This window comes from Cupressus sempervirens, chromosome 1, assembly GCF_028749045.1.
Source record: "Cupressus sempervirens isolate cs-2001-9-10 chromosome 1, ASM2874904v1, whole genome shotgun sequence".
Classification (NCBI taxonomy): Eukaryota; Viridiplantae; Streptophyta; class Pinopsida; order Cupressales; family Cupressaceae; genus Cupressus; species Cupressus sempervirens.
Genome location: NC_143118.1, coordinates 798,784,090 through 798,856,178, shown reverse-complemented (window position 1 = coordinate 798,856,178; position 72,089 = coordinate 798,784,090). Strand labels below are relative to the sequence as shown.

At 34.5% G+C, this 72,089-nt stretch overlaps 1 protein-coding gene across 1 annotated transcript; it reads left to right on the top strand.

Annotated features, from left to right (window-relative positions):
* The first annotated feature begins 30,049 nt into the window (after window positions 1-30,049).
* On the top strand, window positions 30,050-52,137 carry LOC149580291 (uncharacterized). Its single transcript, XM_089790226.1, has 4 exons — window positions 30,050-30,410; window positions 31,478-31,604; window positions 50,410-50,577; window positions 50,751-52,137. The coding sequence occupies exons 1-4, from the start codon at window positions 30,223-30,225 to the stop codon at window positions 51,951-51,953; spliced, it is 1,686 nt and encodes a 561-aa protein (XP_089646352.1). The 5' UTR covers window positions 30,050-30,222; the 3' UTR covers window positions 51,954-52,137.
* The last annotated feature ends 19,952 nt before the right edge of the window (window positions 52,138-72,089 follow it).

Below are 72,089 nucleotides of genomic sequence, written 5' to 3'. Positions count from 1 at the left end.
TTTGCATTACTCTAGGAGCCTCACCTTAAAGCCTCTATATAAAGACTCTCATTTAAATCTATCTACAACTATAATCAAAAGAGATAACAAGGGAGAATAAGATGACACTATGAAGATGCAAGATTGCAAGAGAATGATATAGAAGATCAATCTATTTTCGATATTGAGCATTTTTATGACTACACCATTGTGAACATCTATTTGGAGCAAGAGAGATTCTATCTTCCTTGATCTACCATTATCAATGTTCAAGCATTCAAAGATACAATCATGGTGTAGTAATTATGGATTATGATTTTGGTAAGAGTACTTTAGCCTTTGGGGCTTGGTATTCTTTTCTTTTCTTATTTAAATCTATGTATTGCTTTCTCATATATATTTATGCTAGGGTTTCAATATAGTGGATTAAATCTTGGCATTGCACATTCATTACACACACACATTCTATTATATCTGGCTATTCGTGGAAGTGGAAATCACCAAAATGGAGGTTTGACTAAGGAAAAACCCTATATAGCCACCACCAAACCCTATTTTTAGATATATGTAGCTATTGTTTCGAAGATCAGAGTACAGATTTGGATACCCTTTTCGAAAAAATTTCAAGATCTGCAAACAAAATTTTCATCAGAGCAGTGCAAATTAAAGTCAACTTTTTTGGGCACAATTATGGCCAAGGGTAAAGATTGTGCCCCAGGGTAAGATTGTTCCCCACCATCTAGGTCAAAGTCAACCTACCTTTAGAAGGATACAAGATTTTTGGGTTTTCTCCATCTTGACATTTCCAGTTCAGAATAGGTTGTAGATTTTCCAAAAAATGTGCACGGGCATCAGAAAACATATATTTCCAGATTAATGCTATTTCAAGGTATGTATCTTATCTTGTTTAATTTCAATAATTTCTATTACTTATTCCATATCAACTCAAAAATAATAAATGAATAGTGGTGAATGTTATAAGCATTGCTAGAGATCCATTTTTACCTATTCATTTTGGTGAACCCGTGATAGACGAATCTTTCTTTTTGGTGTTAGATTTAAATCTTGCATTAGATTTATTTCATATATATATTTCAAAAATACAAAAACATTTACATTTTCATGCTTATAGTATTTCTATATGTATGATTCTTGTTTGGAATACTTTGATGAGGCTTTTATTGCAAAAGAGGATAGTTTCCCTAATGAGGTACATGGTAGCGAGGATGAAAATGGTTTGCATAAGATCTCCATTGATCCTATTCCTATTTCACTCTCCTCCATAACTTCTCCAATGGACCTTTACCATAGGGTGTGTGCATGGTTACCTTCATGTTCCACTATATGCAACATTGATAAACCTAAGATGATATATCCTACACCTTTGATGATGGTAAAAGGATGTCCTCAAATAACAATTAAGGGTAAACCTAGAGATCCTTTATATTTCTTTGATAATATTGATTCCATTTCATATGCTTATCACACACAAAATAATCCTTAGCCTATTGTTCCAATTTATTTACAACGTTCTCAACCTATTCTTCCTCAAGCTCCTAAGTTTTCTTCTACCTTTAAGGAGTATAACTTTCTTGATCAATTATGTGCTACTCCTACTAAGATATCTTTATGGGAGTTACTTCAGACTTCTCTGACATATTATGAGGCATTTCAAAAAGCTTTATCTACTCTTCCTACTTCACCTCCTAATCAAGAGAACATTCATTCTATTTTAGATTGCATGCATGTTATGCATTTTGTACCTCCTATTGTGTTTTCTGATAACGATTTACCTTCTATTGAGGTGCATAATCAATATGATGTTTTTATGGTTGTTATTTCTATTAATTAGAGTATCATTCAAAGAACATTAATTGATAATGAATATGGACTTAATGTTTGTACCATGGAGATGCTTAAAGTGATTAAGGCTGATCTTACTACCATTCAACTTGATAATGTTCATATACACAGATTTAATAATATTGAAAAACAAAATTTATTATTACCTTACCTATTAAAGTTTATCCAGTTATTTTAAATACACCTATTCATGTTATGCCTGGACCTCTCAATTATAACCTTCTTTTAGGAAGACCTTGGTTGCATATTATGAATGTAGTTCCTTCTACTCTTCATCGCAAGGTTGAGTTTATTTATAACAACTTAATGTATACATTACATGTGGATTATGCGTTGAATCCTTTCTTAAATGAAAGATATATTAAGATCTTTGAGTCTCTTCAACCAAATAAAGAAATTGAAAAACAACCTGAGATTCAACAGTCAAAAGCTTCATCTTCTTCTTTGACTGAGGATGATTGAGGGATGTTGGATTTTAGTCCTACTTTTACTGGAGAATATAAGGTATTTGATTTGAAATTGATGAAGCAACAATGTGAATTTGAGAAATAATTTTGTATTCCTTCACCACTTTCTAAGGAATTAAAAAGTAATTTTGTTGCTACTTTGATTAACGAAATGATAAAACCTAATTGTTCTAACATTGTGGCATATGTCGCTCCTTGGAATCCATCTGAAATGGCTGGTTGGTATGGGTCTAGTTATCTTTTGGTTAATAAATCAGGATTTAATGGGAAAGGATGTGGTAAATATGAGCAAGGTATACAAGTACCTTTAGATAATGAAAATTATGATCAGACATATGGTTTAGTATTTAATATGCATAAAAAACCACCGACTTTTCCTGTTAACGTTAATCATATATGTAGTGGTCACTTGAAATTGGTTAACCCACTTCTCATTTACACGACTCAAGTGCCTACTTGGGATTTTTTCCTAAGGATGAAACTTTAATGGAATTTTTAGGGGTTTATGAAGATTTACCTAAGTTCCATCACAAACAAAGGAAGCCTTATTGTTTAAATATATATGCTTATATTGTAGAACATTATAACCAGGATATTGTTTCTTTACTGATGGATTCTCCGATACGAAGGGATTTGTTAATAACTAAGACTATTGATATTAAAATGGATGAGAATAATCCTAAGAAGATAATAAAGATTGGAAAATGTTTGAATTAGTATGAACATGATCAATTGAGTTCCTTTTACTTGAATTCAAGGATATTTTTGCTTGGACATATTCGGATATGCCAGGTATAAACTCTAAGATTGTTACTCATAATATTGTTTTAAAACCAAATATGAAACCTCTGAAGTAGAAAATTCGAAAGATGAATCCATAAATTACTTTATTAGTCAAAAGCAAAATTGAAAATTTATTGGATTCTAGATTTATCCATTCTATTGATTACTCAGATTGGATTTCAAACATTGTGTATGTTTCAAAAGGAGAAAATAAGATAAGGATATGTACTAATTTTAGAGATTTAAACTAGGCATCCTTAAAAGATGATTTCCTATTACCCAATACTGATATGATTGTGGATTCAATGAAGTGTCATGCTTTTTTATCTTTTATGGATGATTTTCTGGATATAATCAAATATTTATTCCTCCTGAAGATCAATATAAAACTACATTCATAACACCTTGGGGAACATTTTGTTGGGTCATGATGCCTTTTAGATTAAAGAATGCAAGAGCAACTTATCAATGTGCCATGACTTTGATTTTTCATGATTAGATCTATAAGATCCTCGAAGATTATGTGGGCGATATCTTAGCAAAGTCTATACAAAGAGAATACCATATTACTATTTTATGACAAATATTTGAAAGGATTAGAAGTTGCAACATGAGATTGAATCCTAAGAAGTGTGCTTTTGGAGTAGACTCTAGTAAATTATTAGGATTTATAATCTCTAAGTGAGGCATAGAAGTTGATATTGAAAATATTGATACTAATATTAATATGCCTCCTCCTAAGAATATTTCTCAGCTACGTAGTTTACAAGGAAAGATACAAGCTATTTGTCACTTTGTTTCTAAGTTAGCTCTGATTGAACAACTACTTTTACTTCCTTGCTTAGAAAGGATACCACTTTCTCTTAGAATGATGAATGTAAACAATCTTTTAAGAAATTTGAGTATCTTGCAAATCCTCCTATCTTACAACCAACTAAATTTGATAAGCATTTCATTTGTATACGTCAATGACTTCGAAGGCCATGAGTGCCTTGTTAGCTCAAAATGATGATACTAGTAAGTAAAGACCTGTGTATTACATTAGTCAGGCTTTATTTGATTATGAAACGAGATACACAGATTTGGAAAGACAATGTCTAGTTGTAGTTTATGCATGTCAAAAACTCAGGCATTATCTTATAAATGTTAAAGTCAATGCGATTATCAAGTTTGATCCTTTCAAACATCTTTTCTCACAAACTTATCTTTCTGGCCATTTGGCAAAGTGGGCGATGTTACTTACAAAATTTGATCTTAATTTCACTTCTCAAAAGTCTATTAAAGGACAAGATTTAACATATTATTTAGTTGAAGCTCCTTGTCCTAATTCAGATACATGTTCTATTTTTATTGAATTTCCTGATGATAATATTCTAGCTATTTAACAAGATGATATTTGGGAATTGTATTTTGATGGATCTAAATGCATGATAGGTTCTAGTGTTGGTATTATTTTAATTCCTCCTATGAAAAAGCCAATTCCTTTATCGTACAAATTAAATTTTCCTTGTATTAATAACATTGTAGAGTATGAAGCTCTTATAGCTGGTTTACGAGGAATTTCATCCGTTAGCATGAAACACTTGCAAATATGTGGAGATTCACAATTGATTGTTGAACAAGTTAAAGGGGGGTTATCAAACTAAGAATGATAAAATGACACAATATAGAGATTTGGCTCTTGATGTGCTTTCACAATTCTCTTCTTATATGATTCAAATATTACCTAGACAAGATAATCGACATGCCAATGTCGTGGCAAGTGCAACTACTTTGGTGTGTCTTGAAAATAATGTTGAAAACTTTCAATTTACTATACAAACTCTTAAAAACCCTGTAATTTCTAAAAATATTATCTGTGATTGTTTCAATTTACATTTGGATGAATGGTATTCCCATATTTTTCATTTTTTGAAAGATGGTACTTTTCCTGAATCAACAACATGAAACACACATAATAATATTAGGAATCTTATACCACTTTACATCATTTTAGGAGATACACTTTACAAACGTTCTTATGAAGAATTTTTATTAAGATGTCTCAATAGAACTAAAATTTCTGTAACATTGGGAGAAGCTCATTCTAGTTCTTGTGGAGGGCATTTTGGTGGAAAATATTTGGTTAATAAGTAACTTAGAATGAGATATTATTAGCAACTGATAGAGCAAGATTCTTTTATGTTTGTTAAGAAATGTCCTCAATGTCAACAACATAGTAATTTCATTCATGCTCCTACTCCTAAGCTTTGTAATCAAGTTTCTCCATGGCCTTTTAGTATTTGGGGTTTTGACCTTATTGGACAAATCTCACTAGCTTCTTCTTAAGGGCATGCTTACATTATAACTACTATAGATTATTTCACGAAGTGGGTTGAAGTTGTTCCTCTTTGTTCAAAAAACTATGGATGTTATTTGTGATTTCATCCTTGATAATATCATAACATGATTTGGTATACCTTCAGCGATAGTTTCAGATAATGGTACTTCTTTTAAAAATAAAGAAGTCACAAAATTCTTGGAGAAATATCAAATTTAGCATAAATTTTCAACTCGTTATTACCCTCAATCTAATGGTCAAGTTGAAGCATCAAATAAAATCATTGAACAAGTTCTAAGAAAAATAGTTAACAAGCATGCAAAAGATTGGCATACTCAATTGACATATGCTTTATGGGCTTATAGGATGAGTGTTTGTACTGTCACTAGTACTTCTCCTTACAATCTTGTTTATGATACTGGCACTATTATGCCTTTGGAATTAGAAATACCTTCTTTGCGTGTTTCATTTCATGAGATAATTGACAAAGATACTTTTTGGGAACAATGCTTACAAGAGTTAGAAATGTTGGATGAACAATGAATACATGCATTAAAACATATAAAAGCTTAGTTTTATATGAGAATCAATGAAATGTGAATGCTTTACCTAGTGAAAATGGAAAATTTAGCCCTAATTGGCTTGGACCTTTTGTTTTTATTGAAGACTTTAGTTTAGGTGCTTATAAACTTACTGATATGGATGGTGTTTCTTTTAAGGAACCTATTAATATTATGCATCTTAAATGTTATTATCCTTAATTTTATTCTCTCTTTTCTTTATATATTTATATATTCCTTATAGCTTTGTTTTATGGGTTAAGTAGTTTTAGCAAAACTACATATTGAATATATTTATGCACCATCTTTCTTTCTATTAAGTTTTATATAAAACATAGAACTAATTGGTAAAGAAAATTTTTCATTCATCAAAAAGGTGATTTGAGTTCTGATACATATGTGGCCAATGGCCCTATCTATCACTATGCCTATCACTGTGGTTTGATGGTCGATGGCTTCTGGATCTCTTTGGCCTATAATAGGAAGAGGTAGATCCATGTGTTCATGTATGGCTCTTGGATATGCTCATACCATGTGAGCACTCTCGAGCACTCTATAGCTCAACTATCAGTTTCTCCTCCCTTTCTTTCCACATCCTTAACTATCATTGGACAACTAAAAAGATATTGACATGCCTACCAGGATCTCTATAGCCAAAAAAGGACTCTCACTTGCTCGTTGGTAGTCTGTAGGGTATGCATGTATCCTTCTAAATCTCAAATACAAAATTCCTTCACTCCACTATGCTAGTTGTAGAATAAAAAATTACATTTATCAGTTTCATACTTTTTCAAATCAAGATGTCACTAAAAGGTCTGGATGGTGGGGGCATGGAGTGACTACTCTCTCCATGCTTGTTGTGTCTAGGCCTCACCGGTGGTGTCTCTATATGGGCACATGGGGGTCATCGAGATCTTAGTGGTGATATGTGATAGATGTGTACATCTACATCAATATCAATAGTTGGGGGCATCTCCTCTGCTCTCTCCTCCTAAATGGGATCTCCCTCAAAGATGTGCTCCTCCTTGTCTCTAATATCCTTATCGTCCTCAATTGTACCAACATCCCAATGTGTCCTCTTTGGAACATCTTGATCAACTATAGGATAATCCTTAGGGAAGATGGGGCTAGACCCCTGTAGACTCTAATACCTGATGTAATCTTGACTCATGCCTAAATAGGTCACATCTGATGGTACCTCTATATCCTATGTATCATCAACGTCACTTTCCTCTATATCTAATGTCAATGGTCAGTGTATGGCACTAGGTCTTTGATAATACCTCATTGGGTGCACATAGAAAGGTACTGGTCTAGGGACTCCCTGTACTAGCCTGAACTATCTCATCACCCACTCATAGTAGTATGACATCACTATATGATTCTGATGACCTTCTAGAAGCTTTCACCATTGTGAGTATCTCATCTAGAATCGTGTATCAAGCTACTCTGTCATTTGGCAGTAGGGTCTCCATGTCACATCTACACTTGGAAGGCAGTCTGGAGATACTCTCCAATATAAGATGTCTCCAAACTGCTAGGCATTCTTCAGTGGATAAGAAAAGACCCTCGATGTGCTTGCATCTACCATCATTGGGATACCCTATAGACATGTAAATATAAAATGCTCAAACAACCAAATCTTTAAGGGTGTGCATATTGATGGGCTCTCCCTTTGATATCTCACTAACTAACATAGCTCATGGTATAGCTGAGTTAACATGTTGCGAACCCATGAGAATACAATCCTCTTGCTCTCCATCCTCTGTATAGCATGGGTAAGAGCTGCCAAAAATATGGTACCCTTCAAGTTGGGTAAAACAACCAAGGATACTGTACCAAGCATCACTCTTTGTACCAAAGGTATAGGGCCTGATAGTATAGATAATAGAAGGACATGATCTGATCGGGTCTGCATCTATGGAACCTATTCCAAGAAATACTCCTTATCTACAAGGATCTCCTAACAAACTCACTGTGCTCTAGGTTTGATGGTCTCACCTCGGACTGGAAGCCGTAGGATCCTATAGACATCCTCTAATGTCACTATGATCTCTCTTGAGGGAAGATGAAAGGAGCATGTATCCTCATTCCACATCTCTATCACAACTGATAACATGGCTCGATGTAGCCTAATTTGTGGTAGGACTGCTACTTATTATAGTCCTACATGTCTTAGTAGTTGTATCTCATCCTCATTAATCTTAGACAGTCTCTCTTTGATGGTAACAAGAAACTCTCCACAGGGATGCTCTTAGAGATGAACCATGTCTTGCAAGCACAAATAAATAGCATATCAGTATTCTATATCATCAAATCTACAAATTGAACTTGACTAGGTCAAGGTCAACCTCACTTAAGTTAGGACTGACCTTCTTAGGTCAAGGTCAACCTTTCTGGGTCAAGGTCAACCTTCTTGGGTCAAGGATGACCTCATCCCAGAATTAGTGAAAACTTGTCAGTCTATGTTGACCTTCTTGGGTCAAGGTTGGCCTTTAAGGGTTAGGGTCAACCTTGCCTACAAAAATTAAAAAATTATGAAGTAAATAAACAAACAACATCAAATTCACCTCAAGAAGTGATTGTCTAGTAGCTAGGCACTATCTCAGTAGCTCCATGTGTGTCGCTCAAAGTTCTTCTCACCTTGACATCTTGCTTTCTCGTTTCAAACCTAAAAAAGGTAGGAATGAGTAAGTATGACTTCCTTTTCATTATTTATATTTAAATTTAGGATTTTATTTAGGGTTTAACCATGGTAAGCTTGGGTTCTCCTTTTTATGCATTTAGATAGAGATCCACTCTTTTCATCATAACTTGAGTTTGGTAACTCCATTTTTAGTGCCATGAATAGTGTTGGAATCATGATTTAGATGCGTAAATCCTTGAATCAATTTAGGAACGTTATGAATACTTCTAATTAATTTAAGAAAGATCTTTTCAACAAACTGCATATCCAGTGTCTAGAGTTCACCTTGTCACCCTGTTTCACCCTTTGTAAATAGAGTCGAAATAGGGAGCATAAGAGGCTTTATGCACTTCTCAAGTATCATTTATTAGATTTAGGTGATTTAAAAAATTTATTTAACCTTGTGTGTTGTAGGTTTTAACCATTTTTTGCAAAATCTCTACATTGAGGACTTGGCCATAGCTTTTTTATTTACTATGATGTTTTCTTACTTTAGCTTGCATATTCACGTAGTTTCATATCTGAGCTAAAGTGGGGGATAAATGTATCATATTAAAATGGAAGTACTTCCATCTTGGTAGGTTTAGCACCCTCTTTTAGTACAATTATCATGATATATTTACATTTAGGATGTATTCTACACTTGATTCCTTTGTTCTAGGTAAAATTAGGGTTAGGATCTTGAAGATTCTCCTTAATTTCCCTTATCCATGGCTTTATTTTCTAGGTGGAATCTAGGAATAGGTCCTCCTAGCCTTCATTATATTCATTATAGAATTTTGTGCCTATTACTAACATTTAGTCCTATTCTGATATCATTTCTAGGTTTTTGAACATCCTCGGGACCTTTTGTTTTCTGCTCTAGTTGGGTTTTGACCCCTAGGTTGACCATGTTGACCTAGGGCAAGGTCGACCTTGACTTGGAATAGGGTCAAGGTCATCCTTGACCTTCTTTTGGATTCGATCCCCCTTTTCCAATTTTGGTCCTAGAGGGCCCCGAAATCAATGTTGGGCTTTCAGATTCAAATACAGAAGGGTTTTAATTCAAGATTCATTTATTTATTTTCCCTTCTTAGTTGGTTATGTTGGTCTTAGAATGGTTTTGACATTTGAGTGTCAAAACACTTAATCACTTTCTACATTGAAGTCGAGTACACTATTTATGTCGAGCCACAGTAGGTGCTGAGTCAGAATTCCAATAGGTGTCGAGTGACTTTAGGTGCCAAGCATTATACAGGTGTCGAGTGATATATAGGTGTTGAGTCATAGTTGATGTCGAGCAAGTCAGAATGCTTCATATGCTGAGTGAGCCTGAGTCATACATGTGCCGAGCAAGACATAATGCAATAGATGCCGAGCATAGCAGGATAAGTATATGTGTCGAGCATTAGTAGTCCAGTATGTGCCGAGCAATATAGAATCAACATATGAGTTTGTGCCCTCACAAACTCAGATGTAAACCAATTTTTGGAGCCGACATAAAAGGATTTCTAAGGATGATAAGGGTAAGGATGAATCTTTTACATTTCTTATGCAATCAACATGCGACCAATCAAAAAAATGGAGAAGGCATGCAACCAATGAGAAAAATGCAAGGAATGAGCAAGAATTCAAGATTCAATATAGATCGTAGATCCATACCTAACCCTAAGTCTTCACAATTTTCAAAAGGAGGAAAAAAATCCCATTGTGTATGTGGATGAGAACAATATATGGGAAAACTATAGTGAAATTCAGTGTGAAGTGTGGAAGACTTAGAGGAACAGAGCAACAATTAGATAACCAATTGATCAAAACAAAGCAAGGGATACGAACATATATCAGATCAAACAAGGATCACATCAAAGTGAGCAGATCAAGTGCCTGAAATCAAAAATTGAAGATTGTGAACAATCAGGTCAAAGGTTTCTAATACTCTCTAACCATTGTATTAGATAGTGAAAATCCTATGTTGATAGGTTAGCTTAACAACTACTTTGTAGATCCTTTGAAGAGGTGACTAAATCCTTTAACTGAGTGATACTTCATGTAAAGTGTTTGTAAATCCTTTAAACAGGTCACTAGTGACATAGTGTAAAGCCTTTAACAGGGTAGGCCTTTCATAGGGCAGACCATTAGAAGTGGTCAAACAATTATTGCTGCAATGATTTTGTGGGTATCATCCCCACCCTAGTTTTACCTTCTTATTCTTGGAGGGTTTCTGGGTTACCAAATTTGGTGTTATGTGTGTTATTGCATGTGTTTGCTTTATGTTCACTTAATATGTTTACATGCATGCATCTTATTTTCAGTTATTTGATTTAAAGGAGTAGAAAAGGTTAAAAGTGTGATACTTCTTATTCACCCCCCCTCTCAGAAGTACTCTTCCCATTTTGAATATTTCAACAATTGGTATCAAAGAACTAGGTTCTCAGAAGGAGAAGCCTAACAACTTAGAGAAAATATTTGAAGATGGAAGTCTTCAAACTTGGGAAGATCATATACAATCAGGTGATCGATGTGCACCTTGCCCTACACAAATTTGAAGAAGTCAGAGAGGAATTGAGAAAGTCCTTAAAAAGAAGGGGATATAGCCATAGCTGAAAATGACATAAACTACAAGGAGATTGATACCACACAAGTGTTTTCCAATGGAGATTCCAAGGAATTTGATGTAGAAATAGCAGAGTTGATGGAGAAAAATAGAGCAGAAGCTGAAGAAATCATATTACTCAAGCTTGAACAAGAATCACAAGCCATAATGCTTTGTGAAGTGACTGAAAAAAAGAAGAAAGCCATTGAAGACAAGGCCATGATAGACGATACAAGATAAATCTTACCAATAGACTGGAGGAGAAAATAATTGAGTTTGAAAGAATTTCAAACATGCAGCTTGACACCTTAAGCAATGCTCATGATGAACTAAACATGAAGGACATTGAGATTTCCACCTTAAGAATGCAAAATGAGCAATTGCAGAATGAACTAAAAAGAGAAAAGGAGATAACAAAAAGCTTAAATAAACCCAATGAGACCATCAAGTACTTTGAGCAATTACTAAAATCACCAAGGGCTACTAATGATACTTCAAGACTTGGTTACATCAGCACTGAGAAAGGAGAATCATCCAAGACTACGGAAGAAAGAAGTAACAAAGGTAAAAACACTAAACCTACTTGTCATTTTTGTGGTAGAAAGGGACATACCTCTAATTTATGTAGGAGCAAGAATAGTCATCAGCATGATAAGCCTAAAAATGCAAGCTTTTGTCACAAGTGCAAAAACCAAGGACATAAGCATATGAATGTAGAACCAAGACCATGAGGACACCAAGATTTGAAGGACACTACTACAATTGCAAAAAGTATGGACATAGAGCATTTGAATGTAGATCAAAGCCTATGTGGACACCTAATCAACTTGCAAGGAAAAACAACCATGGTCATCACTACAATTGGGATTACAACACCAGGTATAACTATCACTATTGCTAGGAGTATGGACACATTCTTGAAAATTGCATAAGGACACATTTTAGAGGGAATCATGGTAGATGGATAAGTCAAACTACATGATTCAGTTGCTTGAAAACTGGTCATATCAGCAGGAATTGCCCAACAAAGTCAAAAGCACCCAAGACAGAAGTCAACAAAGGAAAATAGAAGATTGATGTTGAACAAATAAGAGGAAAAATGAATGAGACTTGGAAAAAGAAAGATGAGTGCAGCACATCAAATGGAGGGATCACTTCACCCAAGAGGTCAAGTGATCACACCTCATCCAACTAAGCATGAATAGGTGTATGGGACTGATATACAAAGTTATATCATACATTAGTTCCAAGACAAAGAAGTACTACAAGGAAGAAATCTACATGAGTAAAGATGCCAAGACAAAATTTGAAGTTTTTGCAAATATTGCCAAACTATCCTCAGATGCCGAGTAAAGCTCCAATGGATGTCGAGTTGCTAATGGTGACATAGTTGATAGTTGAAGCCGAGTGAGGTAGAAAACTAGTGGAAGCCAAGTAAACAAAATACAATGGGAGCCGAGTCATGGTGAAACCTTCAAGTGTAGAGTTTACAACTGTATGCACTAAGCATTTAATGCTAGGTTTTGATAGGTGTAAGGTCAAATTTTGATCATTTTCATGCCATTCAAACATAGAGAAAATATGAGAAAAGAGCAGAAGAGATCACACAACAACTTTGAAGCCATTTGCATCGATCTCAATAGTGATTCAACATACATTTCAATGATCTAAGGTATTTATCAAGTGCCAAGCTATGCAGAGTTAAAGTTTTTAATACATTTAAACCCTAGTTCAATATAATGGCTTCTAGTTCAAGAAACCCCAAAGGAAAGGAAGGTCATGAGGTCCAGTTAGTTAGCAACGAGGTAAAACAACATGAGTTTATGTCAATCCTTGAAGTTGCCTATAGAAACGACCCAGCCGACGCATTATCCATCATTCCACCTAAAGTTGTCATGGTGCAAGATGTGAGAAAGTGTTATAACTGCAAGATAGGTGTAGTAGGTGATCTAGAGATATTCCAAGCCTATGAGAAACTATGTGAAAACAACATTATGAAGTATGAATTCCAAATAGTCGAGAAAAAGGGTTTGACCAATGCCCTAGTTTACCCTACAGGTTTCAAAACTGAATGGATGCGAATTGTCCTTAGTAGAATTCACAATGGATGTTTGTGGTTGGAAACAAGACTAGTAAAGATCACAAAAAGGATAGTGCATAAGGTTACAGGTTTCCCAACCCTAGATTGAACTAAGACCTTGGGCAGTGAGTCCAAAGAGATCATTGAAAGAAATATTGGAGCCAAATGGAATAAGAGGGGTATGACTGTTGACACTGTAACTGATCCTCTTCTAGATTTTGCTGTGAGAGTGATTTCTCATAAATTTTACCAATCCAGTAGATTGAACAGTGTGCCATGTATAGTTGTTGATGTAGCCTACAAATTGGTAAAGAAAGATCACACATATGATCTGTCACAACTAATGTTGCAACAAATAAATAAAAACCTAGGAGCAATAAGAATATCAAAAGGTGCTCAATGCAAATTTGGTTAAGTTCTTATGTGTATATTCTTTTATGTTATGGAAGAATTTCCTTCTATTGGAAAGGTGAATTGGAACCCTAACAGAACTACAATTACACAAATCAATGAGTTCATTGATCAGATGGGTGACAATTTTGAGGCCCAAATGATAAGCTATTTTGAGGATTTTAAGAAATCCATGAAGCAAAGGGTGAAAATATCAGTTTCCCTAGTGGAAAAATACATCAATGACATATGCTTTTTGGTTAACATTGATTATACCTACATCCAGGCATCAATACCAAGAGTAAGATGGCTAAGGCCATTGGGATATGAGCTTGATATAGATGAAGCCTCAGCAACAATCACAACATTGCTAGCAAAAGAAATAGATAAGGAAACTCTTCATTTTGGCACATATGATGTTGTCAAATCAAAGGTTGAAATAGAATTAAAGACAACCTCAGTTATTAAGAGAAAAGATAAATTAGTAAAGAAGATAAAGAAGAAATTTGGGGCAAATATTGAAGGAGGAGCAGGTGGTGAAGAAGAAGAAGTAGTAGTAGAAGGAGAAAGTGAAGAAGAAGCAAAGCAAGGGAAAGGCCCAGTGGAGTTGACATAGGGCTTAGGAGAAGATAAGAAGGAAGGTGCCAAGGAAGCACTTACACCAGCCAAGCAAAAGAAAAGAAAGGCTAAAACTCAACCTCCAGCTCAACCCAAACCCAAGAAGGTTACTAAGCCTGCACAAGCCAAGCCAACACTAGCAACAAGGGCTACTACAAGGGAATCCACACAAAAGGCCAAGGAATAATCAAAAGAGAAGAAGAAGGCCAGTGAAAAAATTGATGAAGTACTGTGGCACAACTTGACACAGCTGATGAGGAAAGAATAGAATTAGAGAATATCAACCAATTCAGAGTGGTAAGTCATCCTCCTAAATTTTCCTTAGATAAAATTTGTCAAAATGTTAGGAATGCAAATTTGAATGACTTGAAAAACATTGATTTCAACAAGTTAAGTAGAGAGGAACAAAATAGATTAGAGGAATTAGTGTATGCCATGATGGCTAAATTCAAAAACACACCTCTAGAGCTAGACAATACCATGCCTAGAGAGCTATATGAGATAATTGAAAATAAATGGCATTATTGTCTAAAAATGGAAAAGAAGATCAAAGAATCTACCTTAGCTCAAGTAAAGCCTAAAATGACAAAAGGAAAAATAAAAAAGGCTAATAAGAAACATGGTGGCAAATTTGCACCTAAGTATAGAGCCTTCAACATCCTACAAAACAAGATTGAGGATGTAGTGAATAAATCCACACAATTGTAGAAAACAATTTATAAAATAACTGATGACAAAGAAGAGGAAGCAAATAAGGCAGAGGCCAATACCAAGGTAAAGGAAATAGATGCAAAGAAAGGAGAGGAAGAGAAGTAAGAGGAAGCAACAACAAGAGCAGATGAAGGAAAGAAGAAAGAGGAGGAAGATAAGAAAGTTGAGGAGGACAAAGAAAAAGGTGAGGAGGAAGAAACACAAAAGGAAGAAACTATGGCAACAACTAAACAATAGCAAGAAGAGGAACAGAGTGTGCAAGACACACAAATGTCACCTCCTAGGCCTTCTCATGTAACTATCAAACCTGCAGACACAATAATCATTAAAGATGTTCCTGACAATTTAGCTCAAAACATCAATCCCCTAACTGCAAAGGATCTCTCCAAGATCCTTCACCAATCTACTTTATAAGCTCAGTTACCCACAAACCCTATATTGGTGAGTGTAGATTATAGAAGGTAGTAGCAGAACCACAAAGAGAAAAGGTGAAACCAAAGGAACCACCCTTCACCTATACAGCTACTAGGACTAAAATTTTGATGCTTCCACCACCTATAGCAATAGGTAATACCACACAAAAGCCTAGTGCAGAGGAAGGGGAGTCTAATGAGAAAGAGGATACGTCAAAGGAAAAGGAGCAGGCCGCTATACAGACATTGGTAGAACTACCAAAGACAGGCACTCCTACAAAGACCCTTTAGAAGCCGAGCACTAAAACCATTCCTTTGCAAATATCAACTCTAGGCTCGAGCTCAACTAGAGTGGCCAGGATACTTCACTATGGAGACCCTGAATTAGATAAAGACATAGTGATACCTACTTATGACTCTAAGATCATCACCATGGATCAAATCACTGAAATGTAAGATGCATTAAACAGAAGGAAGAGGCAGGAAATACTCAGAAAAGAGTATAAACACAAGCAAGCACTACATGAGATCAAGGACATCTTTATGGATGCCTTCAGCTTGCAGTCACCAAATGAAGCAAAACCCATAATAGAACAACTATCTGATATACTTGACCAGGTGACTAGTGAAGACCAGGATTCAAATGTTAAACTTATGGAATGGTATGAGAGGAAATTTTAGGGGAAAGTGAATGAGAAGATATCAAGTGGTATAGCACTTGAATAGGTAGAGTTGGCCAAGAAAATTGACAAGGTCAAATCTGTACTTGAGAACATTTTCTCATCATACAAGAAGTTGTGTGATTCTTCCAACTTCACAGAAGAGACAAATCAAAGGATATTGAGCTTGGAAAGAAATTTGAAGATTTCTAGCATGCAACTGCCAAGAGACCTAGCTCAAAGTGAGAAACATTTTGTCCAATCACTTCACACTCAAAGAGAGCTAGCTGCATTAGCAAGTGAAGAGGCCAATATAAAGGCCAAATTAATGTAGATTCAATCCTCCATAACCCCACATTTTGAGGTCCTCCATAAGGAACAAGTCTATGCTAAAACTGTCTTAAAGAAAGATCCTAATCTTTCTACATTAGATGGACTTGTACATCTTGCTATAGAGATTGCCATCCAACACAAGTCACTAGACATTGCTTTGGAGAATTGGGATGTAGCTCTGAAAATAATAATGGAGGTAAACAACACATTTTTGGCAAAATATGGTATTAATCCTTAGAACCCTTTGAAATAAGTGTCAAAAAGGGGGAGAAATAATAAAGAAAATAGGGGGAGAAATAACACTAAGGAAGATATGTCTAAAGGGGACAATACTAAGTTTTGATTACATTCTTTCATCGGGAGGAGATATAATGTTTTGAGGGAAAACTGCTCAGTACAGGTACAAATCACAGGTATAGGGTAAAGACAAAGAGCATCAGGCACATCTAGCACAAAATTTTGGGATACAAGAATGTCAAGGCATAATCAGCTCAAGGGGAATAACAAGGTATTTTGAACAAATTTTGAAATTTTGTGGATAGGGTACTCATAAGGACAAGATTAGTAATGATTAGTTAAGTGTTTTTGACACTCATGTCAAAGGGGGAGATTGTTGGTCTTAGAATGGTTTTGACATTTGAGTGTCAACATACTTAATCACTTTCTACATTAAAGTCGAGTACACTATGTATGCTGAGTCATAGTAGGTGCCGAGTGACTTTAGGTGTCGAGCATCATACAGGTGTCGAGTGATATATAGGTGCTGAGTCATAATTGATGCTGAGCAAGTCAGAATGCTTCATATGGCGAGTGAGCCAAAGTCATACATGTGTCGAGCAAGACATAATGCAATAGATGCCGAGCAAAGCAAGATAAGTATATGTGCCGAACATCAGTAGTCCAGTATGTGCTGAGTAACACAGAATCAACATATGAGTTTGTGCCCTCAAAAACTTAGATGTAAACCATTTTTGGAGCCGACATAGAAGGATTGTGAAGGATGATAAGGATAAGAACAAATCTTTTACATTTCCTATGCAATCAACATGCAACCAATCAGAAAAATGGAGAAAGCATGCAACCAATGAGAAAAATGCAAGGAATGAGCGGGAATTCAAGATTCAATATGGGTCGTAGATCCATACCTAACTCTAAGTCTTCACAATCTTTAAAAGGAGGAAGAAAACCCCATTGTGTATGTGGATGACAACAATATATGGGAAAACTATAGCAAAATCCAGTGTGAAGTGTGAAAGACTTAGAGGAACAGAGCATAAATTACATAACCAGTTGATCAGAACAAAGCAAGGGATACGAATAGATATCAGATCAAGCAAGGATCACATCAGAGTTAGTAGATCAAGTGCCTGAAATTAGTAATTGAAGATTGAGAACAATTAGGTCAAAGGTTTCTAATATTCTCTAGCCATTGTATTAGATAGTGAAAATCCTATGTTGATAGGTTAGCTTAGCAACTACTTTGTAGATCCTTTGAAGAGGTGACTAAATCCTTTAATCGGGTGATACTTCATGTAAAGTGTTTGTAAATCCTTTAACCAAGTCACTATTGACATAGTGTAAAGCCTTTAACAGGGTAGGCCTTTCATAGGGCAGACCATTAGAAGTGGTCAAACAATTATTGTTGTAGTGATTTTGTGGGTATCATCCGCACCCTAGTTTTACCTTCTTATTCTTGGAGGGTTTCTGGGTTACAAAATCTGGTGTTATGTGTATTAGTGCATGTGTTTGCTTTATGTTCACTTAATATGTTTACATGCATGCATCTTATTTTCAGTTATTTGATTTAAAGGAGTAGAAAAGGTTAAAAGTGTGATACTTCTGATTCACCCCCCTCTTAGAAGTACTCTTCCCATTTTGAATATTTCAACAGGTTATTGTGATTGGACCATAATTTGAGATGAAATTTGAATTATGGGTCCTCACATTACTCTAGAAGCCTCACCTTGAAGCCTCTATATAAAGACTCTCATTTGCATCTATCTACAACTAGAATCAAAAGAGATAACAAGAGAGAATAAGATGACACTAGAAGATGCGAGATTGCAAGGGAATGATATAGAGATCAAGCTATTGTGGATATTAAGCATTTTTATGACTACACCATTGTGAACATCTATTTGGAGCAAGAGAGATATTATCTTCCTTGATCCACCATTATTAATATTCAAGCATTCAAAGATACAATCATGGGTTAACAATTATGGATTATGTGTTTGGTAGGAGAACTTTAGCCTTGGGGTCTTGGTATGCCTTTCTTATCTTATTCAAATCTACGCATTGCTTTCTCATATATATTCATGCCAAGGTTTCAATCTTGTGGATTAGATCTTGGCATTACACATTCAATACACACACACTCTATTATATGTGATTATTCATGGAGGTGGAGATTACCAAAATGAGGGTTGACTAACGCAAAACCCTATATAGCCACCCCAAAACCCCATTTTCATATATATGCAGGTGTTGTTTCAAAGATTAGAGTACACATTTGTCTACCCTTTTTGGCAAACTTCTAAGATCCGCAAACATAATTTTCATCGGACCAATGCAGGTCAAGATCAACTTTTTGGGGCACAATTATGCCTCAGGGTAAGATTGTGCCTTGCCATCTGCATCAAGGTCAACCTGCCTTCGAAAGGATAAAATGTTTCTGGGTTTTTTCCGTCTTGGCATTTCTAGTTAGGAGTAGGTTACAAATTTTCTAGAAATAGTGCACAGGCATCAGAAAACAGGTATTTCTAGATTGTTGCTATTTTGTGGTATGTATCTTATCTTGTTTAATTTCAAGTATTTCTATTACTTATCAACTCAAAAAAAATAAATGAATAGTGGTGAATGTTATAAGCATTGTTAGAGATCTAGTTTACCCTATTCAACTTATTATTAAAACTTGTTCCAACCAATTGTCATCAAGTATTTTTATAAAATAACCAATCTAAACTTCTAAAAAAATTAAGATATGATTTTATCAAATTTATTTTTTTAGACATTGACTGGCTAATAAGCTTGGGGTCTTATTAAAAAATTTCACAAACACACTATCACTCACAATTTCTTAGGCAATTTTATTGGACACATTATTAATATTTATTAAAAATATTCCCACTTTGTACTTCATAGATGTAAATAACAAATAGACACTATTTTAAAAAAATATGTTTTGTATACTTTTATCTTGCAAACTTTAATTTAATTTATGTGGGCATGACATTGGTTAAACATAATAATAAATTATAGTTTCATATTTGTTGAAGTTGATGAAAGATCAACCCCACAGCTCCCAAGAATCACCTGCATGCAAACACCTATCACAAAAAGAGAGAAGCAAAAGCCATGGAGCCTGGAATTCCTAGATCCATAGACGAGACATTCTTGATGAACAAAAAGAGAAATTGCTATTATCAAAAGCAAATCAATGTTAAAATTAAAAAGAGAGGTTGTCCTTACAAAGGAGATCAAAACCCTAATAGGTAACTAACCAAGGTTTCATGATACTAATTAATAAAAGAACTAATTACTATATGCCCAAACTTTAGCTTAACTAAACTAGAGATAACAAGTGACTTAATAATTAAATCAATATGGTTTAATTAACAAGAAAAAACTTTATTAGTCTAAAACCCCCCCTTAAGATAAACTTAGGTAGTAGCTAAAAACCTATAAATTACTATTGAAAGTAAATTTGAGTCCTGACAACAAAGCCTGATGAGGTACCCAAGCACAACCAAATCTCTGAAAATACGAGAGATACAAAAAACTACATGGGAAAAACCCTAGCCCAAAAAGAGATGGAAATAATGCTAAAAAGAATTAGTGAAGGACTGAAGAAGCCTCCAAACTAGGGAATGTTCTAGAAGATAGAAACAAAAGATGATCATGAAGAACACCACTGAAGCATGTAGAAGCTGCAAATCTCTGTCAAAAGTAACTACTGATCTGAAGAACCTCCACTGAAATAGAACCTGACCAGCTAGAGAAGACTATAATATGCATGAGTGTTCTTAGAAGACACTACTCAAATCAGGAGGCACACAAAGGAAGACAACTAAACTTGAAGATCTATGTGACATAAAACACCAAAGCCTAAAGAGCTAATCAATCAAACATGGAAAGTTGCAACCAAAATAGGAACAAAAAGAAGAATGTCTATATGGTAAAAGATGCATCTCACCAAAATTCATAGGTACCCATCCACTACATTCACCTAGTACATAGGAGAAAATACTAAATACATATCTCACTCCATCAAACCAAGCAAGCATGAAAAACAACAAAAGAACCCCCCCTAATGCAGACAAGGGTGAGGTGACAAACAATTGGGAAAGTGGGCCAAAAGAACTGCATGTCAAGGAATCATTATCAAGATGCACGAAAGAGTACATATTTGTGTATCGAGGTGATCAATCTCAGACATGTCATGTAGCTAATGTCATAAAAGGGAAACTCACTAGACAAAGGAAGATGACAAACAAAGGAAAAACATCAACCCCCCATGACACTTTAATCAGAGTAGTACATGTACAATAAGGCACAATATATGGTGAATCCTAAGAATACAATAATATGCATTAGTGTCCTTAGATGACACTTCTTGAATTAGAAGGCAAAAACAACTTAAATGAAAATATAGATTCAATATAGCACTTTATCTTAGTGCATTTGCAAGAATGCATACAAATGATGTCTAAATAGACCAGAAGAGACATAAGGTTGACACAACATATAGTACAACCCATGATGAATCATCTAGATCAACTAAATCAATCCCCAGACTTGAAACAACCAAGATATCCACCAGAATGTAAAAATGCAAAAAATTGAATAGAATGTGCCTAGAGAAGAATCTAGAAAAACAACCAACATCACTAGAAAGATCTCTAAAATACCTTTCCAATGATATAAAGAATACCTAAATCAAAGATTAGATGCTCAAGATATGTCTCCAAGAGTGCAAAATTGTACCTCTGACTTTGATAGAAGAAAAAACCATCAAAACTAAAAATTAGCTATACTACTATGATAGGCTCAGAATTAGCTTTTCAAAGATATCTTGTTCATGGAAAACAAAGTCTGTACGCTTAAGATATGAGCAAAAAAGAAAAAGTAGGTCCAAAAAGAGCTTGAATGGGTGACAAGAGTGTTGATGTTAGCAAGTGATGAGCACAAATTTGATGGTCAAATGTTCATTGAGGCAAACAAATCCCTGAAAAAATAACCCCTACTGAAAAAATATCTGATCACAAAAAATATTAGATGGAAACAAAGGGCCGATACTAGAATAAAATCGGGTGGCCAAAAGAAACACCATCCAAGGTTTCTGAATTTGCCTGGGTGAGGGTAACAAAACACCATGGGTAGTACAAAAGAAAACCACCATGGAATGCCAAAAAATAATGTTGACTTATTTCATGAACCACTCATGAAAAAATGAAAGATTGGTAGATGAACAATCATTGCATGGAGGCCGGTTGAGATACACACATTTTCCAATGACCAATGCGAAAATCAATGGGCCAAAACATCATGTGCTAACTCTACATAACCACTAAAAAATACACTCCAAGAACTCCAATCACAAAAAATCAATAGAAAACCATTGGGAGAAGCATGTTGTAGTAATGAGGTGGGGCCACTATCATTAAAGTAAAGGTTTTAAAAATGAGAATCAAGGAATCAGGCCATAAAGGAAGGCCTCCAAGCATGTCTCATCAACCCCATAAATCACATGTTAATGCCTTGCAACAAGGTCCAAATAATGGAGTAGGTTTGGATAGGTCTTGTCAGAGGGTCCACAAAAGACATCGAGGTGATTGAGGCATGACATTCACTATTAGCACCAAGAAAAGGTGTGACTTGATGTTGAAGGTAGAGATGATGGTGACATGTGTATATCCCACATAACAAATTGTATATGACCAACTGGAGTCTGAGATTCCAATCTATCATCTCTAGACTCCATAAAAAAGAGTGTTGACTTTCAAAAATGTTGATGCAAGGGTTAAAAATTTGATAGAGGGTTGTATGGTGGCCCACACCAAAATTCTCATCCATTAAAATTATGCCCCCACACAAAAGGATAACTAAATGTGTTGAGCCATGCAAGTCCCAAGGCAAGAGAAATAAGGACAAGATCCAAGGAGAAGACGGGGGCAACACATCATGGGACATCGATAGGCTTGGACAAAACTTGCATGGAGAGCATGTATTTGACTTGAAGCACCTTCAAAGGTATTTAGACGAAGCTCCCAAAATGCATGGGCTGAGTGCATGGTCCTGAGAGGAGGTTGAGTGCAGCACCCAAGAAAAAATGAAGCCTGCATGTCCCCAAAAACAATATCGCACCCAAACTACGCAGAGGTGTACTACCAAAATAAGCTCCATCATAACAGACAGAGGTGTAAAGTACCATGCACGAGCATGGGCCCAATAAATTTTTGTTTTTGCTTCAAATACAAAATTCTCTAAAAGACATAGATCTGAAAACCAATGCCAAATCTCTCACAAACAAAACATGAGCATGAAGGTCTAGTGCTTTGATACCATGTTGAAGTTGATGAAAGATCAACCTCACACCTCCCAAGAATCACTTGCATGCAAACACTTGTCACAGAAAGAGAGAATCAAAAACTATTGAGGCTAGAATTCCCAGATCTACAGATGAGACATTATTGATGATCAAAAAGAAAAATTGCTATTATCAAAAGTGAATCAATGTTAAAATTACAAAGAGAGATGGTCCTTATAAAGGAGATCAAAACCCTAATAGGTGATTAACTTAGGTTGCATGATAAAAATTAACAAAAGAACTAATTATTATATGTCCAAAGTTTAGGTTAAGTAAACTAGAGATAATAAGTGACTCAATAATTAAAGCAAAATTATTAATAAGAAAAAACTTTATTACTCTAACAATATTTTTATCTCTATCAAGTTTTGTTTCAGTGAACAATAATTAATTTACAAAATATTATAGAAAAATATTTAGTATTAAATTATAAATATGTATTTTATAACTATTTAATTCATATTTTATAAATAAATAAATAATTTAAAATAATATGTATTATCTTTTACTTTAATTTTTTTTAAAACTTATCTTTTAAGAAATAATATTAGTATTTGTTAGAGGAGAACATGGATGTGCTCAACAATGCCAGGAACAATTTGCTAGATAATTTCAGGTCTATTAAGTGGCTATATCATCAAGTCATGGAGCTCAAGGGCATGATGGTCTTTGTAGAGGAAAGGAGTGACGACCACAAGTTTTTGGAGTTTGCTTATAAGGATAATTTCATAATGGATTTTGTGATGGACATAGAGGCTTTCTACAAGATGGAGACAAAGGTGTTGGAATTGGACAATAAGGTAAATGACATTGAGAACACTTTGAAAAGAATTGGTGATTAGAGTTACAAGATTCTCAAAGCTTCCAATGAGCAAATTAAGATTTTTATTAGCAAGCTAGAAAATTTTGCTAGGGAGAAGGCCATTGTTACTGTTTTTGAGGATCAAGGTGGTGTTACTAAGATCAAGGAAGGGACTAGGAGAAGGACTAGAGCTAACACCAGGAAGATAGCACAACTGCCACTTTAGACATCAGTCAAATCTAGGAAGCTATAGAGAAGATGAACAATCTTGAGGAGCAGACACCAGATTTGTTAAAGAATATGAGATAATTCCCAATTGTTGTCCATGTTCTCTTTGTTTATTTTGTGTGTTTTATTAGTGGTCGGGGTGTTGTCTTTTTGTTGTTGGCCCTATCTCTTTTTTTCCCTATTTTATCCTATGGGCTTAGTGTGTAACGCCCTACTCGGGAACCCAAATTAGATAAATCTAATATGCCACAAAGTTTACTAAACTTTTTTTTAATAAATCCAAAAAATAAATTATATTTTAATAAAATAAAAATAAATATGCAATTATTATTTTCACATGCCTTTGATCTTCTAAAAATATGCACGCATAATATACTTTGTTCTCTATCTTAAATGTATCTGTGAAATTTCAATTGAAGGTTTGATAATAATTTTTTTTCGAATTCCTCCAATTTAGATATGAAATTTTCTAGTGTTTGCATAGATCCAAGTTATTACAATAAATCAAACAACAAAATTGCAAGCACTCAAGAGAACATGAAGAATACAAATATTTTCAAATGAATTTATTACCATGGGTTTCAAACTTACCTTAATTTGTTGCTACTAATATGGACAATTTGATGAAACCCTTGCTAATCCAAAATGCTCGAAGCTTTCAATAATTGTTTTACTTTCATTCCAAAATTTTCTCCCCAAAACCTGTGTGTTCCTCAAATGATTTACAAATCCTGTAATAAAGAACCATAACCGTAACTAGGGTTTCAATTCCCCAATTATTAAAAACCACTAACTTTATTAAATAATAATTACTTTAATTATTTAATCCTTTCATGCACACGTAAAGAACTTTTAAATTAAAATATTCTTTTATTTCTTTGCTCCACTTTATTAATTAGTGCAAGCACTATTTAAAGCATAGTTTATTATTTAAATTAATAATAATAATTAAAGCTCATTATTTAAATGCAACTATAATTCAATCATTATTAATTAAATAATTATAATAAAGTAATATTAAATCTTTAATCTTTTAGTTCTCTTTATCCAACTTCTTAATTTAGACCTTTAAATAAAATCTTTTAAACTGAAACAAATATTTAATTAATTAAATATCATCATATTTAATTTCTCTTTAACCAATTTTCTAAATTAGACTTCCAAATTAATTCTTTTAAATTAAAACACATATTTAATTAGTTTTCAATTAATTAAATATTCTCATATTTTAATATTTTCTTTTTAATCAAATAATATTTAATTATTCTCAATATTATATGATTAACCCAACTATTATAATTAAATTATTTACCAAATAAATCACATAGCCAAAACCATGTAAAAGCAACATTACCAAAACTAACAAAAACTCAAAATTAAACAACGCAGGCACAGATAAACTCATGGGTTTAAAATTGGTGTAAAGTCATATACATGTCCTCCTTCTTAAGACATGTAATTAGGCTATGGCAAAGATTGGACCTAAACATTATCTCCCCATTCTTACCATTGAGTAATTGTGATAGGACACACTTATCCTGGCAATTCAACGAAGTTGATGCCTGATACTTGCAATTTGCATAAAAGACGAGGATGTACATTTGCATTTATATATCTAAGTTAAACTAACAATGGCAAGGAGTGGTACATCGTTTAGATCTCGACTAGTAGGTGTCTACGACTCCCTCCCTCAACCATATCAGACACATCAACATAAATGTAAAATTGACACACACACCATACACACACAAGTATGGGGTAAGTATGATAGTAAATCCTAGATATAAATAACATCATATTCTAACATGAGCATCTCATCATCACAAGGACATAACAAACATCTTTCTAAGACACACCATGTGACAACACCATAAAAGTAATTTTATTAACTAATTAAGAGCAATTGAAACATCATCACTACAAGTAGGAAATTGTTACAACTTGACATAATCAATTACCCAACATATCAAAGTATTACATTTCAAATATCAAATAAGGACTAACACATCTATAAAAGAGTCATATAGAACTTCAACAACTAAGTTTTCGATGATAGCAAATGAGGGGTATTACATCCTCCTCCCCTTAAAATAGGCTTACTCCTGGAAGCCAATTATTGCTCCTAAGATGAAAAATATATATATGAAAATATAGTCACAAAATAGCATTTGAAACACCAAGTGTTATGAATTCAAGTTTTATTTTCATAGTTATTTTGTTTCCAATTTTGTTGTTTATATCTTCCATTCATAAGTCTTGTTTATATTTTTTGTTTCCAATTTTGTTGTTTATATTTTGTGTTGATAACATCCTAACTTGGCCTAAACAAAACAAGAGAAATTGATAGAATTAAACCCTGTGGCTAAAAACTATGTATTTTCTTAAATATTCTATTTATAGTCTTGAAATGTTTATTTTTGTGATGGTTTTCTTTGTGAGTTGTTTAGTTGGCCATGTTAGGATGTGCACCAGAGGCATTTTGAAGATTTCTTTTATGATTATTTGACTAGATGTCATGATGTATTTTATGATTAAAAATGAAATTTATTTTTACGAGCATTTATGAGAACTTAGGTTGTGAGAACCAATGCTATTTTTGGGTTGCCTATTAAGGAACCAAATTTGATCAATATTACTTTTGTGGTATGAGACACAATTGTGATTTGTGAGTTTTGGGAAGGTAGTCTAGGTGCATGTATATAAGAGTGGCTTGCAGTAAGGGTTGGGGCCCAAAGTGACTGCCAGGGTAATTCATTTTAAGTTGTGTAACAAGTGATAACATAGTAATTAAAAATATTGCCTCACCCATGCCTTGAGATAAATTAAAAAGACAAGTTAATGATTTTTCTTCATCCATGCCTTGAGTGCTTGTATAGGCTAAGGATGAGAATAAGATGATACCTTGAGAGGTATGGCTAGTTTCCTCATCTTCACGAGAGGGTATTCTGTTTCTGCATAAAGTGACTAGGGGTTGGGGTCTTGAGAGATTACTAGGGCAACCTTAGAGTTGACTCATTTGATGACACTTCATAGTATGTAGCCTGAGTCTCCTTCATGATTTTCTTTTTATTTGTCTCTGACGGTGTATTTATTGGTGTACTTTTTGGATGTTACTTTTGATAGTGTATTTATTGCGAGTTATTATTTATTGATTAGATGTCAATTATCATTAACAATTGACTTTTATTGATGAATGTCAATTATTCATTTGTGGTATTTTTATTGTTGGAGTTAGTGATTGACAATTTTCTTTTTATTGATGAGAATTGTTATCAATTGGATATTGTGCTTGTGACACTTTCCATTGATATGAAGGTTGTTATCTATTGGATATTGTGCCTATGACACTTTCCATTGATTTGGAGGTGGTTATATCTTTTTGGTTTTGATATTTGATTTGTATTGGGTATTGTTTCTTGATATTGGTATGTGATGTTGGTTTAGATGAGCATCTTTTTGACTTTGGTTATCTTTTCTTTATCAACAATTTGTGTTACCCTTGAGGTAGATTTGGCTATTAGGATCCCTTGCATGTGATTGTTCTATGATTTGATTATCTGTGTGTGGATCGTACATTATCTCTCCTACACAATGGGAGTGAGAGTGCGATTAGATGACCATGTAGTCAGGAGATAGTGACTTCTTACCATTAGGTTCCCCACAAATTGACATATGTTGGATGTTCGTGGATGCACTTGTACCATTATCATCCTTATTCCTATCTTGTAGACTTCTATTTTAGGTGCTCTATATATATTATCATGTATCTTATATTTTGTTGTACTTGTATTTATTATTGCATACTTGTAACATGTGCAGTGGATGATCTTATTTGAATATACTTTATCATATCACTTGGTTTTATGTATGTGTATACAAGATTATGTATGTGTTTATTCATTTTATGATTACAAACATTGTAATTGAGACTTAAACATATTAATAAAACTTTCTTAAATGCGACTCAATGCAATATGATTACAAACATTGTAATTGAGACTTAAACATATTAATAAAACTTTCTTAAATGCAACTCAATGCAAAGGAACCCTTCATGAATGAAATATGTATTGTAATTGCATGCGTACTTGTATATTGCTTCCACATTATTATTTTATTATTGGTAAATGACTTGGTTTTATGTATGTGTATACAAGATTATGTATGTGTTTATTCATTTTATGATTACAAACATTGTAATTGAGACTTAAACATATTAATAAAACTTTCTTAAATGCGACTCAATGCAATATGATTACAAACATTGTAATTGAGACTTAAACATATTAATAAAACTTTCTTAAATGCAACTCAATGCAAAGGAACCCTTCATGAATGAAATATGTATTGTAATTGCATGCGTACTTGTATATTGCTTCCACATTATTATTTTTTTATTGGTAAATGACTTGGTTTTATGTATGTGTATACAAGATTATGTATGTGTTTATTCATTTTATGATTACAAACATTGTAATTGAGACTTAAACATATTAATAAAACTTTCTTAAATGCGACTCAATTCAATATGATTACAAACATTGCAATTGAGACTTAAGCATATTAATAAAACTTTTTAAAATGCGACTCAATGCAAAGGAACCCTTCATGAATGAAATATGTATTGTAATTGCATGCGTACTTGTATATTGCTTCCACATTATTATTTTTTATTGGTACATGACCAAAGCCTAGAGATTAATTTTTTTTTGTAATTAATTATTTTTGTGTTAAGCAAATTTGAACCCAAGACCTCCCACATGAGAGGCTCACAAGTTACCATTGTGTTGTAGGCTTTTGCTTATATTGCTTCCACATTGTTACTTTGACGTTGTTTAAATTAAAAAAAAAAGGTTTAGTAAACTTGTATCATATTGGGTTTATTTCTTTTGGATTTCCCAGTGGGGTGTTACATAATGTTTAATCTTTAGGACCTTAATTACAAAGTTTCAGGACCCTTCAAAACCTCTTTTCTTAATAAAAACTAATACACTATTTTGAATTTTTAAATTATACATTATTTAATTGGATACCCAAATTTTAATTATAATAAATACTATAATATGTTTATATTATTTTTCTGACTATAAATAATTTTACAACAAATATTAGCCACTTGCACTTGTTTTAAGTAGTTATTATTCTATTTATTATTATTTATAGTAATGACTCTATGAATAACTATATATTTTTAATAATGAGGATTAATAATTCAACTATATGCAATACATTTTCATCTTTCACCTTTCATCATTAACGTTTCAAATACTACATAATTCTATCAATTATTATATTTATATTTTTAGCGAATAAATATTTTTGTTTATATAATATTATAAAAAAAATGATAATCTTACATGAATTTATTTAAAATAATTCAATAATATATGTAACTTAGTTTAATTCTTGTTTCTAATTAGTTGGTGTTAGAATACTATTAGCCAATAAAATCATAGAAAAATAAATTTGTATATTTATAAAAGTATTGAAAAAAATAATAAACTTCAATTTTTTTCATACCTATTTTAATTCTAAATGATGATTAATTGTTTTAATTAAATTATTTAAAAAATGCATACTTATCCTAATATGAATAGAGAATATTTTAAATAAATTGAATAAACAAAATATTTAATAATGTCCCTAACATCAAATAGTCTAATAGTGTATAATCAGGGGATTTTGTTTTGAGATGTTGTCATTGGCTTTGTTGCACCCAATATTGTAATAGGTGAATACTTTCTAATGTTAATGATGCTGAGTTTTCTTTCCGATTAAGGCTCTGAATGTTTTATTAATAAAATATATTAGCAATCCACTTTTGCTTTATTTAAAAAAAAAACAATACTGAAGGTGCAAAAACCAAACAATTCTATAAATAAATAAATAAATAAAACAACCACACTTTTGCCCGCATCAAACAAAGGCATTGAAGTTTACCTCGTACCGTTTTTTTAACTTTTGGAGATATGGGTATAAATTGTTAAGTTTCAGATATATCACACGGTGAAAAAGCCGTCGCTTATAACTTACAATTTGGGTTTTCAATCCCCCAAACAAATTTCTGATCACAATACCTCCGTTTTATTGAGCAAATTGAATCAGTAACATCACAAGCAAATTAAATTTGCTCTCGTCTGGACTTAGTGGGACTCGATCCGGTCATCCAATGGCGCTCAAATTTCTTAACAAGAAAGGCTGGCATACGGGCAGTCTCCGAAACATCGAAAATGTATGGAAAGCCGAACAAAAACACGAAGCAGAGCAGAAAAAGTTAGAAGAACTAAAAAAGCAGATTCAGGATGAGCGCGAACAGAGCGAGTTTCGTCAATTACAGGAACAAGCGGGTCTTGTCCCGTAAGTATTCGTATACCCATGATTTATTTTTCTATATATGTTTCATTCTTTTGGTCTGAAGCAGACTGCCAGTACTGCAGATCTCAGAAGATTATTTATCTTCTTTTAATACCAAAATTTGTCCTCTAATAATTTATCCGCATTTAATCCCACATTTTCTTCTCTTCTTTTCATGCCCTCTTTTCTTCCCAAATTACCCTTTTGCGTATAAACTGTGATGTTCCTAATTTAACGCTGACTGAATAGTTTTGTAGCTCAAATTTCTCCACCGCAGGTTAGGATTTTATGGTCCCGATTTGCCCTAATAACTGTTCACGTTTTAACGGCTGTTTCATCCTTTCCCGATTTTATTTCATCAGTCTTTTAAACTAATATGCCCTTTTTAATTAGTTTTCTAACGGCCTTTCCAACCATGATTTGCATTTTCCTATATAATTTATGTGATTTTCCTGACGATAATTCAGTATTCAGCATTACCTTTTTTGATAAGGTTTCAATTTCAAGGCCGTCAAAGCAAAATTTATGTGTCTCCGATTCCATTCTTGTTGCAATTGTGATTACTTTTTCCATTATCTGAAATTGTTTTTATTTCCTTTGTAAACCATATTTACCCATATTAAAAGTTTTATGACTACTTTGAATTTAATTATGCCTTTCCTGTTTGGATTCTAACAGTCTCCCTTGCAGATTTGGTTATATGGTACTTTCAACCACGATTTACTCATTTCTTGTTAGCTTTCTATGGCCATATTAACCTTATTCAGCTCTTTTATTGAGAACGTTTTGATGACTCTTTTTACTGTATTTTGCTTGTTTCTGGTTGGGTTTTTTAACGTGTCTTTTAACCATAATTTAATCGTCTAATTCACCCGTCAACTAGTTTTTTCATCACCCTTTCTAGCTTTAATTTGCTCTTTTTAGATTAGTTTTGTTTATGGGAGTGATGCTTTTTAAAATTCTGATATATACCTTTCTAATTAATCTGCATTCCTGATAGGTTCGTAAGGTGATCCTTATATAATTTTTCTTAACTTATTTATCTGAACTCTTGAGAGTTGTAATGGCAGTAAACAGGAGCGGTTGGAGTTTTTGTATGACTCTGGATTGGCCGTAGGAAAAGGCAGCTCTGACAGCTTCGCATTGGGTAAGCCTGGGGAACCACAGAAGATTGATACAGAAAATGAGCTGAGCAAGGTAATTTTCTGTTATATTAATTGATATTTCTTCAGTCTGATTAGGGTTTGATTTTGAAGGTGCTTATTTTGAGTGTTTGATTCAGTTATTATATATAGCTTTGCTGTTTTTTCTTTTCTATATTTTGCTGGGTGAATTGTGGGTGAGGTAGGCTTGTATAACCATCTTATGGTTTGAAAATGGGGGTTGTGGGTCATTTCCCTAATGCATACATAACTTTGCTACCATTTTGATGGATTTTCATTTATGGAGCACCTTATTGTAGTGGAGGATCAGAACCTGGGTTATTTGCTGGTCCCATTACTATTTCACCACACCTACTTAGATTTAGCCCCGTAAATTTTCAGATACAGGTGTTATGCTTTGCTAAAATGTTGGACCACTTATCTGATGGTGGTAGCTTTAGAACCCTACCTAACAATTCTGTTTCCAAGAATATTAGAAAAGTTAGGATAGCTGTTGCCCACTCTCTTTTTTGATGAAGATACCAAGAAGTGTTTCCTTCAACACAGAGATAATGTCTTGCATTTATGGTACCTCTAAAATTCATTAACCAGACATTCCTCTTAAGAGCAATTGTTTTTTTTTGATTGGTAATCTCTTTTGACAGGAGCTTTCAATTAGTGGGGACACATCTGGGGGTTCCCATCCCCTAGGTGAATCATACTATCGTTAATTTATTTGAATTTCCATAGCTTAGGCATTAACACATATTCAACTCCTAATTTTAGCACATCTATTTACCCCAGAACACACTGCTTCTAATTCACACCGTACCGAGACAACATTTCCATAGCCGGACAATGACAACCCTTATCTCTCCATAACATCTCCTTGCCCCTCCAAGGCAATTAACTGCCTCCACCTTATATCTCCGAATCGCTGAAGACTATGTACTCCATATCTTGGTGAGGCATGTATATGCATGTGGATCTGTGAATCGAGGAGGTGCGAAACACGGACAGAGGACAATTATGCTGATCATGCACTTGGGCAATCAAATCACAACAGCTGGCAGGGCAGGGCTATAGCGAGGGGAATGAACCATTAGTCACGTGGGGGCATATTAATCATCAGTACTGTTCATCGTACATGCAGGGGCAGAGAATCAAACACACAACCTGTATCAGCACAGGTTTGTAATTATACCGTTGCCCTATGGAGTCAACCCCCCCTTAAGGGCAATTTTTGATGCAACTTACTTTCTCACCTACAAATTGACCACTTTTTTGGCAAAACTAAAATCAGCTCTAATAGGAAATTCTGACTTTTTCATTTAGAACTAAGTGATTTTATTCAAGAGAAAATAGTTGAGGATATTGAGTTTTAGCCAGCTCTGATGTAACGTCTTTATTTACTAAAGCCTAGCATTGACTCTTTGCAACATGTTAAATGCAAAACCAATGATGGTATTGCTTCTCTTGTCGAGTTCTGCCTTTAGTCGATTTTCTTCACATTTTGAAATGTAATTTATTGACAAATTGATGGAATAGCTAATCTCTACATGAAATATTTTGAAAATTCGACCCTCAACTCTTCCCCTATAAAATCTCGTTGGTGGAAATGCTATGCAGATGATACCAATGTTTGTTGGCCTCATTGTCTTGATCATTTGAAACTTTTCCATTCTCACTTAAATAACGTTGTGGATTGTATTCAATTCACCAAGGAACTTGAATTTAATAAACAACTTCCTTTTTCGGACATCCTCATCATTAGGAAAAGGAAGATGGTACCTTACCTCTTCGTGTTTAATTTCTTTGTAATTTTGAGTGTTTTTCTCCTTTCAATTAGTTATACTTATCTTATTATTCTATATTTTATTAATCAATTGTTTCCTGTTTGTTTTGGTTTGTTGTTTTGCTTTTAATTTTCAGGTTTCTACTTATAGTTTTTATTTTTGATTATTATTTCAGGTTTTTTTAATAGTTTAATATAGGACTAGATTGTATTTATTTGTGCACTGTAATTATTTTCTGATTTCTCTTTTCTAGTTGGATCCTCTAGATTTATCTTTTTGTTAGCTTCTCTCTGTTGAGAACACCCTCCCTGGCCCAAACCTATTTCAAAAAAATAAATAAAACAATTGAATTTTATACCTATCGCTCACAATCTTATAAGGCTGATCTGCGTTTCAATTCTCACAAATCCTTCGTTCCCGATGATGAATTATTGCGAGTGATTCAAAATTGTTGATCATAAAAAAAGATACACAGTTTAATTCAGAAGACTATAGCTAAATTTTATGGACTGCGAAAAACTCAATCCATTTATTATATTATATGTTGATAATTATGTTTATTGTACTAAATATATTCATGTGTATCCTTAAGATATTTATGTCTTATATAAATATGTTTATAACATAAACATATTCAAATTTATGCGCAAATGTTTTTTTTCCATCTTTAGTAGCACGTTTTCAATTTTTCTATGCACTCCTTTCATTATTTATATATATATATATATTCTTTCTTTCATTCACATGCATAAATATATGCATTATACACAAGGTCTCTCTAAGAATGAATTACATTTGCAGCTTCCTTACCAACAGAAGTCTTTGCATAAATATATGAAAATTTGTATGTTTATAACTCATATGTATCTATATAAGAATATATAATTTCTATTAGTCATATGTATAAATAATAAATATACATTCATAGGGATTGAACTTTTGAAGTTATAATTGTATTTTTTACACATATAATTGTTAGGCTTATCACTGTCTTTTATTCTTGTTTTTGCATTCTCTGGCTAGTCTATTTGTCTTCCCTCAATTTCTCCACTCATAAAAAAACACAGTTGTTTCCAAAAGCAATTTTTCAAAAAAAAATCAACATTTAGGATTGGCTGTTAGGCCTGTATGTGTGTACAGCTGTGCTATATCTAATTACTTCTTATAATTTAAATGAATTTGGTTGAGTTTTAGATTAACTGATTACAAATCTTAATGTCATGAACCGTGAGGGGTTACATTGGTAAGGAACCTTCTTAACATCTTTGGTCAATTGGGCAAGTTGAATGAGTTGATTGGTTGAGTTTCAGATAAACAGAATAATCCAATTTTATGAATTGAGGAGTGTTACATACTTAAGAAACCTTTTCAACGCCTTTGGTCAAATTGAGCAACTGGAAGGGGTTGATTAGTTTAGTCTCAGATGAACAGAATGATCTTAATTTTATGAATTGTGAGGTGTTACATTGTTAAGAAGCCTTCCAAACACATTTGGTCGATTGCACAACTTGAAGGAATTGATAATAACAGATTGTCCAGAGCTGTCTGATTTTCCTGATAATTTCAGGATTTTGAAGTCTTCAAGTATCAGAGAATTATTGAGGAGAGGAGCAGAGAACTTTTCCGTTTTTTACATTAGAGAGTACATACTAGTGTAGCATGTTCACTCAATACCTAAGTTGCCGATTTGGGTGCAGATGGAGTTGTGGGTGCACAAATGTGCAATTTGTTTGGGGGGTTTTGGATGATCATCTGTTCGCTATCCTAATGCAAATCAGAAAATTGTTACAATTACAATATCAAAAATTAATTCATGGCTCAATGTTCATCAATCAAGATTCAAGATTCACTAATCAGATTCAGAATTATAGACTCTCAAGAAAATCTGCATCCCCATTATCTCCAACTTCTGCAAGTTCAAGATCATTTGAACCCACAACGGTTCCATGTGTGATAGATGCACTGTGTGTCATGCTGTTCTCATCATCTACATCTATGATCATAGTAAGATTCTCAAATGTTGCATCCAATTTGGCACACTCAGGGGCTACATCCCAAAGCTTGGCTTCCTTGTAATGATCCTTAACGTGATAAATGATGCAAGTTGGTATTAATGTAAACCAAGTCCTCAACTTCTTTTGAGCTCAACTGGTTATGCTTTAAAGGAGTTGTACTCCAATTTTGTTCACCAGTAGAGGAACTTGCAACTTGGATAGTGGTCACTAAATTAAACATAAAAATGAAAAACAAATTAAAGAATGTTAAGGATGAAATCATAGAATACATGTGGCAAACTAAAAACAAAAAACAAATTTGTGAAAGGATCTTGATGACAAGAGGTATATTCTTAAATGGTTAACCATAGAGGTACTGCCATGTGATAGCTCCCATGTTATTTTGGTCCTTTGTTGCAATTGGTCTGAGTTTTCTCCAGAAGCAAATGAGCCATATTCTGTCCTAACATTGTTGTGCATTTCATCATCTTGCAAGAGTCTTGCAAAGGCTTTGTAGCACCCATCAGCAACTTCATCTGTATATGGTGCTACTCTATTTGGCCTAGCAAGTATTTCCTTGCTATAGTACCTTGGAGATAAGTAATATGTAAGGAGGTGCAATGGGGTACTCATCTTTTCGCGACGATGATGAATGATTGTTTCCACCTTATTGTTAGGGCTTCACATTCTATGGGATCACTCTCGTATGTTTGTATGGCAAATTTTACCTTCTCTACTTGTGTCCATGCCATCATAGACATCTCCCAAACAAGGTTGATTAGTATCAACAAAGCAGAGCATGATCATATAGGCTTGGTGAATCCAATACAAATTGCACATCAGCTCACCAACAGTCATCAAAGACCAATGCCTTAACCTTTTGGGCTCTTTGTGAATTTGAAGCCACCCATATACCCCATTGGTTAGAAATAACCATTTGGCTCAATGATCCATGCACCCTGACAAGTTGTCTCGTAACAATTGCATGAGATGCAAATTAGGTAATCAAGTTGATAACAATACACCAATAAATATTAAGAAAAGTTATAAACAATTCAATAATTGAACATATCATAAAATTTATTCAAATTAAATAAATAAATAAAATTTAATAATTACAATTTACCTTCAACAACTCCAATATTTGAGTATCATTTGTGACATGTGATGGTTTGTCACACATGTGATGGTTCATTACAAACATTTGTATCTCCTCCTCCTCTTGGTGTATTTGCTTCACTCGATCTTTTTGAGTGCCAATTTATTGCATGACCAAGGGAGTGTATAGTGCATCATGTCCAAAAAATATGGTCATATTGGCCCTTAACCAAAGCACCCACACTCCTACAATTTCTAGCATTGTCTGTAATCACTTGGACCACATTCCCACTATCCACCATCTCTATGGCTTCAATGAGAATTTGGGAAATGAATTGTGAATCTTTCATTTCCCCTTCACAATCAACTGCCTTAAGAATCATTGCCCCTTTTGGGGACACTGCAATGGTTTCTTGTATGTTTGCATCCATTAGAAACAATAGAAATACCTAAAGTTTTCCAAAAAATTCTAATTGGTTGAATAGTTTTCTCTATAGAAGTCTTCTCATTTTGCAATAGAGTGGACACACCTTTTCATTCCCTGGACTTCTATAATCAGCTAGTGCCTTATTGATGGTTGCCACCATTTCCTTCCAACATGGTGATCTCACCTAGTTGGAAGGAAGACAATTGACATGAAGGCAACGTGCAATGGGCTGATCAATTAGCTCTCTTGCCTCCATTTTAAATGCAGTGTCCAGTGGACTTCTTTTGCGGGTGTTACTGCCAATATGGCAAAACAATTCCAAGTATAGTATATAATGGACTATTCATATGGACATTGATATCAATTATGATCTACAAACACTATAATACTATTGGATTACTAGAATGAGCAATACATAGGATATGGGAAATTATCGCTTTATTAATTGTACCAATCAAGTTACATACTAGTACCAATGATATCTAAAATTACCATATCATTCTATTCAATTTGCGTACTACATATAGTGCTCGGGTTGGTTGTTGGTACCAACCGGTTCGACCTTTGGTACAAATTTCTCCTAACAACTACTTTATTACTTTTTTAAGAGATTACCCTCTACAGTATCCCCCCCATGAAAAAAAAGTCGTTTCCATATGACTAACAAGCTAAAAGAGGGATGTGTAGGCATCTCTGGAGCTGAAGCTGGAATTGAAGTTGCAATCGAAGTGGTTGAGGCTGTGAGATGGGCTAATTGTTGCTTGAGTAGCTATACATCTTGTCTTGTTGCAAGTTGTTTAGTATGCACGCCTTGTAGGAGCCTTAGTGCATTCATTCAGTCTTGATTTGATGGTGTTAGCTGTTTTGTATGTGTAGTATGTTCTTCCTTAAGTTTGGCTTCCAACCTCTTGACTTGTTTTGTCAGAGTTACCCGATCACCCTTTGTTTTTGCCAATTCCCAACGAACTTTTTGTAAGTCAAAAAATTATGGCCTAAAAAGTTACTTCCATTTCAGATAAAACCGAAGCCAATGGCCCGCCTAACTATACTATTCGTGATGCTTGCCACTGTTGAGACTGTACTTTAGTCTCCTCAATAGGCCAACCTTGGTCTAGAAATGTCCTTTTAAAGTCTTCGTCGCATCCCATCCTCATAAAGTGTAAAAGGCATTCAACTTGAGAGACTATGGTAGTCATATCTGCCTCCTTAGCTCGCTGCCTGATTTCTTGTGTTGCGTTAGTTATGATTTCCAACTTGACCAAGATCCTTTTAGTGCGTTCATCACTAGGTGGGAATATGCTTCCTCCTACATCAGACTGGCTCTCTTCCTTTAAACCTGCCGAATCTACCTAAATGACTCCAATCTCCTTGTGTGGTTGTAGGTGTCCTTCTTCTAGTACAGGTAGTGTGGGCTCTCCTAGCAAATGCAGGGATGGTGGTGGTATATTTTCCACTCCCAACTAAAATTGTGCCAACAAGGTATGAGCCTCTTTGTCATGCTTCTCCGTGGTCTCCCCATCGTGCTGCTCATGCTCTTGATTTTGTGGCCTACTTACCATCTATGAGGCCGTAGCAGTGGTGATAGACGGTGCTAGAGTGGGTGTTGCCATTTCTTTGTTTTGTGGTATTGTTCTGGGTGACACCGACAACGCGATCGGCTGTCCTGTCTCTATCCCTTGAGTTGTAGGGATCCTTACTCTATGGCTTGTCACTTTAGTGCATCTCAAATCTATTGAGTTAGTACCTGATATCTTGTCTACAAGAACAAGATGAGCCATCTCCAAAAGCTGGAAGGGTGCAAAATTTGTTCGCTTGGCACCCCAATTTGCTAGAGTCAGTCCACTTTTTGCTCCTTCCTCCCCCGTGCCCTTTGTCTCTTCCTGCCTATGCCTTCCATGCCCGTACTCTTGGTGTTCGTATGACCTTCCTGGCCAGTACGATTGATGGGTGTACAACCTTCTTGACCCATACGACTGGCATTTGTATGACCTGTGCTTTCCTTAGAGGTCGTACGTGTATAGACACCACCCTTAGCCTTTTTCTTCTACACATTGCCTGTTGCTGTTGGGAGTGGTTTGTCTGCGATAACTATTCGTGAAGTTTGACACTCTTCTTCTTGCTAGCTAGATTCCTTCTCTTCTGATGATGTTTTTTCCTTTTCTTCAAGGCCTCTCGCCATGCCTGAGTTATGTGAGCTGGGTTCACCTTGTCTTGCCTTCTTGCGTGGTTCAATAGCTCCGATACTTACTTATCCTACTATAGTGTCCATATGCAACTAGTAAAACATGGTAGGCTTATATGGCTCAACCCTAGTTTCTGGAACAAAACTTCCCTAATATTCAGAGGCAACTTGTGTGTGTGATGAGGCATATAAAAAGTCTTGTGCTTCAATAGGAAAATTCCTTTATCTTATCTAAAAGTAGGTGTGCCCAGTTATAAACCTTATCCTCATATACCCCTTTCACTTGTAGAAGCATGGAAATGGCAATATCCGATGTGCGACTCCCTCTTGTTAGTTTTCTTTTGATGAAGTCGACTACACACTGCCATTCTGTTTTCTTGACAAAGGTCTTCTTGATGCCTCTATTGCTGCTCCAAACGCCGTCCCATTGTTTTTGTGTTAGATTTTCTTTGCATGCTAATTCTACTAAATGTGTTCTCTGTTCCACCATCATTTTTGGAGCTTTGGCCACTTGTTGCCCTCTGTTAGGTACTTCAAACACTTTTGTGAAGTTTTGGGGTGCATAGGAGACCGTTAAGTTTTGTTGCAATTATTTGATACAAGACTTATGGCCTTTCTTGGCATAGCCATGTACTAGGTTTTGTAGTACCGGTTCAAATTCCTTGAGATCAAAATTAGGCATGAATACATCTTATCTACCTTTGCTTTCGTCAATGAGGCCTTTATTGGATGTTGATTGTTTGTCCCTTGCTACCAATTCCTGGATTCGACTCCTTCAACTTCTTCAAAATTGATGTTTGCAACAGATACTTCTTCCATTTTCCCTCTACTCTTGTGGCTTTTACTTGCTATGGCCGTGTTGTTTCTTGTTTTGGTCTTCTTCTCTCCTCCACTTGTCTCTTCATCCTTTTCTTAAATAATGATTGCTTTAGGATTGTTGAGTTTGTGTTACTTCTTTATACCATTCTTTAAATGTATGCCACGCGATTAAGGCTATAAATAGCCACCCACGTGCCAGATTTTCTTTGTCCTACTTCCACACGCACACACACAATTCCTCCTCTTCTCGCATATGTGGCACTACCTCCTCCTTGGGCGTATGCAACATTACCTTTTGCATACGTGGCTCTACCTCCTACATACGTGGTGCCTTCTCCTCTTGCGCATGTGACCTTGGCTCCCTTGCGTACATGACGGATGAACCTCTCCCCTCTACATACGAGATTCCACAAAACTTTGGGCGTAAGTTGTTATGCGATTCTCCCCTTCCCTATGTGTATGAGGCATCTATGGTGATCGTGTATTGCCTTTACAACACCTTGTACAAACTTTATGTTTCCTTTCCCCAGAGTTATCTTTCGGTTTATGTTATGTGGAGTCTTCAAGTGGCCTCTTCCTTTTATAATCATGAGCTTGCCTTCATGGCTGACCTTCTTCCTTGATGATTTTTTAAGGAAAATTATATCTCTCGTACTTTTTTATGTCTTATTGGCTTCGCTGGTATTGTCTTTTGGGGTTTCCTTGAACCTTCCTCCTCTTACCCATGCTTTATTTTCGTCCCCTTTTCCTCTATTTTGGCAATTTCCATCATATTACAGCTTGGTTGGAACACCTCATATTCCTTTATTTGCTAGTGAAACAATCCACTAAAAGAATTTGTTTCCTCCCCTGAGCAATTCCCAAGTTTTAGGATGCCTTCCTCATCTGGTTTTATTTCTCCTTTAACTTCACACTCCCTGCCTTCTGATTCCGAGTTGGATGCAATTGTGTATTTCCTTCCTTCACTTTCGATGGACAATGTATTTTGCTGCCAATTATGGTTGACTTTGGCCAACACTGGCCACTCCCTAGTAAGGTGTCATAGCCTTTTTTCTCTAGTGTGATAACAATAAAGTCCAGAAGAAATTGTTGTGTTCCTATAATTACCTTTTGGCCCATGAGTGTACCTTAAGGTTTTATGTTGTGCTGGTCGGCTCCCACCAAATGGAATGTAGGTGGCCAAAGTGTGGGCTTGCCCAATGCTTTCCAAGTTTGTTCACGAAGTACGTTCACTCTAGACCTTCCATCTAGTATGGTGTTTGTCATCTTATTTCCCATAATTTCAATTTCCACCACAACAAGAGTTCTTCCCATTCTTATGACAAACAGTGTTGGTTTTGTAATCGTTTTACCCTCTGGTGCTTCTTCCTTTTTGTTGTTTCCTTAAACCATTCTCTCCATATTTGATGTTATCTTCTCTTTTTTTGGAGATTTCTACCTTTAATTGTGGCAATGTTTCTTGTAAGTTGACTACCCTCATTGATATGATAGCTTGCAACATCTACCTTATTATGTTGGTTTTAGATGCAGAGCGGATGGAAGGGTTTACTACCTTATGGCATTGTTCCTCTTCCAGTGCCATCCGTGCCTCCTTCAACTATTCCTTCTTTGTTTGAGGATTAGGGTATGAATCTTTTTTGGCTCGTAGACGAGTGACGACCATTAGTTGTTCTTTCGGTTTTGTGACTTCCAACATGTTCATTGCCTCTTGCTTAGGACAATCCATGTCTTCATGGTTTCCTGGTCCACACTACTTACATGGCTTGTTCCCTGTACCTTTTTGATTGTATCATTGTTCCTCTTCCAGTGCCATCCGTGCCTCCTTCAGCTATTCCTTCTTTGTTTGAGGATTAGGGTATGAATCTTTTTTGGCTCGTAGACGAGTGACGACCATTAGTTGTTCTTTCGGTTTTGTGACTTCCAACATGTTCATTGCCTCTTGCTTAGGACAATCCATGTCTTCATGGTTTCCTAGTCCACACTACTTACATGGCTTGTTCCCTCTACCTTTTTGATTGTGTCACATGAATTTCCCCCATTTGTTACATCTTCGACACTAGATCATTGGGTGGCCCTTCTTGTCATACTGGATACGACTGCATGGTGTGTTGGTGTTACTATTGCCTCCTCGTCTCGTGTTCCGGTATCCTCTAGGAGTGGCATCAAAATTTGTGTTCCTTGGAGGGCTAAATTGCTCTCCGTCAAAAGTACTAGTGCGCTTTGTACTTTCAAGTTTTACAAGCATTCTTTAAGGGAATGTCCTGCTACGTGATAGATGTCGCAAAATAGGTTCTTTGGGCAATTTGTCTTTGTGTACCCTTCGCTCCGACACTCCGTACACCATGGTTCCTTGCTTCCCTTAACTTTCTTCTCTCCTTTAGTTTCCTTCATTATTTGCATCGTATCCTTGCAAAGTGCTTGAATGGTTTTTGATTCATCCTTGCTTTTCTCCTAGCTGCTGTCATTGCAAGTTGTTTTCTTGCTGCTAGATGTTTTATTCTCACTCTCAATATCCATAAGTTTGTCACATGCCTTTTTATAGGTGGATGGAGGTACCACCTTCATTTTCTTTTGGGTGGAGGGATTCAATCCCTCTATAAACCACCTTTTTTCAGTCCGTCGGCTGGTTTATTCTCTAGCTTCTCTATTAGTTCCTTCAATCTCTGGTGGTATACCCACCCACTTTCACTCTTTACTTGGCAAGCGTTATATATTCCCGATACCACCTCATCATCATCCCTTAGCAATTTGAATTCTGCCTCAAAAGCTTTTCTAAGTGCGTCCCATGTGGCCTTTTCTGTATCAGCCAGATCTGTGTACCAGTCAGTTGTGACTCCACACAAGGTGCTAGGAAAGGCTTTCACCCAATAATTTTCTTTCACTCGTCCTCTTGCCTCCCAAATCGTCACACATGTCTTACAGGGACAAACTATGGAATAGAATGTAAGAATTGGAAGTTCCAGAAGAATACAGGGCTGCTGTCTATAAGCTTTATGAATAGGTTAAAGTAAAAATCAAAACTAAAGAGGGCATGTTAGAATGCTTCGGGAGCAATGTGGGGGTCAAATAGGGATGTCCGTTATCTCTTACCTTGTTTGGCCTATATATTGATAAGTTGGAGGAGTGGCTAAACAAAGCCAATGGAGAAGGAATCAGACTATTTGATTATGTGATTAGATCGCTTCTTTATGCAGATGACTTTATCCTCATTGCTAAAACTGCCCATGGGTCGAGGGAACATTTGAGTAATTTAGAAACCTTTTGCACCAAGGTAGGGATGGAAGTCAATGCCTCTAAGACTAAGATCATGCTCTTTAACTTAAAGAAAAAAAGCAGCAAATTACTTTCATATTTAAGGACAACATGTTAGAAACTGTGGAAGAATACAAGTACCTAGGGATCGATTTCCATTATCGGTTAGGTTGGGAGACATGCAGATCAAAAAGAATACAGGGGGGTTGGAAGGCCTCTTACCTTCTTCAGAACAAGTGTAGGAAAGCGGAGTTGTGTGATTGGAAGACTAGGAAAACCCTCTTTGGGCTGTGGGTGATTCCGATTGTTCTTTATGGAAGTGAGGTATGGGGGAGTAGCATATTAAAACATAAATGATGACAAATAGAAAGAATACAAAATTATTTCATTACCACTAACCTCAAAGTCAAGTCAACGATTCCCTAGGAGATTCTCTTGGCAGAATTAGGCATGTTCTTGGTGGAGGCCTCAACAATTATTCACTTGTTAAGCTATTTAAAAAAAGTGGGAAATATGGATACACATCATTGGCCTAGGATGGTGGTTGACGAGGAGCTAGAACGTCGAAAGAAGATGTGGAAGAAACAAAATAGCAAACAGTTCAACAAATGGAACATTGACCATCAAGAGTGGCCGGAAATCAATGTAGAGATTAAAAAATGGCTCTTAGAAAAAATAAGGACTGACATGTGGACACTCAGATAGGTAGGAAAAAAGCTTACTATGTCAAAGAATTCAACCCCACATGCAAACATGGCGATAAAGAATATTTTGGAGCTGATATCAAAAGAAAGGCTAAAATTTTAATCCCTCAATTGAGGTTTGGATCACACCATTTGAGATGTGAAATTGGTAGATGAAAGCTCCCTAAAGAAGGGTGGGAGGAAAGAATCTATAGGTTTTGCAACAAGGGGGTGGTGGAAACGGAATGACATTATGTCAAAGATTGTACCGCATATGAGGATATCCGCAACCATCACAAAGAGACCTTACGGGAACACAACATAAAAGAACTTTTTGAGGGACCAAAACTTCACAAGGTGGACATCTTGTTAACGAAGATCCACAACAAAAGGGACAGCCTAGAGAAATCTTAGCAAACTGATCAATGGGTCTTCTTTTGGTCCCTTAGACCGTTGGTCTCATGGACGTTGTTAAATATCTTTCTTTCATTTTTCTTCTTACAATGCCTTATGGGGTCTTTTGATTCCTCACCTTTAAACTAAGGAAATTTTTGTTTATTTAGTGTGTTCGGCATTTTTCTTTTATCGAATTGCTGTAGATCTTCTCCTTCTTGACTTCACTGGATCTTTCTCTCTTGTTTTTCTCCTCCTACTCTAGGAGTTTGCAGGACTTCCTTACTTCTACGCTTGTCTCCTCCGTTGGGAATGTGCAAGGCTTCTCTTCTCTTACACTCGTCTCCTCAACCTTGGTGGAAGTGGGATTCCCACCTTCAAGGGTTTATGGTCTACTATGATTGATGCCTCCGAGATAGCTAGCCTTTCTATTCCCTTTGCCGCACTATCTAGTAATTTTGCTAATTCTCCTCCTAAAATTTGTCCTCCGTCCTTGCTGAGAGTACGCTTTGGTCCTCCTACTTGCTGGGCAAGGTTGTGCAATCTCCGCCTCCTCTCCACTTGTTGATGTGCTAATAGTGCCTGCCTTACTTCCTCCTTGGTGACTTCTAATGGAGTATCCTTCTCTCGTTGTCTATCTTTATTGGGAAGGAGAGGCATTAAATGTGGAGGTAGTGGTTTCTTTTGTGTTTCCTTGTGTCCCTCGATTCCTCCACTGGGAATTTGTTCTACAGTTCTAGTATCTTTGGACTCCTCTCTGTGATTCCTTTGATGGAAATGTTGCAATGTTTGTTGCCTTCTTTGTTCTCTCAGGTCTGCTTCCTTTTGCTCTTCCACTGCTACCAGCCTCCGTGCAAGCAGTCTTGGAAGACTTCTCAAGAGATCTTGCACAACCTCGTTCACCATGAGTTCGATAGGTATCGTACCGGTGTTGATAGCCCTCTGCTTTGCCTCCCCATGGGATCTACTCATCTACTGCGTCCTCCCACACGAGTACAAGGTCTTGGGTCCACTAGTACTCCCTAGTCACTTCTTCTTCCTCAATGTCGCCATCAGTTATTTCTGTTTGTTGGTCAAATGGTCGGCCCATTACATTTCCATCTTTCTTTTGCCTGCTGTACCTTGGGTTCTACTTAGGCAACGACACCAAAAATGTTACTACCAATATGGCAGGCCAATTCCAAGTATAGTATATAATGGACTATTCATATGGACAATGATATCAATGATGATCTACAAACATTATAATACTATTGCATTACTAGAATGATTGATACACAGGATAGGGGAAATGATCTCTTTATTAATTGTACCAATCAAGTTACATACTAGTACCAATGATATCCAAAATTACCATATCATTCTATTCCATCTATGTACTGCATATAGTGTTCGGGTTGGTTACTAATACCAACTGACACGACCTTTGGTAAAAACTTCTCCTAATGCAACTTAATTACTTAATTACGAGATTACCCTCTATAGTGGGTAGTGATTTCTATTTCTATCTCTTCCTCTCCTAATACAGGTACTTGCAAGAATGAATGTTTGGAGGATCCAATTGGTTCAGTGGGTAATTGCATTTTTTTTCTTTCTGAGTGGAGGTTGATATGAACTTTGTTTTGATATTTTGACCAATTTATCAACAGCTTCTTATTCTTATATATATGAAGTTATTTGTGTATTAGACATCCCCTTCCCATCTCTGACTTTGCACATTCCTAATCTTTGGCCAACAGGGGCCATAAAATGAAGTTTGACTTGGTAATATGAGCTATTGAATGGTTTGCTTTTGTTACTTTGACAATAATTACACTTCCAAATATATGAGCCACCTCCTAAAGCTTGTTATATTCTTGTGGCATGTCTCCATAAAGGAGATCATACATCAATTTTGAAGCTATCGGCTCCTTACACTCCCACTGAACTTTGATTATTGGTGGTGTCCATTCCTGCATAATACAATCTATTTTCTTGTTATAATAAGTAGTTAATTAAATTTAAATTAGAAAAAAATTATGAACATCAAGCATACAAGTGCAAAATAATGATACAAAAGTAGATAGCTAAACTTGTTTCTTTATTTCTTCTAAATTAAATGAAGAAAAAAACTTCAAAAATTTCTTCCTAAACTTGAAATAACTCATCAAGATCTCAAAAATAATCATTAAAGGACTCAAGAATGGTATCAAATGCTTACTTTAGATGTTTAAAATTCCTTTGTGGAAGCTATTGCTCACTCCACGAATGATCCTCTTCGAAAATAATCACCTTGCCTTCTAAATGCCAAAATGGAGACTAAATGAGGAGAGAGCCTAGCTGGAAACAAAATGAGATGAAAAGTGATTGAATGATATCTTTTATGACCATTTTAGGGTTTAGAAGCAAAAAATATTAAAAAAAAAAGTCAATAAGTCATGTCTAAATGTGCTTTAAGTTTTTTTTTTTGTCAAAAACAATGCCAGATTTGATGTTGGGCATCTGGATTCCCACAGAACCTCTTGGGACTGCATCCTGGGTTCCTAGATGAGCTGGGAATGCTTATTTTTTATCCACAGGGCTTCTGGATCAGCATCCAGCTCTGCCCACCTCGGCTTCTGCCTCTGGGCATTTCCTGGTCGCATCAGTATCCTATCTTAACTCTTATATTTGGATTGCCTAGGACTGAGTCAATGGAAGCCCACTTTGCATAGATAGTACTTCTTAAGATTTCACCAGTAAACGCAAGAAGTCAAAAAATATCTTGACTTCTGTCTTTATTAACTTTTTATCTTATCTTGTGCCTGTTCAACCAATAAAAGTTTTTTCTTTCTATGTAACATATGTGCAAGCATCAAAGATTTAATATGCTTCAAAAATATCAAACCATCTGTAAGAATTTCAATATGCGAAGAGCCAAGAGTTCTCCCCTAATATGCCATAGCTGTCTATCATTTTGACTCACAAGAATTCTCCTAACTTAATATGCCATAGTTGTCTATAATTTTAGCTCATGTTTTAATTCAATTGATGAGCTAAAGGGGCTCTTTAATTAATGGTTCATAAGGCACATCAATTGCTTGAAGGTTTTGCAAATAGGGTAGCAAGCTAAGTGGGCTTGACCTTGGAGGAAAATTTCATGGTTAAGTGTGCTTGAGTTGGAGCGATACTGGGATGATGACCTCTTGGGAAGGCCCGATGCTCTACCCTTGTGAGCATCACCTAGATGGAATGAGTTCTTGTGAACCACTACTCATGAAACATGGGTCAATGAATTTGACTTGAAAATTATATAGTTATATCCTCAATCCTACAACTATCTTTAATTTGACTTAACAGTAATTTTGTTTTAAAGAACTACAATAATTGTTTCAAACATCCATCAAGAGTAGCATATCAGTCATGTATTTTCCTGTTTATCCATTTTTAACAGCAAATGCTGGCTGCAGTTGAAGTTATAGAGAAATGGAGGAAGAGATCACGGCCACTATTATTTGCCTTATCTGCTTCCAAACATGAAAAATGGCTTCCAAACACAAAACAAATAATGACAAATCTGTCAGTGACATGATATTATACATCTTAAATTCCAATACTCAAAAAATCATTGAATAGTACTTAAAACTAGGTTACATGGGTACATGTACCGACACCCCTAGGATGTGTACCCACATACCCAAGTACCCAGTAGACGTACCCATATACCAGGTACTCAGTGGAGAGCATCATAGCTAAGGATATTGACTGAGATTTGATTTTTGTTTGCGTATCAGCTTGTTGTTTATCAAGCTTAATTCAATATGAAATCAATTTGAAAATTTGATACAATACTGATTAACAGTAAACTTTATCACTGTTCAAGTCATAAGTTTATCAGTTGTGTTAATGTTCTTATAGCTTCAGTCGGATAAAACTTCAAGTGTAGAACAACTCCTTGATTAAATATTATAGATAATGTTAGTGTCTATATTAAAGATGATATCTATGACATGCAAATTGATTGATATTTCTAGTAGAATATATATATATATATATATATATATATATATATATATATATATTATATATATTAATTCATAGCAATTTTAAATTTTTTTTACCCCTATTCATACCTTATCTAACCCGATAATGTCTAGCCTATTAAAAGTGACATGTACATTGTCTGACATGTCACATCACCCTCGTCTAGGTCTGTCTGAATCCACACGTGATCGGGGAGGAGCTTTGATTGGTCTGACATGTCATTGGGCATGTCCCTTTGACTGTGTGAGTAACCTGTTTTATATGCGCAAGTATTATTAGCGCTTATCATTGTTATCTGCGTGCGTCATGATTTGTTCAACCTAACAACTTGATACGTCCATTGGGTGTAGGAATATGTGTGGGGTCACAACCCTTTAATTACATGCCATATATTATAAGAGTAAGCTCCTTTTTAAAAAGACATATCTATTATCAAATGTTATTACAAAAGAGAGATATAACTTTAGGACATTTATAGAAATATATTATAAGGAATTTTCATATTATAATAATCTGATAAAACTAACAATTTGCAATATTTCATTGTAATATGATTTATGATCTTCTTGTTTGTGTTTAAAGTTTACCTTCTCTGTTATGCATTTAAACATTTAACATATATTATTGTTACAAACATATTGCAAATCCCAAGCTGAAAATAATACATTACATTTACAAACTTATCACTGTTCTTGTTTTGAAAAACCATTGTCATGAGTCATATTCAGATATTCTATAAATATTAAGTCACATTAATAAAAATGATGTACCCAAGTACCCGTCCCCTATTTTGGAAATAGCTGTCCCCGTACTCGTACCCTAAGCACCCAAGTACCCCTGTCCCTGTGCAACCTTTATTTAAAATTATTGAAAATTGCAGTTAATGTGATTTTGTGTGGCTTGAACACATTTTATTGTAATGGCATGGGAAAAATGGTAAAAACCCATTGACTACGATTTTTACAAGAGCACACTACCTCCTATGCCAAATCAGGAGGAGACGTTTAAAAAAATTGCGAAGGAAAATGCCACACTTCACATGTATAGAATCATGCTAACTGGGTATAGGCATTTAGTTAAGGGACAGATACACTAAATAGAGGCAATCTCCAATGAGGACACAAATAAAGCAACATGGGAAGGTGAGGATCCAAATCTAAAGATGCTTGAGGACAAACAAAATGCAGGAGGGACGAACTGTAATTACCTTGATTAGAATACTAGGTTGGCTAGGTCATCTATTTGCCTTATTAAAAAAATAAAATAAAATTAATAAGTGTAACTATTAAATAATTTTATTTAGGCTGACTTACCATTTTGTAATGGCTCTTCTTAAACCAATTTTGGGGTGGTTCTTCCTCAGGCTGACTTTAGATGGCATTTTTAATATATTCATGTGCTTTGGCAAGTAAGGATATTGAAGCATTCAAGGTTCTTGCATTAAACAAATGCAGCTGAATCCCAGATGCAAATCTGCATCTTCAACATCTGGTAGGATCTAGCCCCGTCAGCATGATTATTAGTACTTTCTGTTCAATCCTTGCATGCTTTGTAAGGATTGCATAATATCCATGTTGTTTTCCAATTTGGCACTTGCTAGAGATCAGATACAAATGGGACATCAGAATAGTTCAGGACGAAGTTGGAGTGGAATTGAAAGCTATTGCTTGCACGTTCAAATGCAAGCATATCGCTGAATACACTGCTGGGCACATGGGAACTCAAGACTGCATTCCTCTGGCATACACTCCTGATTCAGTTTTGCATAGTCGGAATTCTTGCTGTGTGCTGATCAATTGGAATGTAGAGTGTATAATTCCACAATCGCCTCTCTCCTTGAGAGTTCCTGGACACTGCATGGTTATGTTTCCTGAATAGTACACTATTATATTTGATGGTATGCAAACTGGTCAATTGCTTGTAGTTGGGCGCATTTGAATTAATATTGTAAAAATGCTTAATTGAATCTGAGCGTATGGGTTTAATTTCCTAAAAAGTAGTATTTTAGTTATATTTGTTATACATGTCAGTATTGCAAACAATTTGCATCTCTTTTTTACTGCAAAATAAATTAATTTCACTTAAAAGCACCAAACTCTTTCTGAGCAATTTACAACACAAGCTTGTTGGAAGGAGTTATTGTATTCTGGATCATTAGTTATATACGTGTTCCTGGCATAAATGTATTGATGTTCTTTTCTTTATTAAATGTAGCTTGCAGCAGTTCCAGGAGCCCTTTTCACGGTAGAGAAACCTGCCTCAGCAAATGACACATGGAGGAAATTGCACTCAGACCCTTTGCTGATGATCCGTCAGAGGGAGCAAGAAGCACTTTCTCAAATCAGGAACAATCCTGTCAAAATGGAGATGATAAAAAAATCTGTATGTTCTACGTTTTCTATTTGATTGTGCATAGGATTCCTTTCTCTTTAAATTACTTTTTGACTTGGTGCTTTTTGTTAGGTTTGAGCTGCTCTTTAACTGCAATTTGGATTAGATTTGCTCAGATATGAGAATTATTGATATATAACAAATGTTGTGATGGATTCAAACAGTTAGATGTCAAAAAGCTAAGAAAGGAGGAGAAAGAAAAGAAGAAAGCAGAGAAAAAGAAGGGTAAGAAAGAGAAGCACAAAAGAGAATCTAGCAGCGACTCTGAATATGATATAGACACTACTAACAGATTGAGAAAAAGAGAGAAAAAGAAGCGTAAGAAAGAGACACAGAAAAGAGAAACAGGCAGTGACTCTGACTCTGATATGGATGCTACTACCAGGTTGAAAAAGATAAAAGTTCCCATAGATATTGTGTGTTTGAAAAATAGTGAGAAACAACAAGAAAGGAGATGTCACAAAGAAAAGCCTAGATCACCTTCAAACTATAGACAGCACAGAGCACAATCACCATCAGAGAACAGGGAAAGGCACAGATCAAGATCTCCCAATCATGGGAAAATCCTGTCCCATAGATCAAGGTATAGATCACGATCCCCTCCAGAGTATGGGGAAAGGCATAGATCAAGATCTCCCTTGGATCACGTCAAAAGTCAACATTATGCACAAAAGCATGAATCAGGATCACCTTCAGATTATGGTAGAAGGCATAGATCACCTTTGCAGAATGGTGGAAGGCACAGATCACCTTCAGGTAATGTCAGAAGGCAAAGATCACCTCTGCAGGATAGTGGCAGGCATCAGTCACCTTCAGAGTCTGGCAGGAGGCATAACTCAACTTTGCAGGATAGTGTAAGGCACAGACCACCTTTACAAGACAGTGTAAGGTATAGAGCACATTCACCTGATGGTTTGAGGAATAAATTACCTATGGAGCACAGGAATAAGATTGTACCACAGCAAAGCAGGGTAACTGACTTACACGCTAGAGGTTCAGATTCTCAATCAGCTGAGAAAATACCATCCAATGTACCTGATCATACCAAGTCTGGATCACGACCAAAGTATCAAGCAGGCAAGTTATCAGAAGAAGAAAAAGCTGCCAGGTTATGTGAGATGCAAATGGATGCAGAGTTGCATGATGAACAAAGGTGGCACCGACTGAAAAAGGCATCAGAAGCTGATGCTCGTGAAGCTGTAAAAGAAGCTAGAGGATCTGGGAAAAATTTCTTGGATGTTACTAACAAAAGTGTGTATGGTGCAGAAAAAGGAGGAAGCTCAACAATTGAGGAAAGTGTTAGGAGACGGACACACTATTTACAGGGATCTGCCAATGCTACTGAAGGCAATGCTTTTAGAAGATGAAAACTAGCTTGTAGTATGGTTTCAACTTCATTAAGCTTGAGCAAATTCTTTTGCTGGCCTGACTACTTGGATATTATTGGTGTTGTGTTCCTTAATGTATTTTTATTTAGTTATTTAAAATTTGTACAATAAATTCAAGCCATCCACAAAATTGTTTTTCTAATTAGAATATGATTTTTTTAAATGTCCACTCTTGAACTGTGAGCAAATTCTTTTGCTGGCCTGACTACTTGGATATTATTGGTGTTGTGTTCCTTAATGTATTTTAATTCATTTATTTAGAATTTGTACAATAAATTCAAGCCATCCACAAAATTGTTTTTCTAATTAGAATATGATTTTTTTAAATGTCTACTCTTCAACTGTGGTAATTGTTACTTTTCTTATCTGAAAGGCTTATAACCACAATCTACAAATTCCAGGATTTGGATGAGTTCTTACCCCAAGGGGAGTATGCCCAGCACATTGTTCAATTTTGAGCCATTTCTCTCTGTAGAAGATGAAGTGGGTTTCTTCTGTAGAATATAGAGTTCAATTTTGTGTAGAATATAGAGTCGATTCTCTTATGTATAGAGTTAAAAGTTAAGGAGAGCAATCCCAATGGACAAAAGTGATGCGACATGCATCACTTCTAAGTTATCCTCCACATAGATAGAGGAGGTAGAGAATTTTCTAGTTTCATCTGAAATAAATTGCATGTTCCAATCGCTAAATGTTGGGTCTGCTGTACTTGATAAGCTGTAAAGTTTTTTGATTGAGAATATTAGTATATACATATTGCAGATGAAGCAAATAAATTAAGTCTCAAATATAATTTGGATGTGCTCTTGCTGAATTAAATAGCCCGAGTCATGGACTCTGGCTATTCCCTACGAAAGCCTCAATGATTACTCAATTATAGTTTTGAGTATTATCACGAGTTTATGGTGGTTGATTATAACTTTCATTCATTATATCAATGGTATTTGGTTGTAGACAAAACGTTGTGTGCAATTTTGTAATATCAGTGGTATTTGGATGTAGACAAAACATATTTTGTAGTCAGTTCATACTTAACACTAAGTGTGCAGCTAATTTAGCTAGAGAAATGATAGTTGCTAGACGAATTTAAAAGCTGTGAACAGAAACTGCAAAGCTGCGAATTTCAGGAGGTTCTGAACAAAGTTGCGATGCTGTAAGAGGCCGTGCACTGAAATGTAAAGTTGCAGAGTTTTATCTGCTAAAAAGATTAGAAACTGAAACATAGAGCTAGAAATTTTAGCAGCTAATTTTCCAAACTAATTGAGAGAAGACCATCTCAATATAAATTTGCTTCGAAGAAGCAAAATTAACATGCCAGTTCCCTAAATATTGAATGAAATTTCAAACAAGGGAGGTCCCTAAATCTATCCCGAGTCTCACTAGATTTTGGCGTCAGAGTACTTAAAAGTAAATAGATAAAATTAAGTATTCTCTGAGCTTATAGAAATTTGGAAATCAGTTTCACTAGATTTTGGTGTCAAAAAGTACTTCAAAGTAATCTTAACATTAAAGTATTCTCTGAGCTTTTTAGAAATTTGAAAATCAATTTGGTTATTCAAAGAATAAGTTTACCATTTTGTATTATCTCAACACAACATCTGATTGACGCTAAGTTAACAGTTTGAATTCAGTTCAAGATCAGGTACAAAGGACCAGTTCGGTGGTACAGCAAAATTTTGAAAAGTGGTTTGGATTCGTAAGTCAACAAGCTCTTTTATCTATATGAATGGAATCATTTAATAATATATTGCTAGAGATCAATTAATACTGTGCGCTGAGTTCTTTAGAAGTTGAAGCTAGCTTGGAGAATACGTGTATTTTATGTAGAAGATAAAAATCTAGGTAGGTTCTGTAAGGTCAACAGATTCTGAAATAATGGATGGCATTAGATAACTTGTTTTATATTTTTATTATTGATGCATATTGCCTTACTAGAGGTAGGGAGGGAGGGAGGGAGGGAGGGAGGATACGCATACATAGGGATAAGTAGAAAGAGAGGGAATGGGTGAAGTAGGGGAGAATTTGAAATTGCATGCAAATTATCTTGATATGGTTTAATCTTAGGAACACTGGTAAACTTAGAAATAGGCTTACAATTTGAGTTCTAGTAAATTAAAATAAATGGTTGGTTATTTATGTTTGATTATGAATCAAATGAATAAGAAATTACAATACATAAGTACTGTGCAAAGAGTTGGATGTTAGATTTAATCTAAAAATGTAAGAATTGAATATAAGCCTGGAAATATATGATAAAAAAGATCCACCATAGAGCAGGCTTGACAATTTTCTCCACGTCTATAGTTCTACACTGATTTGTTCATGGTGCAAATCGACCCTTTATCTGTGTGAGGATGTACCCTAATGCGTCATTGGATTTGGAACACCTATTTTCGATTTTATGGATTCGGTGACTTAAGGGTTTGAGAGGAGAGAGAGAGAGGAGAGAGAGAGGGGAGGGAAGAGCAGGGGTTTAGGTATTATGGGTTAGAGAGAGGGGGACATGGTTAGGGGTTTGAGATGGAGAGAGTGAAAGAGAGGTTAGGGTTAGTGAGAGAGGGAGGGAGACATGGTTAAGAGTTAGATAGAGAGAGAGAGGTAGGTTAGGGGTTTGAGAGAGGGAGGGAGAGAGGCTAGGGGTCAGTGAGAAGGGGAAGTTTGAGGTTAGAGAGACAAGGTTATGAGTTAGATATAGAGAGAGGTAGATTAGGGGTTTCAGAGGAAGGGAGAGAGGTAGGTTAGGGGTTTGTGTGTGTGTGTGTGTGTGTGTGTGTGAGAGAGAGAGAGAGAGAGAGAGAGAGAGAGAGAGAGAGAGAGTTATACAAAGAGATGGGGGTTAAGAGTTATACAGAGGGATAGAGGGGTTAGGGGTTCGAGGAGAGAGAGGGTTAGGTGTTAGTCTAGATAGAGAAGGGTTATGAGTTAGAGAGAGTGGGTGTTAGGGGTTACTGAGAGCGAGAGAGGGGTTATGAATATATGTGATTGTGTGTGTATATATATATATATATATATATATATATATATATATATATATATATATATATACATATACATATACATATACATTATATATATATATATATATATATATATATATATATATATATATATATATATATATATATATATATATATATATATATAAGATTTAATTATATTTGAATTTAGCTATATACTTATAAATATTTAGTTAATTTATGATAGATATAACCCAATCGGGTTATTGCTATCATAGTAACATGATTGGGTTATATGAATGCAATATCTTGCATTCACTCGTTCGTAACCCAATCGAGTTATTTAAATGTAGTACCACAATTTTTGCTTTAATAACTCGATCAGGGTTTTGAAAATCTAAACATGATCATGTTATGGCTTGGTATTAGCCTTGGGAGTTGACCCAAAGGCTCAAGAGCTCATTTTCCCTCCAATTTCAATCCTTTATAGGTTTTTCGATCTTCTAAGATGAATTCTCGTCTTTGCTTTCATCAGGTTTCCAAAGGATAAAGCAGGTCTATAAAATCGCGACCATAATCTTATATGTCTTCTTATGTTGAATTTCTAAGGATCACTGTAGATGTAATAGCATTGCCTTATTAGGTATATATTTTCCAAATGAAGCTCTCCTCATATTAATAAGCATAAATCATGAATAGACATGTCCCTTTAAGGGACATGTCTATTTGTCAATTAATAATTTATATTATAATAAATATAACTATAATTATATTATAATAAATATAATATTAATTTATCTCATATAATAATAAACACACACACACACACACACACACACACACACACACACACATAAAATTATATTTCATAGATAGTTATATATAGGTTTATCCGACTAAAGCTACTACACATCAACACTCCTTAGCTAGGGAGCATAAACACATGATCATATATTACCTTAATATAAGAATATTTTTGATGAGAAGATATTCAACATTTTGATATCACATTTCATATTATGAGTATTGGTCTTCTAGAATATCAACATATGATATTCACCAATTACTCAAATAGGGTTTTGATATCACATTTGATATCAAGAGTATTGATCTCCCAAGATTTCGACATCCAATATTCCCCAAGTACTCAAATAAGGTGTAATATCACATTTGATATCACGAGCATTGGTCTCCCAGAATATCATATGATATTTATTAGTTACTAAAAATAAGGTTTGATATCACATCTAATATCAAGAGTATTGACCGCCCAGAATATTAATGATATTTACCAAATACTGAGTAATAGTCTTCCAAAATGTTGAGATGCAAGACATTCACTATTTTACTCAATTTGTTTGATTTCAAAATATAAATTATTGTAAGATCATCATCTTACTACTACTTCTCCAAATACAAGTGATGATCATTTGGAAGTCATCACTTCCTCATGATGTACACAAAGGATAGGCCCATTAAAATCACATGGTCACGATGTATATTCATAAATCACAATCCTCTCGACTGCCACAATTTATTGATCACTAGAGAATGCATCGCAATGTGGTTTACTCCCTTTGAATCAATATGATCGAGATCCTTGAAGGTTGATTGAATCATATCATCTATCTGCTCCTCTTTCAAGGTTGCTTGAAATATCAAAACCTCTCTTAGTCTCAGTCTCCCTCTTTTTCTTACAATAACATTCTCAGAGGAAAATGTCAAGACACATAGCTCTTATAATATGTATATAAATACAAATAAGAAAGGAATTACTATAATACTTAAAATTGTGCTAAAATGAGAATACTTATCTCATATAGTCAAAGGATAATAGGCTCCAAGTGACTTATTTTCTACTTCTCACATTTCTTCAATTACTCACTTGTATTATTATTTACTTCCTAGCCTCACATTCTTTTATTCATTTCTATTACACTTGCCTCTAAATCTGCCGACATACTCCATATTTTCTCACCAATAAACATGAATATTTGAATGGGATTTATCTTAACCATCCATCGTTAAGGAAAGTGATATTTAATTGCATGCTGATCGTATGAGAGGGAATTGCTTTGGTTGACTAAGCATGGTTATTTGTCGATCTTACCCCATCCACGTCATAGGTGATCGGTCCACGTGTGATGGTATCCTATGTTGAGGCAAGGTTCAAGTATCCATCGTCCAGGTAGGCAGCCACCGATCCCATGTGAACTTTCTTTCCGTTGACCAATCCAAGGAAGGGTTTTAATTGTTGGTTTAGTGTCGCACTAGTGGACTGAACTCATGTTTTGCTTAATGCCACACTATTTTTTTCTTCCTGAATATATTATTTTCTTTTCTTGTTTTTGGACAACAATTTTATTAAAATTGTGAATCTAAATTATTTTTATCACTACCTTCACAGTCCTCACACACATCTCTAACTTTTATATACTTAACCAAGTGTAAAATAAATTACATATTATTGTTTTTGCAAAAAGAAGGGTAAAAATTTATTAAGACATAAAGGAATATAACAAAGAGAGCTCAACAAGGAGCTCGATCCTGAGCAACAAGATCATCAAATTCATGCACCATCTCAAAGGACAGTAATTACATATTATTGTTTTACATTTCATTTTATATATTTTTAATTTTAATTTTTTAATTTTTTTTGATTATTTTGATGCAAAAACTCAATTCACTTCAATAATTTATTCATAGATATCACTCTTAACTATTGTCCTAACAAAAGGTTTTGCAAAATACCAATTATAACAAGGTCTTTTGTGCTCCACACAAAAACAACTATGATATGTTTTCTAAAAACATCAGAAACTATTTTTTGTATGCAGAGTGGTTGACCTACCTAATCTTATTCGTTTTGTAAAAGCTCTAGTTGTTTAGCAAGTAGATTCATAGTACTGCAATTTAAATTTTTTCACATCTTGTCATTTTGAGTGGATGACTCTTAAACATCTTATCCAAGTTCAGGTTTAGCTAATTTCAGAAAAAGGTGTCCATTTATACCCTTTTTGTACAACATCTTGGTGCACTTACCCACTACATAAATCTAATAAAATTTAACGACAAAAGAAACTGTTAAAACATGTTACGCATCTAGCAAAGAATGTTGACCTATTGCCCACAAATGATTGGTTATCTATGTTCTTGTATGAATAAAATAACTTGGTGTTAGGAACCTGTGTGTTCCTTCTGTTTATTTTGTTAGAGTAGTGTTGTTGGACGCATATGCTTTGTAAGTCGTCCCGTGAGTATATTTTATTATCCCACATGCATAGGTAGTATTACTTTTCTAAATCGTACCCAGTATATAAGAATAGGTTGAGGCCCTTGATGGGCACGGACGAATTTATTGTATGGAGCTTGCTCAAAGGAGGTTACCCCCTCGAAGTGGCCTGCGATCAGTAGATTCATTCTGAGTTCTGCTATCACTTTGTATTCTGTTATTTCGAGCATTCTCACGATATTGCTATAAGGAGGTTCTTCACACTTGGAAATTATACTGCAGTACGTACAATAATTTGGATTCCATATATTAAAGAGTTAAGACTAAATTTGGTGGATATAATAATGGTTTCCTGAGTTGTATAATGTAAAATAAACTATTTTGAATTTGATTTAATAGTAAAAACTGAACGTAAACTTGGACATTTATGATAAAGATCCACCATGGACGTTTTCTGCTTACTATTTTCTCCACATTTATAGGTCTACACTAATTTGTTCACGGTGCAAATGTACTCTTTTATTTATGTAGCAAGGCTGAGGATGAACCCTAATGCGCCATTAGAACTGGAATCTACTTTCAGCTTTATGGAATCAGTCACTTTGTTATATTTGATGTCATATGGGAACTTGGTGTCATCATTAATTATTATTATTGAGAACTACTATTATTTATGGATCTTTACCACCATCAAAGACTGCAAATACTTGTTATGATCATTGATTATTGATTAGAGCAATTTGAAACTCAAGGTAGATTTGGACATTTTCAACATTTGTATTTTATTACATCAATTATTTTGGTTCGATGACCTCAGCAGCAGTGTCTTTTGATCTGCAATATTTCTCAGTACATTATTATTATGGTCAATCGCACAACTATATGAGAGCAAGACAAGATGTAGAGGGAGCAAGTGATGACCTGCAGGAGGTAGATTGTGAGCTAAAGAGGTACATGCCTCAGATGTATTACAGCTTTGATATAGATGTATGTGTATATGCAGACACCACCGTTTTATCACAGTGGGGACCATGCTTGTACAAATGAATATTGTATAGTTCTGAGATATAATGTTTCTCTCATGTGTTTGTATTTTCTGATATGAATGTATACTTATGTGACTGATGCATGCTAAAATATATGTCACCTTGATCTAATCAATACAATGTTTAATTGAATACAATGATGGTCTAATAGCATAAAATGTATACAATAATGTTAGATGCTAAAAGTTTATAAAGTTAAATACAATGCTAATCAAAACTATGCATTCTTGATTATAGGACTGATTACATTTTGGACTACATAATCAAATGAAGTATACATTTCCTCTCACTAAATTCTAGTCAAGCAAAGCACTAATAAACATGGAATAATGCATAGAACATGCAGGTTATATTTTGGTTAAAGAAATATATAACATACGTCATAACACAAAGGAGAATGTGTTAAGAAGGAATGGCATAGCATGCTTGTCCTTGATCTTGGAAAGGAATGACTGTTATGCATTTGTCACGTGGAAAGTTCCTATGCATAATATGGACAAAGATGCATTGCATTTACCAGTTCTTTCAAGGGCTTGCCATCCAACCTTAAGCTCAAGTGGCATTTTTGAAGGGAAAGGAGCATTTCATACTAAGACGGACATCATAAGTCAATATATTGTAAGATTTGTGGCAACGAACATTAGTTCAAATAGTGTAACACATTGAAACCTTTTTTTTAATAGCATTGACAAGAAACCTTGTAGTTTTTAAATAATTATAAATGTGAGAATACCATTCATTCGAGAGCACACAAGTCTATTAGATTAGGCTCGAGATAGTAGGTGAGTATAGCACATGGATTAAAAAAGATATTTATCTACATTAATGTTGGAGGGTAAAAGAGAGATGTTGTGCTTGAATTGTATGGCGGTTCTCTCTATTATGAATGCTTTTAATGAAAAATAAGATAATAAATGAAAAAAGATAAGATGAACTTCAATATTAATATTATTATTCTATTTAGTTTGATATGCTCACATGACCTCATTAATAAGTAATGTAGAATCACCATAAAAATGAATATGTTTAATAGTTACTGTTATCGTGACATAAGAGTTAGCGATTAAGAATTTATATTCAACAATATTATTTGTACATAGAAAGTTCAAATGAAAGGAAAGAGGATATGGTTGACAATTAGGCAAGATTATAACTACCTATGCTCCATAATTAGTTTGACATTTTGATCCATTGAAATACATTTTCTATGTAGAATCTTGTTCTATAGTAAACAAATTTTCATCAAAGAATATATCTAGACTAAGTAAAGAATAAGGCTAGAGATAATTGATGACTAATAACTTGACCTCTTATTTCTTTTTGAGAGATGAATTCAAAATCAAACTCAGAAAGTAAAACAACTCATTTGTCTATTTTTCCCAATAGACTATAAAAAAAAAGTTTAAGAGGATCATACTTGACTATGCTATGAGTATTTGCATAAAGAAGATAATGTCTAACTTTATTTGTTGTGAAAGTAAAAACAAGACATTGTTTTTCATAAATTAGATTAATGCGATACATAGCTAAGCAAAATCTGAATGGTGTAATAGATTGCTCTCTTTTACCATCATTATCACTCCGAGCTAATAAAGTTGGCAAAGCATAGGAAGATGTTTTGATTAAGTAAAAACAGGTTTTGAAAGGACCCAAAACCTTTTAACAAAAGGCAAGAAAGATATAACAATGAGGATCAAAAAACAACTGTGGGAAACCATTCGGCAAAACAGAGGGACACACCAAAGTTCCCAACAAGAGGGCAAACAACCCAAGAAGTTATAGAACATTAAGATTTACATTTTGGTCTAGTCTTTTGAGAACGTAAAGACATATCAAAAGAAGGAATGGAAGATTTGTCTTTTTTTCCTTTGACCGATGTCCAACCATCCTCTACCTTCCTAGCAGCCTTTTGCCAATCCCAACTGACCCCCAACAACTCCTCATTGACAAATTCAACAACAGAAAAAGGGACAACAACATTATGATCCAAAGCCATCAAAGGGACAACAATCGAATCAACAGAGACAACAGTAGGCGACGAGTCAGAAACAACATTCTGATTCAAAACCATCATAGAGACAACAACATGTGATGAGTCAGCAACAACATTCTGATTCAAAACCATCGTAGGGACAACCTTCGAATCACTAAAAACAACAACAGAATCCTCGACCAAAGAGAAAACAATATGCAAAGAGCTATTCAAACCATCCACCTCCATAGAAACCTTATGAACCGTATAGTGATCATCCGAAACCCCTGACCACTGAGAAGGTGATTTCTTCGATCTAGCCTTGTTAGAGGAGCAACTTGCAACAAGATGGCCGGTCTTATGGCATTTCTTGCATTTGAAAAGAATACCCTCATAATCAAGCAGCTAAATCCAAGAATAGTTGGAGAGGCCAACTCTAACATTTTTGGAAGCCCCTTGGAGGTATCCATCTCCACCAGGATGCGAGCATATGTTGTCCTATAGACATTGGAAGAAACTGAATCAACCGATATGAAATCTCCAAGAACATCCCCTATAGCCTCTAGGATTGAATCCTGCCAGAAATGAAGGGGAAGATTCGGTAACCTCACCCAAAGAGGAACCTTATTAAAAGTTTCAATAGTCAGATTGAATGCTGAAAACCAAGGTTTGGCCATCAGGGGGAGCCTTTCCTCTCAAGAGAAACCACGACCCAGGATGGCATTTCTATAATTAGCATTAACAAATTTCACAATAAAAAAATCCCTAGCCATAGGGTAAATCTACATTTCATCCGAAATGATTGGTTCCCAAAATTTGGAAATCCAAGCATGCAAATCTGAAAGAGAGGGCCAAAAACCCCTAAAATGAAAAATAGTAGCCATATTGGAGTAATCCACCACATATGAGTTGATCTCCTCAACAACATCTTGTTCAAAATGAAGCACAAGGGGATTACTAACCAGGATAGGCACAATCGAACGACTGACTGAAGAAGCAAACGAATAGAGCCCCTTCCTCATAGGATTAGAAATAGCTGCCTCATATGTGGCCACATTCGCATAGGAGAGGGCAGATCGGATTGGAGAACCCTTTGTAGCAGGAGTAACATGAACTTTGGGACCAAGACCACCCCTAGCCATAGTAGTCACCACAGGAGGAACCCTAGCCCTAGTAGCAGGCAGAGCCGTCGCATAAACATGGGTCTTAGTAGCTCCTTCAATAGGCAGAGCTATTGCAGATGCCGACACAGAAGCCCTAGTAACTAGTGCGGGAGAAGTCACTGGACGAGCGGGAGAAATCACAGGAGCGGGAGAAATCACAGGAGCGGGAGCGAGATTTTTCTTCATCGCGACGTAAGTAAGCATGGGAAGATGTTGAAGAATAAAATAAGAAAGGTTTATCCTGTACAACTTGCATAAAAAAAGAGAGAACACTTTTGATGAATTCAAAAGTTTTGTGACACTAATCATTCCATCAAAAACATACATCTTTTCTCAACAACTATGTGAAAGGGAAGTTATGATTAGCCAATTAAAATATAAGTATTTAAATTTTATAAATTTTCCCTTGCAAACTAGGGAGTTGAAAAATATTCTTAGTTAGATGCATGTTAAAAATTACATCAATTTATTGTAGTATCAACTTTACTTCAACTATGGGAAACAATAAAATTCCAATAGTTTGCTTGCATATACACTTAAAGGTATTTAGTCTAATCTTGTAAATCAAAGTCTTTCAAAGATAATTTAAAGATTCTCAATGCAATTTTTGAAAGTTACAAACTTCGCCAAGATGTCATCAACATGATCTTCTTGGAATAAAATCATGAAATATGAGTCACTGCATGTTGACAAGTTGCTAAATAACATTATTAAATCTAAATAACATGTCTACATAAAAAAAAGTGCCTTGAGGGAATGTGAAAGCTATCTTATATTAATCTTTTGGATTAATAAGATTAATAAGGATCTGATTATAAATTGAGAAGATATCCATGAAAGATAACAAGGCATGACATGTAGTCTAGTATATAATCATATCAATAAATAAATAAAAAATAAGAAAGTAAAAAAACTTCTTTACGAAAAGTCTTGTTAGGATTACAAAAAATAATACTACATGCATCCGGTTATCAATTTTATTGGCAATAACAACATTCAATTTCTAAGGTGAATAGTCAATGGGATGGATAAAACAACTTAAATTTTTTTTTTATCATAGTAATAACCATCAACACAACCTTAGGTTTCGTTTATAAAATATTTTAACCATAAAAATTAGCATCACGATATAGAATGATATTATGAACCCAAATGGGCTTTTTGATATGTGCCACATCCAAATATGACCAAGAAAAAATAGTAGAATAAGTATATAAAATATTATAAAATGCTTTGACTTTTCTAAATAGACATTTCTTAATTTGAATTACATTTTAAAAATATTTTGGTTCTATGAAAATGTTGAAAGTATCTCCATTAAGAATAGTGTTACTGATCATGCAAGAGCATCTTGGATGTAAGAGCAATCTTGCATCACCCAAAAATATTATTAGTTTGTGTTTTTCAATAAGGGCTATCTTAGCGCAAAGTTGCTATTTCTAGAAGCTTACTATTCTTAACAAGTTGATTGTTTGAGCTTAGAATGTTTTGATTTCTTCCCTAGAGGTTCACTTTGAATGTATCAATGTTCCAGTAAAGTTTCTTTGCAAAATCAACTCTATTTTTGAAGATAGTAAAAATTTTCACCATTGACAATAGGGTATAAAAAATTTGAACTTCGTTTTGAAGGCTTTAGAGGCTACTAGAAAGGGGTAAAACCTTGACTGACTATAGTTTGCACAAATTAGGTGTTGTAGAGTAGTTCGTGGAATTTCTAAAATGGGGTCATAATAGCCAATTAGTGCAATTGGCGATGAGTTATGATCTCCAAAAATTGTACACCTAAAATGGACAAAAATGAAATTCCTTCAAAATTTCTTTTGACTTGTTGGGGCCTACTCTAATGTAATAAAATATGAATAGTCATACCTTAAGTTTGGCCGACCTTAAAGTTTAGGGTTAAAATTTCTAGAACCTTCTTGGGTGGCTAAAATTACCTATATAAGGAAGGCTTGTAGGGTTTTCTAGGACAATTTGGATTTGTATATGGTGGCTATGGCCTACAAAATATTGTATGGAAAATGGCCATTGGCCTATGCATGTCATATTTTTGAATATTGTAAATTCATTCTTTTGGAGATAATAAGAAGCAAATTTCTCGTTCTTACAATTTTTTGTTATTTTTATATTCTATTGTATGTGTTGGTGTTAATAAGGGAAGTACCCTTGATTAGTTAAGGTCTCCATTTTGAGGTAGAGAGGATTTCATTATCATTCGAAAAGAAGACCTCATCCCTTAAATAGCCATAATAATAATAGAGTCTACATTGTTTTCAATATATTTAGGGTTAACATGTTTAACAAAAAGAGGTTCACAAGAAAGCATATGAGCATTCAACCATGGTTTTTATTTAGAGGTTGTAGGATGACATCCAAGTTGTATCTTAGAACCATGTGGATCAAGTTCTACAAAAAAAAAAACCTCAATCACACCCACAAACTTTACATCCATATCTTGCTTCTCAAAGAAAATTGAATCCTAAACCATAACACAATTGTATCTCCTTAAAAAGAGGATGATCAATATTAAAATAATAATTAATAATTTATGTGTTTTCTTTCTTTATATAAGCATAATCATCATTTACAAAAAGCATAGATGGACTCTTTGGAATGTGAAGATGGATTGTATTAACTTTATATTCTTCATAAAATACTTAGTGAAGTATAAAGACCCCCCATCATTGCCAAGAAACACATTTTATGAAGAAGAAGTTGAAGAGTTAGAATTATTAATCTTAGAAAGAAAATCTTGAGCCTTGGAAGGCAATATTAGAGACGTCATTTTTAGTACATATAACTAAAGATGGTTTTTATATTTATGAAGATAATGATGGAACAATTTTTTTAAAAGTAGGAGCAACTGAAGCTTGACTAATATACACCATTTGACATAAATGCATAACATCAAGACCAACCTTGATTGTCAATACCTCATTTTTCTAGTAATGATTTTAATAACTTGATGTAAAGTAGATAAAATTGTATCTAAATTGTGAATCCACGATGCTCCCAATGAGGATGGTATGATAAAGATTGCAGGATAACATATAGTAGGGTTGGTATGGTAATAAGTCCTAGCTTTAAAGGCAAGATTATTATACCCAAGTTTGGCGACCAATGTTGTTGAATTCACTAATAGATAAAGAGGTTATAAAAGAACTTGGATCAATTTTAATATCATATAATAGATCACTACTCCAAACATTGAGTGTTAAATTAGTATTAATGATAGAGAAACTACTACCAATATTATTTACATAAAACCATAATCATCTTGATTTTGCATCTCTTGAGGTGGGATTTCACGTGAATAAAATGTAACATTTGACATATTTTCTTAAATATTTTCTTTAACATATTTTTATTGGCCTATCAAAAGAAGGTAGAAGAATCTTTTGTAAATATTTTTCAAGTATATCTTGATATTGAAGAAGTTCAAAGTAGGTCTTAGAGGCAGATCTTATGAGTAGGTAATATGACATTGATAAAAAAGATCACATTTACTTGTTTTATACACATGTTTATGTTTTTTAGGAAGAGTAAGTTGAGAAGGTGGAAAGAAAGTTGATTGATCAACATTTTATTTATTTCTCTTGTTACTATAGGTGTGGACTATTTCTCTATGAAGATCCTTTGTGAAAATTTCAATGATTTTTTTTATTATAAAAGTAAAAACATGAACAAAAATCACTCTCTTTAGTGGTGTAATAACTAGAGTCATGCAAACGACTTGTCTCTTAGACCTTTTAAGGGTGATACAAAAAATCATGTTTATACAATTTTGATTTGGTGAAGACGAATGTTCTAATGAATATTTTAATTATATTATAATTTTGAATGGATGGAAATACTTCTAATCATTCATTTAGAACATCATCTAATACATCAAAATATTGCTCAAAAAATATATGATATCAAAAACATTAAAATCTTGCATAGAAATATCTAGTATATTCATTTTGGATTTACTGCAAGAGAAAGGATGTGATTTTGCACTCTTTAGACAATGCAATATTGAAGACAATACCTCTAACCTCAAATGAAAAATAAGGCAACATTAACATGATTTAAGAATTAACTAAGAACATGTATATAAATAAAGACAATTTTTGTACTTAGATTAAGAGTATGGAATATAATAAGCTTGATTTTAGTTGTCTACAAGAGAGAAAAAATGTATAAACTACAGATACATGAAATACAAACATAAATGAATTCATCATTGATATGAGTGGCTCTCAACCAAATAACTCAACACATTGCATGAAAAATAACATGCACACAATTTCATCGATGTCTAGCTCAATGCTAGACTCCTATTTTATTGTTCTTTGACTCCTCCTAGGCTTGAACTTGGACATAAAAAAGAAGAGAGAAATATTTACTTTTGTGAATGTCTCGCCTCACTTAAATTCCCATTTTGGTCTTTTGACAGAATGCAAAAATAAATAAATGTGTAATAAAGAGAAACCCCACCATGGAGGAAAACCCTATCACAAGAAACTCACAATCCACATGATTATACACACATGTGTGTATAGATATGTAAATATATATGTATATGGATATGTATATGAATATATATGTATGCATGTGTGTGTGTGTGTGTGTGTGTGTGTGTGTATTTGTGTATATACATACGTACATACATACATACATATCCAAGTAGACACAATATAAGAGTGGATTGCTAATAATTCTATGAATTTTCCCTTAAGACTTTTGATATACTTGATGATATTATTAGGAAGTAGAAGAACTTAGTCTACTCTTAGTGTTTATTTCTTCCAAGAATAATAGGTGCTAAGATAACAAGGGTTAAATATTACTGGACAAACCTATTTAATAACATCCACAACTAAGGAAAGACAATAAATGTCCATTATTTTCAAGAAAGAAAGGGTTAGTTTCCCTCCCTCTTTATCCAATCTAGGGAGATCAACCATTTACATATTAGGGGTTTGATTTTATTGGTACGATAAAGATACCATCTAGTTGTCAAACAAGATGAATAAATGGGGTGGGGGGGATCAATAATCTCACAATGCTTTTAATTTTTTTTACTTTGTTAGGTTACTTATGCACTATATCATTGATTAACAAAGATAACTTCAAATCTTATTGGTAAATACTATAATAATTCATAGTAGATATAAACATGAAAACATGGAAACACTAACACAATAAAGACCAAGATTTACGTGGAAACCCAAACTGGCAAAAAATATGGAGAAGTTAATTCTCATGAAAGAACATTGATTAATGTGACACCAGTTAAGGTGATTTTTACAAGTGTCTCATTGCTAATTTTTTTCCTTGTGATTTGGCTCAATACTACTTGACATATTGCTGGTTAGGATAACTACTCTTGTACAATAGATATACCAAAAAAAAAAAACATGAAAAAAAAAAGAATTGATATATTTGTATCTATATATGCATGAAAACTACATAATTAAGATTTGTAACACAACCATTAGTAGATATGAATGTTGATGATGTCTTTGTATGAAATTGTCTTCTCCACAATAATTAATATGCAAGCTCTTCTTGATCTCTAATAATCTGCATTAGAAGAACCATGTACATCTATCATAGAGTACCAAAACTAGCCATACTAAACTTTTTTTGTGCGTAACCAAAAATCTTGTTCTATAAATGACAACCAACATGTAAATATCCAAATTTTCTAATAACTAATTGATATTGCCAGAATTTTGGTATGAAGGTTTCGACATCAATGAAAACCAATGCCAAAAAATTCAATAAGTCTCAACTAGTGCTCATCATAAATGGATTTTACTTGGAAAAACATACTACTTCTTTGGGAATGCCAAAACATTTGTGGAACCCAAATCAATGGTTAGGTAGTTAAGAATGAGATATACTTGAAAAAATAATCAAACTATTACCTAAGGGTAATGAATTTGTTGAGTCCAACAAAAATTAAAAGGACCATAAAAGACAATCAGTAGGCTTGGAATGGTAAGCTGAAAAAAACTCTTTAATTTGATAGATTTATCCTTTTTCATGTTGGTCCATGGTTGGGAAGAAAATATACCATTATAATTGGAATCACTTTCTTTTGAGTTATCAAAACAATTAGAATTAGTAGAGACTGATGCCATGACAATAAGAATAGCTAACCTAATGAAACCACACAAGACTAATAATAGGGTAGTGCATTCCTTTGAGGCTCACCAAGTACAAGCCAAAAGATTTTTTTACAAGAAAACTATCCATAGAGTGTTAGAGGAGGGATATCTAGTGTTGAATTGAGATACAAATAGAGACAAGGTTGGAGACACACATTTAATATTATTTGAATTAGTATGTAGGTCATCATTAGCTACAAGAAGAATAATGCATTTTATCTCATTAGGATAGATGTTGAATTTTTCCGATCCTCATCAATATGACTCACCTAAAACCCCATTTATATAAGGTTTTTTAAAAATAAGTCATGTACATAGTTGTTACTATTTTTGAAGAAGTTTTCTTGCACACTTCACATTATACTTAAGGGGATAAAAGACCCATTTTTAGTGTTTCCTCTAGCAATCTATGTATTTTAAGGTTGGACTTCTATGCCTAATGGACTAATAAGGATGTTGTGTTTCATTATCAATATAAAATCATCCGATAAGGTCATTAACAGGTTGAAACTATTGGGATTTTTTAGAATAACTAAGAGGGGGGGGCATTGTGAATCAGTTATCCAAGGTCTAGATGTACAATTAAAACTTTCACAACTTAGTCAACCCATATCCACAAGAGATATTAATTATGCATGCATCTATTAGATCATACAATCACTTAAACTTTGTAGGTTACTGTCAAATCACCTTTGTAGAAATGTAAGCATGAAACATAATAGATTCAATAACATATTTGACACAATAATTTTACGTGGAAACCCGATTTGGGAAAAACCACCAGTAACATGCTACTCATTCTCACTCTTCTGAAGTGATGCCTTGTGAAAGGCCAACCCTATTAAAGGTTACAATGCACACTATTAAATGTGACCTGGTTAGAGGATTTCAATCATCTTTTTAGGAGTGAGCCTTGTTAGAGGACTTTAGATCATTTTCTTGGAATGTCACTCGGTTAGAGGATTTACAAATGAATGTTAGGTCAACCTTAATCCAAAGGATTTACCTAAACTGATACAATGATTAGAAAGTAATAGCAAGGCTTGATCTGATAACAACTTACAACTCACTTTTCAGATTATAAATATCTGTTTTAGTCCTCCATTTTGCTTGGCTTTCACACACTTAAGCTCTAATAGCTTGTCCACCCCTCAAGCACCCATACCCTTAAGCCTTCTTGCTTTTCTTGCCAATAAAAATCTCTTCTCTTTGGTCATTGAATGAAGTAGTACCTTAGACTCCTTGTCTTCCTTAAGTTCTCGCACATGACAACCTTTGCTTTTGACCTGTCATCTCTATAAATAGAAAATTTAGGGTTAGGTAGGCTTAGGTAGGATTCAATGAATCTATCCATCTTTTTATTTATTCCCTTCTAGAAACTTCTCCTTCAATCCTCTTTGAATTTGCCTCAAAATAGTTCATATTGAATTCTGTGCCACTATCTCATCAAGCTTATCTTCCACATAGTTCACACAATCCAAGAAATAAAACTTTTCAGCTCAGATTCATTGAATTCATGATCTTGCTCATAATGCTATCACTTGACATTAACTTGCTTTTGATGCTCAATACATACTGCATTGCTCAACATCCACTATCAAATCACTTGGCACGAACTAAAGTTTACTGGTGCTTGACATCAACTAAACTTGACTTGGCTAACACTGTATCACTCGAAATACACTAAAATTTGACTTTTCTTGGCTCCAACTAATTTCATTCTTGGCTTATACTAACTTTTCTTGGCACCTACTATGCAGATTGTTAAGCTTGGTAGACACAATTTGTTTAACTTGTTCTTCTAAACTTAATCAATGTATCCATCCTTTGCAACCTTAAGTAGATAATCAATGCACTCTAATATCACTATCTTATCTGATCTTTGTACTCCTTTTCCATATCATAAATCAACCTTTCCTCTAGGTGCTATAGTTACCTCATTCAATCAAATCATCTCCATCAATCAAACAAATGATATTATTCAAATAATCTAAGCAATTATCTTACCAGCAAGTAGCAAGTTTGACATCAGTGACAAAACAATGATTTAAACACATTCTCATATTTGTATCAATCTATTTTCAACAATCTCCCTCTTTGGCATTGATGACAAACTGAACTAAATTAGTACAACCAACAATAATACCAAAAAGAAAATAATTCCTTGTATTTAAGTCTCTCCCTCTATCAAAACAACTTTCATCTTCTCTATAGGGTACAAAATTTTGTTCTGATCAACAGACAATCAATCAACTCATCCTTATGACTCCCTCTTGATTAATTCTTATATCTCCCTTTGAGTAGACATTCCATGTTTCTCTCCCTTTATTTCGCTCTTTCTTTGTCTTTCTCCCTATTTGACAAGAATGCCAAAGACATGTCATCTTAATATGCAGATATGAACATTTTAAGTTTCTCCCTCTATCACCTAGCTTGTGACTGATTTGTAGCTCTAGCTCTTTGATTACTTTAGGTAGCTCCTAAAGTAAGATCCACTGTATCAATGTGTAACATATGTCAATCATCTTGTTTGATGCAGGACACTTCTCATGCTTTTTAAATAGCCTTGGATAGGGGTATCACCCCTAATTTAGCTCTTAGATACTCATTAGAATACTTAGGTAATGCTTTTGTGAAGATACCAACTATTTTCTCTTTTGTGTTAACATATTCCATCTTCACCTCTTTATCTTGAACTAACTTTTTCAAGTAATGATAGTTGGTTGCAATGTGCTTAGTCTTTGTATGCATCACAAGATTCTTTGAAATATTTATAGCACTTGTATTATCACAATAAAATATCACAAATTCAGTGATTTCCTCCTTCATACCTTTGAGTAGCTATTTGATCCATACAATGTTTGTACAATTTATTGTAGCAACAACATATTCAGCTTCAATAGTAGATTGAGATATGCAAGTTTGTTTCTTGCTAGTCCATGTAACCATCCTTTTTCCTAAGAAAAATGCTCCTCCACTAGTGCTCTTTCTATCATCAATATTTCCAATCCAATCAACATCAGTGTAGGCTCTCAATTCAAATTTCTCATTTTTCTTATAGTATAGACCATAGTTTTATGTGCCTTTCATTTACCTCATTATTGTCTTAATAACCATCAAATGATTCTCCCTGGGATAATGCAACATCAAGTCTGCTGTGTACTACATATTGTAATTTTCCAATCATAGACCTATACAATGTTTGACTCACCTCAGCCGAATCATAATTCTTTGACAATTTATGTCTTGTCACCATAGGTGTGCTTATTGGCTTGGAATCTTCCATTCCAAAAGTTTTTCAGTATCTTGTTTACATATTTTGACTGAGTCATGTATATACCATATTTCATCTGATGTACTTGAAAACCCACAAAGAACTTGATGTCTCCAAACATAGACATTTCAAATTATTTCTTCATTTCATTTGCAAAAGCCTTATATAAAGTATCTTGACCTCCAAATATGATATCATCAACAAAAATTCCAGATAACAAAATACCTTTGCCTTTCTCTATCTTCAAGTATAGATTGCTATTATCATTAGTCCTCTTAAATCCAATATTCACAAGATAATTATGAAGCCTTTC

Coding starts and splice junctions, on each gene's coding strand:
- LOC149580291 (XM_089790226.1), top strand. CDS start 30,223: ATGGCGCTCAAATTTCTTAACAAGAAAGGCTGGCATACGGGCAGTCTC. Junction 31,605..50,409: donor CAGAAAATGAGCTGAGCAAG/GTAATTTTCTGT, acceptor TATTAAATGTAG/CTTGCAGCAGTTCCAGGAGC. Junction 50,578..50,750: donor TGGAGATGATAAAAAAATCT/GTATGTTCTACG, acceptor GGATTCAAACAG/TTAGATGTCAAAAAGCTAAG.